Raw genomic sequence first — 56,847 nt, forward strand, 5'->3', positions numbered from 1 at the left:
GAAGATCTTAAAGTCCAAACTCAATGGAGGAAATACCATAAAGGCAATCAACACCTGGGCAATCCCAGTCATTAGGTACACAGCTGGAATAGTGGACTGGACTCAAGCAGAACTAAAAGCAATGGATAGGCAGACCAGAAAAAATAATGACAATGAATCATGCCCTTCATCCACGCAGTGACATTGATAGACTTTATCTACCAAGGCAAATAGGTGGGCTTGGAATGCTACAAGTACATCAGATGGTTGAAGAAGAAAAAATGGCTTTGGAACAATATCTGAAGAACAATGATGAAGATGCACTGAAATTAGTATATCAGGAAGGCTTACTGACTACTGGAGAGACAAACTGGCCTACAAGAAAGACCAAATGAAGAACAGAATAGAGGCATGGGAAGACAAAGCACTACATGGCCAATACATGAAAAAATAGCTGGGAAAGCAGATAATAATAAAACCTGGCAATGGCTAAGAGCAGGAAAATTGAAGAAAGAGACCGAGGGACTAATTCTGGCTGCACAAGACCAAGCCTTAAGGACAAATGCATACAAAGTCAAAATTGAGAAGACAGCAACAGACAGTAAGTGCCGCCTATGCAAAGAAGCTGAAGAAACAGTGGACCACTTGGTAAGCTGTTGCAAGAAGATTGCACAGACTGATTACAAGCAGCGGCATGACAAAGTAGCAACAATGGTGCATTGGAAGATCTGCAAAAAATATCATTTGCCTGTAAGCAAAAACTGGTGGGATCATAAAATAGAGAAAGTCATAGAAAATGATAAAATTAAACTGCTCTGGGACTTCAGAATTCAAACAGACAAGCACCTGCAACATAACACCCCAGACTTAACAATTGTCGATAAGAAAGACAAAAAAGTCTGGATAGTGGACGTGGCAGTGCCTGGAGACAGCAGAATAGAAGAGAAAGAACTGGAGAAGATAACAAAATACAAAGACCTACAAATAGAAATAGAAAGACTGTGGCAAAAGCAAGCAAGGGTAGTACCAATAGTCATAGGCTCCTTGGGTGCAATCCCAAAACAACTGGAGCACCACTTGAACACCACTGGCATTGACAAATTCGTTATTAGTCAATTGCAAAAGGCAGCCTTACTAGGAACTGCTTCCATCCTGCGACGATATCTGTAATACCTCAAACATCCACATCTGCCTATCCCAGGTCCTGGGTAAGGACTCGATAGGTAGACAAAATGCCAAATCCAGGCTGAACATCTGGCTGACTGTGCGATGAATGATAAATAAAAATAATAAAATTCGCCATTAGTCAATTGCAAAATGCGGCCTTACTAGGAATTGTTTCCATCCTGCGACGATATCTGTAATACCATCAATTCAAACATCCACATCTGCCTATCCCAGGTCCTTGGGAAGGACTCGATAGGTAGACAAAAATGCCAAATCCAGTTTGAACATCTGGCTGACTGTGCAATGATCAATAATAATAATAATAATAATGAGGAGGAGGAGGAGGAGAAGAAGAAGAAGAGACCTTGGAGGTCATCTAGTCCAACCCCTTGCTCAGGCAGGAAATCCTATACCATTTCAGACAAATGGCTGTCCAGTCTCTTCTTAAAAACTTCCAGTGTTGGAGCATTCACCACTTCTGGAGGCAGGTTGTTCCACTGGTTAATTGTTCTCACTGTCAGGAAGTTTCTCCTTAGTTCTAGGTTGCTTCTCTCCTTGATTAGTTTCCATCCTTTGCTTCTTGTCCTGCCTTCAGGCGCTTTGGAGAAGAGCTTGACTCCCTCTTCTTTGTGGCAGCCCCTGAGATACTGGAAGACTGCTATCATGTCTCCCCTCGTCCTTCTCTTCGTTAAACTAGACATCCCCAATTCCAGCAACCGTTCCTTATATGTTTTAGCCTCCAATTCTCTAATCATCTTTGTTGCTCTTCTCTGTACTCTTTCCAGAGTCTCAACATCTTTTTTATATCGTGGTGACCAAAACTGGATGCAGGATTCCATGTGTGTAGCTCAAGGAGACAAACATAACTGCCGCTCCTCCTGCTCCTATTTTCCTCACAACAACAACCTTGTGAGGTACTTTGGGCTGAGAAAGAGCGATTGGCCAGTGAGTTTGTTTTACTCACATTGCATTTTTAAAATACTTTGATGTTACTTCATAAAGACAGTCCTTGACTTAACAACCATTCATTTAGTGACTGCTCTAAGTTATAACAGCATTGAAAGAATGGCTTATGACCCTTTGTGACATTTGTTGTAGCATCCCCATGGTCACATGGTCAAAATTCCGAACGCTTGGCAACTGGTGTGTATTTATGACCGCTGTAGCATCCAGGAATCATGTGATCACCTTTTGCAAACTTCTGACCAGCAAAGTCAATGGGGAAGCAAGATTCACGTATGTTTCTAACTTAACAACTGCAGAAAAGAGGGCATTAAATGAGGCAAAACTCATTTAACAAATGTCTTGCTCAGCAATGGAAATTCTGGGCTCAGTTGTGGTCATAACTTGAGGACTTATCGTTAGTACCAATTTTTTTTTCAAAAAATTGTTTCTCTTTTCTTTGGGGATGGGGAGCATGTGTGACACACCAGCAAAGTCAAGTTATGCAATTCCCTGATTTTTAGCACCCTAAACCTCAAAGGCTGGCCCTAGTACCTCTTCTGCTGATGACACAAATGAGACAAAATCACAACATCTTAAAATAGGTTCTGTTTTCATTTTCATCAGGTCGACTTCCCTCTTGAACCCACAGCCTCACTTTTATCCACAATCTATGAATGAAACAGTCTCAAGTCACCTTTAGATGTACCGGATTAAAAGCAGCATGTTCCCTTTTAAATCAACATGCTAAGGCAGCGATGGCGAATCTTTTAGAGACTGAGTGCCCAAACTGCAACCCAAAACCCACTTATGCATCGTTGGGTGCCTGGTGGGTGTGGCCCATTGGGTGGACGTGGCTGCGGTGGTAACGGCAGATTGGGTGGGACTAAAAAGTTCAATCAATTCCAACTTTGCAAGATTTTTTTTCCCGCGAGAAGTTGAAATTGACTGATTGATTGAACCTTTTTTTTTTTTGCACACGGCGGCGGAGGCCTAAAGCAAAAAGGTTTTATAAAACCCAGCTGAAGGCCTAGGACTGGGGCAACAGTGCGCGTGCGCACAGAGAGTGCCACCTGTGGCACCTGTGCCATAGGTTCGCCACCACTCTGCTAAGGAATGTAAGATCTGTAACTCTCTGTCAACCTTAATATTGGAAACCAAGCCAAGGGGGGGGGGGAGAGAGAGAGAGAGAGAGAGAGAGAGAGAGAGAGAGAGAGAGAGAGAGCATGACCAGAGTTGTGGTTAGGGAGTGTTGAAATACAAGTTGTTCCCTCCCTTCTAGCCACTAACCAGTCTCTGCTACAATCATTTTTCTCCAATGCTGGCCCTCTCCATTAACACTGGCTGCCTGAGTTTCTTTCTCAGTGATCCCCATCTCCCTAACCTGCTTTTGCAACCTACTTCTCTGAAGGCTTCCAACAAGGGAGAAGAGATGAGCACAAACCTTCACTGCTCCATGGGGATGAAGATGGGCCTTATGAAAATGGGGATTTTGGCCTTCTGATGCAGCAGCCCTAAATAACAGAATAACAAAGTTGGAAGGGACCTTGGAGGTCTTCTAGTCCAACCCCCTGCACAAGCAGGAGATACCATTCTGGACAAATGGCTGTCCAGTCTCTTCTTAAAAACTTCTAGTGATGGAGCACCCACAACTTCTGGAGGCAGGTTGTTCCACTGGTTAATTGTTTTCACGGTCAGAAAATTTCTCCTTAGTTCTAGGTTGCTTCTCTCCTTGATGAACTTCCATCCGTTGCTTCTTGTCCTGCCTTCAGGTGCCTTGGAGAAGAGCTTGACTCCCTCTTCTTTGGGACAGCCCCTGAGATATTGGAACATTGTTATCATATCACTCTTAGTCCTCCTTTTCATTAAACTAGATATACCCAATTCCTGCAACCATTCTTCATATGTTTTTACCTCCAGTCTCCTAATCATCCTCATTGCTCTTCTCTGCACTCTTTCCAGAGTCTCAACATCCTTTTTATATCCTGGCAACTAAAACTGGATGTAGTATTCCAAGTATGGCCTTACCAGGGCATTATAAAGTGGTACCAACACTAGAATAGAATAGAATAGAATAGAATAGAATAGAATAGAATAGAATAGAATAGAATAGAATAGAGCTGGAAGGGACCTTGGAGGTCTTCTAGTCCAGCCCTCTGCTTAAGCAGGAGGACCTGTACTATACTATCTCAGACAGATGATTGTCCAGTCTCTTTTTAAAAACTTCCAGTGATGAAGCACTCATGATTTCTGGTAGCAAGCTGTTCCATTAGTTGATTGTCCACACTGTCAGAAAGTTTCTCCTTAATTCCAGGTTGCTTCTCTCTTTGATCAGTTTCCAACCATTGCTTCTCGTCCTTCCCTCTGGTGCTTTGGTGAATAATGTGACCCCCTCTTCCTTGTGGCAGCCCCTCAAATACTGGAACACTGCTATCATGTCTCCTCTATTTCTTCTTTTCTTTAGACTAGGCAAACCCAGGTCCTGCAGCCGTTCTCTTGTGGAATAAACTGAAGGACTTTTATTTATTTATTTATTTATTTATTTATTTATTTTATTTATGAGACTTATATACCGCTTTAAGTGCAAGCACTCTCTAAGCGGTGTACACCAGTAAGCAATGTATATATATATATATATATTTACATTGCCCCCAACCATCTGGGTCCTCATTTTACCTACCCCGGAAGGATGGAAGGCTGAGTCAACCTTGAGCCGGTGAGATTTGAACCGCTGACCTGCTGAACACAGTCAGCTAAAGTGGCCTGCAGTACTGCACCCTAACGGCTGTGCTACAAATTCCAGAGGGTTTTAGCAGAAAGATTTATTGCGCAGGTTCAGAAGCAATAGCAACAAGCAATTCTGAACCCCGAGGGCGGGTTCAGACTACAGTTTTATACTTCTCTTTTCTCAGGAACAAAGGAACACACATAGAAATCTACATTGTAATACATTAGGTTCGTTTCTCACAGGCATACAGTGGAGAATTTGCTACATACATTGTATCTAAGTGCAATGCACATTAGGTTAGTCACATATTGCTAACGCAGCATTATTCCAGTAACTATGCAGACACATCATTATTTTAGTGATTTTTCATTATTCCACTTTAGTTCTTTATACGTTTTGGTCTCCAGGCCTTCGATCATCTTAGTTGCTCTTCTCTGATTTTTTTCCAGACTCTTTTTTCCAGACTGATCTTTCTTCTCAGTGAGTACAGAGAACAATGGGGAGATTGAACCAAGCTTTTGCTTCCAACAGTTTCATTATATTTGTCCATTTCAGTCGTGTTCCCCTGAAACGTAAAACCCGGTTGTCCAGTTGCTAGTCAGTCTCCATTCTGCAGCTCTATACAGAGAGTCCTCGGCTTACGACCACAACTGAGCCCCAAATTTTTATTGCTAAGCAAGGCAGTTAAGCGAGTCTTGCCCCGTTCCACAACCTTTTTGGGCCACAGTTGTTAAGCGAAACTGCCGCTGTTAAGTGAATCTTGCGGCCATTTTAGTGAATCTGGTTTCCCCCCTTGACTTCGCTTGTGGTCATGACCCCAGGACAGTGCAGTCGTCATAAATACATGCTAATTGTCGAGCGTCCAACTTTTGATCATGTGACCATGGGGCTCCTGCAACGGTCATAAGTGTGAAAAATGGTCATGAGTTAGTTTTCTCAGTGTCATCTTTTCTTTCGTGTCATCATAAATTTGAATCTACACAAAAGGCTGCAACTAGCTAATTACTACCTAGTGGTACCTAGCTAGCTGTATACGTATCTTAGCCCTTCAGGATAGGCCAAACTAGGCCACTGACTCCAGTGGTTTCACTGTAACTATATTTTATTGATATAGGCTAAAATAACAGACTCTTGAAAGCCTAATGGGTCCTGCCATTCCTCCCACTTATAATTCAGAAAATACGGGCGGGGCTGGTTTTGAGTTTCTTCCTAATACTTCTTTGGTTTCCTGGGTTTCAAGCATATGTCCTTTTGTCAACACCTCCGCATAGTTTCTCCACAGCCTCCCTTTTGTGGGTCTCCGCCGCTTCCCTTTTCTCTGTGCCCTGGTGTCTTGGGAGAGACCCACCTGTGGGATGGAAGGAAGAGCAGACAAACCAGCCTTAAAGATCACTAGGCAGAGTCCAAAGGCTTAGCAACCAATCAGCTTGCCTCTAATGAGCCGCATGCTAAGGAAAAGAAGAAAAAATAGGGCAACATCTTGTGACATAACAGAAGTAAGAAAGGGAGGACCATGCAGGTGGTCCTTACAATCCCTTGTTTTCGTGACCCTTCGAAGTTACAGCTGACTGAGGACCGGTTCTCACCTTTAAGGCCACTGCAGTATTCCCCACAGTCAGGTGATCAAAATTCAGGAACATGGCCTGTTGTTATGAGGGTTGCACTATCCTGGAGTTCTGTGATCACCATGTGCAGCCTTTTCAGTCAGCTTCCAACAAGCAAACTCGATGGGTTTAACGACCGCCTGATTCCCTCAACAACGGCAGTGATTCGTTAACAACTGGCAAAAGAGGTCATAAATTGTGGCGCTTAACGGCTGCCTTGCTTACCAGCAAAAATTTTGGGGCCCAGTTGTAGTTGTAACCAGTGGTGGGATTCAAATAGGTGAACAGCCGGTTCTCTGTGTGGATGCCACTTCCGGAAGTCCTGGGCAACAAAAAATTAGCCCATCAAAAGGTGGCTTCTGAGCAGTCCCCTCCATCTTTATTTGGCCCAGACAGAATATAGGTATTCCTCAACTTATGACAATTGAGCCCAAAATTTCTGTTGCCAAGGGAGACATTTGTTAATACTTTCCTCAGTCTTGTCTTCCAGTCTTTGAATTGGCAGAACTTTGAGCCAGCATGACATTCACTTCCCCCATGGCTGATCCCTGCCCTGCTTTTACTGCATGTTTTCTGAGGGACTGCCAAATTGTGCTGATCTGATTAAGCATGTGATAAGCCTGTGACAAACCGAGCAGTAGGTCGCCCTCTTCGATAACTGGGTGAGAACATCCATTAGTCACCTCATTACAGCATGGAGGAATACAGAGATAGCCTTGAAGAAGATATGGAGAAGGTGTTACTAAAGTGCCAGCCCAGAAAGACAGGAAAGGGTTAGGAAGAAACTCAAGATTGGTCCATCTTGATTCCCTTGGGGATAAGTGGGAAGGTTAACAGAGCCTAAATCAATACAGATAGTCCTCAACTTACAATCGTTCATTTAATGACAGTTTGAAGTTACAATGGCACTGAAAAAAGTGATTTATGGCCATTTTTCACCCTTGCAGCATCCCCAAGGTCACATGATCAAAATTTGGTTGCTTGGCAACCAGCGGGTATTTGTGACGGTTGAAATGTCCCAGGGTCATGTGATCATCTTTTGTGACTTTCTGGCACGCAAAGTCAATGGGGGGAACCAAATTCACCTAACTACCATGTTACTAACGCAGGGGTAGGCAACCTTGGCTCTTTTATGACTCATGGACTTCAACTCCCAGAACTCCTGAGCCAGCCATGCTGAGGGGAAAGGGAGAGTTTCCAAGCTGAGCCATACTGGCTCAGGGATTCTGGGAGTTGAAGTCCATGAGTCATAAAGCGGCCTAGGCCTAGGCCAGGGGTAGGCAACCTTGGCTCTTTTATGACTCGTGGACTGCAACTCCCAGAACTCCTGAGCCAGCATGGCTCAGCTTGGGAAACCTCTCCCTTTCCCCTCAGCATGGCTGGCTCAGGAAATCTGGGAGTTGAAGTCCACAAGTCATAAAGGAGCCAAGGTTGCCTACCCCTGTACTAACTCAACAACTGCAGCAATTCACTTAACAACCGTGGGAAGAAAGGGCATAAAGCAGGGCAAAGTTCACTTAACAAATGTCTCACTTAGTGACAGAAAATTTGGGCTCAGTCGTGATTGTAAGTCAAGGACTACCGGTATTCTGTTTGGGCCAAGTCAGAAGTTTTCAGCCGTTTTTTAAAAAAAAATTTAAAAATATATTCATTTTAAATAAATTGTGGAGGTCAGGGGCAAAGTTGAGTCATTCGAGAGATTCCCTGACCTTTCCAGGCACCACTTTGTTGAATGGAGAATCCTTTTGATCATCACCCTTTTTTATGCCAAAAAATAAAGTTTCTGTTCTTTCATTTCCAGGTTCCTTTATTTCATTGTTGACATCGTCGGCCAAACTGGCTACTCCCGTCTACCCAACCAAGCAGGATAAAAATATAGACAGCAAGAAAAGCCTGTTAATAGATAAAAAAAAAAAATCATCTCACCATGGATATAAAACAAGAACACGCCAACTCTGGATGCTGTAATTCCGCAGAAAGGATATTGTGGTCTTTGTGCATGTCTGCCCTCATTTTAAAACATGTTACAAGATTATGTAAGAGGGAACGTGTGGGCAATGCTGCTAATAATCTCAGAAACCTGTGGTTGAATAGAGTTTCCAGTTCCTCAGCGTTTTGTGTAGCTCTTTGTCCTTCCTAATGATTGAAAAAGAATAAATTACACAAGAAGGTTATAATGCAATGTGTAATGAGGTCCCTTACAGCACGTGCATTTTTTATAAGGAAGCGGATTGGTAGATTCCGATTCTTGACAGATCAGGAAACAGATTTTCCCCACAATATGAGCTAATGCAGTGGTTCTCAACCTGTGGGTTGGGACCCCATTTGGGGTCAAATGACCATTTCACGGGGGTCGCCAAACAATGCAGTCCGCCATTTTTTTCCCCCTTTTCCTTAGCTGTGCTACTCCCTTTTATTCTATTGGCTTTTGAAAGCCAATAGAATAGACTCTCTTGAATAGAGTCTAATTCTATTGGCTTTCAAAAGCCAATAGGAATTGTCCAGGCTGTCTCTGCCCTGCTGAGCCCGCCAAAAGTCGCATTCTGCAAACGGTGCTGCACCAGTTGAGTAGTCCTCGACTTACGACCGGTTGAGTAGTCCTCGACTTACGACCCGTTGGGGGTTGCGGCATTAAAAAGGTTGAGAACCACTGAGCTAATGGAAGATTTATTGTGATCTGAATTGAATAGCATAGAATAATAGAGTCGGAAGGGACCTTGTAGGTCATCTAGTCCAACCCCCCTTGCCCAAGCAGGTGACCATTTCTGACAGATGGCAGTCCAGTCTCTTCTTGAAAGCTTCCAGTGATGAAGCTCCCACAACATCTGAAGGCAATCTGTTCCATTGGTTGATGGTTCTCACTGTCAGGAAATTTCCCCTTATTTCCAGGTTGAATCTCTCCTTGATCAGTTTCCACCTGTTATTGCTTGTCTGGCTTTCAGGTGCTTTGGAAAATAGGTGGACCTCTCTGTGACAGCCCCTCAAAATTGGAAGACTGCTATCATGTCTCATCTGGTCTTTCTCTTCACTAGACTAGCCGTGCCCAGTTCCTCTAACTGTTATTCATGTGTTTTAGCCTCCAGTCCCTTAATCATCTTTGTTGCTCTTTTTCTAGAGTCTCAACATCTTTTTTATAGTGTGGTGACCAAAACTGAATTGTGGTGTTCCATTAAAAACAGAATGTTCTGGGATTTATAATATCAGCAGCATGACTTTATTTTCGAATCATACCAGTTTAGCCTTGCAAAAGGTTTTTTTTTTTAAATTCTTTATCTTGATAGCTGTCACTATTCTGTTATATATTCAAGATGGACAGTGTTTAATATTTATTTGTTATGTATATGTAGGGGTGTAGGTCTATGCATATGTTGTATATAGTATGTTTAGATGTGCATCATGTATGTGTTCACTTTGAGAGCAGGCAACCAAATTTCATTTTTGATGCTTGCCATTGTGCCCACATGACAATAAAGGTTGTCTTATCTACTATTCTGGTTACTTAAGCTTTATGCTAAAGTAAGGAATGATGTGAAAATTCAAAAATGAGATTTAATACAGTCCAGTAATTTAATTTTATTTCTGAAGAAAAGAACAAATATTTCAATAAGTAAAAACATTCCAGCAGGTCCTCCCTTTTTTCTTATTCCAAACATTGGAGTTGAAAGATTGCTTTTAAAAATTTATTTGTACACATAACAAAGGGAGAGTTTATCAATATATTAAAAAGCATTTTTCAGAGAGGGAGGGAGGGAGGGGGGGGAGGTTTGGTCTAAAAGTTAAAGCACCAGGCTAAAAAACAGGAGATGGTGAGTTCTAATCTCGCCTTAGGCGTGAAAGGCAGCCTAACAATAGGGTTGTTCTAGAAAAATAGGAGTAAGACGTAGTATTATGTATGTTTTCTGCCTCTAGTTATTTATACAAAATAATAAAGCAGGGATATAAACAAACAAATAAAGAGATAGGCAGGCAAACAAGAAGCTACTATCACTTTTTTAAAAAAAAAATTACGAACCAAATTGGCTTCTCTCTACAAGATTAGCAAATTCTTCACCAGTATGAAGAATATGCTAACCTCTTGAAACTCATACATATACATAACAAATAAATATTAAACATTGTCCATCTTGAATATATAACGGAATAGTGACATTTGGAAAAATAATAAAGTCCAATACCATGTTGGTGCACAAATTACTCACTACTGTATATCCTAATTACCTTAACTCTGTTTTCTGAGGTTGTGGGGACACTAACAGAGTTTGCTCTTGCCTTTAATATTTGCTTTTCTCTCTCATGACAAACTACAAAAGTACATAGAATTCAAACTGGGACTCTGATTCCCAGAGACATAAGCAACGCTGGATACAAGAATGAAAGATGGAAGAATCAGCAGCTTTCTAACATTGAGGAGTCTCTGAAATTTTTCACTGAATGCTGGTAGGAAATGCCATGGTAGTTGCAAAAATAAATTGCCTCTGCGCAGGAAGACTGAGAAGTAGGGTGGGGTTCCCCTGCTGTAGTTCATAAAGTGCTCATAAACATTCCACTTTCAGTTGATTGCATTAAAACAATGTCTCCACAAAGCTAAAAAGCCCAAGTATTCTTTTGGATTTTTTTTCTTTCTTTCAGCAAAACAAAACACGTTGGCTCCAATTAATCAGTCCAGGAGGAAAGGATGCCACTGTGGCTTACTAACTAAGCCAGTGGTTCTCAACCTTTTTAATGCCACGACCCCCAACCGGTTGTAAGTCGAGGACTACTCAACTGGTGCAGCACCATTTGCAGAATGGGACTTTTGGCGGGCTCAGCAGGGCAGAGTCAGCCTGGACAATTCCTATTGGCTTTTGAAAGCCAATAGAATTAGACTCTATTCAAGAGAGTCTATTCTATTGGCTTTCAAAAGCCAATAGAATAAAAGGGAGTAGCACAGCTAAGGAAAAGGGGGAAAAAAATGGCGGACTGCGTTGTTTGGCGACCCCCGTGAAATGGTCATTCGACCCCAAATGGGGTCCCGACCCACAGATTGAGAACCACTGAACTAAGCGATTGCATCAAAGAATGTAAATGCTGATTGTTTGTACTTTCATCTGAATGTATGCATATAGTCCTTGAGTTACAACCATTCGTTAGAGTGACCTTTCAAAATGACAAACAGCGCTGAAAAAAGTGCTGTTTTCACACTTACAACCATTGCAGCACCAACATGGACACATGATCAAAATTTGGACGCTTGGCAACTGACTCATATTTACGACGGTGGCAGCGTCCCGGGGTCATGTGATCCCCTTTGGCGACCTTCTGACAAGCAAAGTCAATGGGGAAGCCAGATTTACTTAACAACCGTGTGACTAACTTGAAAACTGCAGTGATTCACTTAACGACGGTGGCAAGAAAGGTCGTAAAATGGGGCCAATCTCACTTAACAACTGCCTTGCTTAGCAAGATAAATTTGGGGCTCAGTTGTGGACGTAAGCCGAGGACTATTTGTATTTTGCTTTTCTGTGCAGGAGCATGTTTATATGTGAATTGTTATTAAGAGTCCTTGGGGCCTTTTTGATTTTATTCTTATGTGCATTTTCAATCCAAGTGCTTGACAGGACATGGCTGCTGCTTGTTCTTCAATTGGAGCCACCTATGAGCCCAGCAAATAAATAAAGCATCCAGGTTTGCAAAAGGATTGGGGGGAAGGGGGGAGGTCTTGTCTTTGACTGCAAGGTTGACTACATTTCCCAGAATTCCCCCTTAGCAAAGCAGCCACCATGGGTTAGTTCAGGAAACAGTTGTTCCAACACATCTAGGAAACATCAGTGTGGAGGAGGCTTCTCTATCAAAAGCAAGTAGGCCCAAACTAGTGTGGCAGTTGCTGACCTCTATGGTCGCCACTGCTTTGCTGTTGTCTCCTAGCAACTGGAACAAACGGTTGACTCAAGCATCCTGTTGCTAGGAGACAAGCATCCTTAGCACTACCCTGTCTTTTTTAGCAGAGGGAGCTGGATCCCTTTGGTCAGCTGTTGCAAGAGCTTGCCCTAATGCCAGTCAACGTGTATCCTGCCCCTTGGTGAGCAAGTAACAATAAGCCGATGAAGTGTGCAGGTGACAAGGAAGGGATGTCTATTTGGAACAAGCATCATGGTGAACAGTCACTCTAGAACTTATTTTAGGAACCGTATGACCTTGAAAGCTGACTCAATCCTAGTTAAAGCTGGCTTCAAAACAATGAGCTAAATTAAAATGCTTAAACATTAAGGTGACCAACCGTCTTCCTTTAGGGAGGACAGTCCTCCTTTTGTGAGTTCTGTCCTCCCTCGAAAAGTGTCCTCCTACATGTCCTCATTTTCGATATTTGAAGACTAATCTGCAGGGCTTTTTTTTTCTTCTCATAAAACGCTCAGAACGGCGTTCCGGCACCTTTTTTTGATGGTTTTTTTTCAACTTTTGCATGAGCTTGCTACTCCCGCTATTGGCTTTTGAAAGCCAATAGGAATTGCTGCTGAGAGTGCCAAAACACCCGGCCGGCAAACTTTGCACCTGCAAGTTGTCTGTATTATTGTTGCAATGAATAAAATGTTTCTTTTATTTACGATATTTTTTTCTTCAATTTATTTGTGTCCTCCTTTTCATTGTAAAAAAGTTGGTCACCTTATGAAACATGGCTTATTTGAATAAACCGCAATTGGCTGGCACTAAAGCCTCCGCTGTAACCAAACTAACTTATTTTGACATCTAGATGCAAGACAAGATTAGAAACTGGGCTTGGCCTAGGATGCTCACAGTTTCCCAGTTGAAACTATGGTTAAGTCTGTCCATGTGTTGTGAAATTAAATTTTCATCATGTCTTTTGACTATTAGTTGGTGTTCAGAAGGGTGCTGTACTAGACTTCTGCCCGTTTATCCTATATAGTGTCTATTACAGGAGTCCAATACCTTGGCAACTTTAAGACCTGTGGACTTCAACTCCCAGAATTCCCCAGCCAGCCATGCTGGGCCTATTACACTCTTGCATTGGTTGTATTGTAGTGAAGAGTGGAGAGCAAACCCACTCTCTTTTAGTGCTGATGTTATTACCTGGCTGGGTAATGAAATGTCTGCAAGAAAATAACCAAACTCAGAGAGCGCCAAGGACCCCACAAGGTCCAAGATGCTAACAAATTCAGTCAAGGACCATCCACCCGGTTATTGAAAAGCCTAAAAGAGCTTGTCAAGTTTCAAGAAAACTTCCTTTAAGAAAAGTAGCTCTTTGCTGACATCTAGGGATTGCATAGTCTTTGCAATCCAGAGATGATAGCCCTGATAACAGAGAATATTTGTAGCTCAGACTTGAACTATATGGGAACTTTGGTGCTCTCTGAGCTTGCTGGTTTTCTTGCAGACATTTCATTACCAAACTAGGTTGTGTCATCAGTGCTAGAAGGAAGTAAGGTTTGCTCTCATTTTCATATATTTGTGGCTTGCCTGATCAGCATTGGCGGGAGTGTTCTTGGTGGTTCCTCGATTAGACTATTGTTTACACTTAGCTGATTTGTCTGCTTTACTAGTTCCCTGACTAGGGTATTGTTTACTTGATTCTTGGTGTAGTGTGAATCTTGGATGGTAGCCATATTCTGCACAATCAGCTTTGTTGAAGGGAGTGGTCAAGAAACAGGCAACAAGGAGGAGTATAACGCTAATGGGCCTCTAGGTAACGGTGTCTCCTGCCTTCACCATATTTAAATTAGGATTTATAGATCTGCCAAGGTCATCAATGTTTGTATTGATCACAAAGTTTCTTTTCCTCACAGTTGAACGGTCATTAAATAAGGCAGTTGCCAAAGGAAGACTACCTGTATGTCCTTTGGCAAAACACAAACAAATGTTGATGAACTGAATATTGTAAGGAAAGCTAGTAGATTTCCCAGTTCATTTTAGAACTATTGTAGCCCAGAGACGTTTGCTTTAAATGCTGGCCATACCTCTTTCCTTCCAGGTATAAAGAAAAATTGCCTTCCAAGTGTTTTCAAAAACAGGCCAGTAACAAAGAGAGATTCTCTGATTCTCTCAACGCTCAGCGATGGAAATTCCTGAAAAATGGCCTGGATGATTTCAGAAGTGGCTGCCCTCCACCTTCGGACAACATAATAATTCAAGGCACAAAAGGGCCCATGCCGATAATCCTACAGTATAAGAAACGGGATACTTCGCAGATTGTCTCGTACAAATCCAGAGACTTGCTGAGTAAGCACAAAGTACTTCGCTCCAGACTTCCTACACCTCAGAAAGCCAAGGCAGACAACATTACTCAGACCAAGCATACCCAGGTACAACACCCACTGGCACTTTATCCACATCTGGAAGAGAGTGTGCCTCCAGAGGTAAAATGAACTTGTTCATTTATTTATTTTGTATCCCGCCTTTATTCTTTTTACAAATAACTCAAGGTGGTGGACAGATCCAACACACTTTCCTTCTCTTGTTTTCCTCAAAACAGCCACCCTGTCAGGTAGGATGGGTTGAGAGAGAGTGTCTGGCCCAAAGTCACTCAGCTGGCTTTCATGGCTGAGGCAGAATTAGAACTCGCAATTTCCTGATTTCTGCTACCTTAACCACTAGACCAAATGGTCTAAAAATGCAATAAAATGAATTTCTCCTTCATTATTAATCAATGATACAGTTAATCTACCACTACTACTACTACTACTACTACTACTACTACTACTACTACTACTAGTAGTAGTAGTAGTAGTAATAACAACAACAACAAAGTTGGAAGAGACCTTGGAAGTCATCTAGGAATTGGGTATGTCTAGTCTAGTGAAAAGAAGGACTGTGGGAGACATGATAGCAGTCTTCTGATATTTGAGAGGCTTCCACAAAGAAGAGGGGGTCAAATTATTCTCCAAAGCACCAGAGGGCAGGACAAGAAACAATGGTTGGATTAATCATGTCTTTAGATAATGAGGGGCTGCCACAAAGAAGGGGGGGGTCAACCTATTTTCCAAAGCACCAAAAGCAAGACAAGAAACAATAGATGGAAACTAATATAGAAGAGAAGCAACCTAGAACTAAGGAGAAACTGCCTAACAGTGAGAACAAATAACCAGTGGAATGACTCGTGTCCGGAAATTGTGGATGCTCCATCACTGGAGGCTTTTAAAAAGAGACTGGACAACCACTTGTCTGGAACGGTACAGGGTACAGGTTTTCCTGCCTGAGCAGGGGGTTAGACTAGAAGACTTCCAAGGTCCCTTCCAACTTTATTATTCTGTCGTTCTCCTAAGCCAGGGGTAGTCAACCTTGGCTCTTTTATGACTCGTGGACTTCAACTCCCAGAATTCCTGAGCCAGCTAAGCTTTAAAGTCCACGAGTCATAAAAGAGCCAAGGTTTTAATTCCTGAGCCAGCTAAGCTTTAAAGTCCATGAGTCATAAAAGAGCCAAGGTTGACTACCCCTGTCCTAAGGTCTTTATTTTCATATGTCTTTAATGATAAATATACATTAATATGATAAATCTTCAGTCAGAAATACAGATGGTGAGAGTCAGAAAGAGATAACATTAAGGAAGTAAGATAACCATATAGGTAAAAATAGTTGGGGTCTGAGAAAGGAAGAGGGAAGTATAAATAGTTGTTTTTAAGGAAATGGCTAGCCAGGAAGTATAGGAAAGAAGGAAACCAGGCCAAATAAGATAAGAAGAGAATGATGAATTGAAATGATGAATTGAATTGAAAAGCAGGAAAAGAGCTTATTGTGGAGACAGAAATAAATATATTGAGTTTAAAAATAACCATAAGAAAATAATTTTTCTTATTCTTATTGTATATGTGAATATGATTTAGTGTGTTATCAGGAAATGTGTATAGGCGGACGGAAAGAGTGTAACCTCATACTACCTCAGCCAATGGGGAAAGAGGAGGGCTGTAGCGGCCGGTGATAGGGATGAATAAAAGAAGGAGATATTTTGGGTTAAAACTTTGGAGAGAACCAAGCTTTGAACTTCTCTCCCCGCTTATTGCAATAAACGAAACAAAAGGCCTTCACTGTGTCTTGGCTGGTTATTGGTCAGGCGAACTTGCCTCTGGTCACGAAGGAAAGTAGCCAGGAGCACATAACATTTAATAATTCAGTGTCTTTCTCACAATGGAATCTGTAGCAAAAACCTTGGGCTCTTTGCAATGGCCCTCTGATTTTGCTTATTTGCACCTTGCTCTGCTTTTTCCAACCCCCTACCCCCATCGGATATTTGACATTGTTCAGACAGGAAAAACAGTGTCATATTTTGCTGTACCCTCACAGCTTTTTGATGACGTTATGAAGCTCCTGGACCCTGGGATGCAGCTGACTCGAACATCCCCAGATTATAGTAAAGAGGACGCGGCTATCCCTTCGCCTACTCAATATCGTGTGAAGTATGATGGGGCCCCAAAGAGAAGCTACAGCTCCACCCTTCCGTGAGTAGTGAAATCAGCAAAATGCAAATTTAACAAATAAAAGTGAAATAAATAAATAAAAAATTAGGTGATCCAATTCCCATGCTGTAGCCAAATGATGGGCAGCGTTTAGGTCAGGGGTAGGCAACCGTGGCTCTTTTAGGACTCGTGGACTTCAACTCCCAGAATTCCTGAGCCAGCATGGCTCAGCTTGGAAACTCTCCGTTTCCCCTCAGCATGGCTGACTCAGGAATTCTGGGAGTTGAAGTCCACGAGTCCTAAAAGAGCCAAGGTTGCCTACCCCTGGTTTAGGGCTTTGCTGTGGGCTGAGCTGAGAATAAACATGGAGGTGAATTCTTGTGGAACGAACCTCTGGATTATACCTTTCCAAAGCGTGTCTCAGATCTTCATATTTGATTACATTAATGCAGTATTTAACAAATAAAAATAAAAGAAAGAAAAATTTAGGTGACCCAATTCCCCATGCCGTAGCCAAACGGTGGGCAGTGCTTGGGCTTTGCTATGGGTTGAGGTATGAAGGAAAATGGTTGTGGACTCTTGTGACACAAACTTCTGGACTGTATCCTTCCAAAGTGTGCCTCAGATCTTCCTATTTGATTACATTAATTAATTTATACAATTTATTGGCTGCCCATGTTACCCTAGGGCAGGGGTAGGCAACCTTGACTCTTTTGTGACTTGTGGACTTCAATATCCAGAATTCCTGAACCAGCCATGCTGAGGGGAAAGGGAGAAGTTTCCAAGCTGAGCCATGCTGGCTCAGGAATTCTGGGAGTTGAAGTCCACAAGTCATAAAAGAGCCAAGGTTGCCTACGTCTGGCCTAGGCCTAGGTCGCTTTATGACTTGTGGACTTCAACTCCCAGAATTCCTGAGCCAGCATGGCTCAGCATGGAAACCTCTCCCTTTCCCCTCAGCATGGCTGGCTCAGGAATTCTGGGAGTTGAAGTCCACGAGTCATAAAAGAGCCAAGATTGCCTAGACCTGCCATACGGTAACTCTGGGCAGCTTACAGTTACATATACAGTTAAAACATAAAAAGTTAAAATCAGACATTAAAACCAAGGACACGGCGAGGGTAGGGATGGAGTGGAGGGGTGGAGGTGGGATCTGTTGTTAATCAATCACCTCTATTGCACTGTTCCCACACTGGAGGCCCAAGTCGACTGATCTTTAGGCCCTTACAAAAAGATATGAACAGAATGAATGCTCTTGTAACTTTGAAGAGCACTAAGCCAATGGATGTAAGTCCAAGACTACCAGTACTCTAGCAATTATTATTATTATTATTTGGTTTTATTTTTGTCTCATTCATTTAATGACGGACTCTACACTTTTTGTATCTATAGCTGGATGCAGAAAAAAAAGAACCCCTACACCTGGTTTAGTAAGAAAGAGGTGTCGGAGAGACAACAGGCAGCCAAAATAGATTACGTTCCCCCCCTGGATGAAAACGTCAAGCGGGTAACAAAGGAATTTTGTGAATGGGTTAATGCAATGGTAAGTAAAAATATCTGTGGAAGAAAACCGCTACCACAACTGAGCAGGCAGTGTCAACGCAGCAAGCAAAAACACATCCCTCGTTTGATACCTTTATTTTAGGTGGTCCTTGACTTACAACCGTTCGTTTAATTACATGAATACAGGCCAACTCTGGGAGACAGTGCAGGCCGGGGATGGGGGAGAGGGGCTGGTGTGTTATGGTTCATGCGATCCAAAGAGTTGGACACACTTAGCGACTAAACAGCAACAGCAATGCATAGTGATGACAAGCGAATTTTTCTAATGGAAGAAGGGTGGTGTTGAATCAACACACAAACTAACAGCAGGTCTCTACTAAAGACAATAAGAAAGCATCTGGATGGATCTTCAAACTTGGCCCTTGGCACGCTGGCTGAGGAATTCTGGGAGTTGAAGTCCACAAGTCATAAAAGGGCCAAGTTTGAAGACCCCTGTGGTACCCAATACACTTGTATCGGGCCCAAAATTTCCGTTGCTAAGCGAGACATTTGTTAAGTGACTTTTGCCCCATTTTGCGACCTTTCTTGCCATGGTTCTTAAGTGAATCACTGCAGTTGTTAAGTGAGTAACACGGCTGTTAAGTGAATTTGGCTTCACTTAATTGACTTTGGTTGTCAGAAAGTCACAAAAGGGGATCACATCACCCCCGGGACGCTGCAACCGTCGTAAATATGAGTCAGTTCCCAAGCATCCAAATTTTGTTCACGCGACCGTGGGGATGCTGAAACGGTTGTTAAGTGTGACAAGCAGTCATAAGTCACTTTTTTCAGTGCTGTTGTAACTTCAAACGTCACTAAACGAAGTGATGTACGTCGAGGACTACCTGTAACTATTATTCCTATCTGACATTAACACAATGAAATAATAATAATAGTAATAATAATAGTAGTAAAAATAGTAATAATAATTATAATGTTGGAAGGGACCTTAGAGGTCATCTAGTCCAACCCCCTGCTCAGGCAGAAATCCCTATACCATTTCAGACAAATGGCTGTCCAGTCTCTTCTTAAAAACTTCCAGTGTTGGAACATTCACTGCTTCTGGAGGCAGGTTATTCCACTAGTTCATTGTTCTCACAGTCAGGAAGTTTCTCCTTAGTTCTAGGTTGCTTCTCTCCTGGATGAGTTTCCATCCGTTGCTTCTTCTCCTGCCTTCCAGAGCTTTGGAGAATAGCTTGACACCCTCTTCTTTGGGGCAGCCTCTGAGATACTGGAACCCTGCTATCATGTCCCCTCTCGTCCTTCTCTTCATTAAACTAGACATACCCAATTCCAGCAACTGTTCCTTGTATGTTTTAGCCTCCAGTCCCCTAATAATCTTTGCTGCTCTTCTCTGTACTCTTTCTAGAGCAGTGGTTCTCAACCTTTTTATACGGCGACCCCCGTTCACATGGACGCGCCGCGCATGTGTGGCGCGCATGCGCGGTGCCGCCCCCTGGCAGATCGCGTTGTTTGGCGACCCCCGTAAAATGGCCGTTCGACCCCAAATGGGGTCGCGACCCATAGGTTGAGAACCGCTGTTCTAGAGTCTCAACATCTTTTTTACATCGTGGTGACCAAAACTGGATGCAGTATTGCAAGTGTGACCTTACCAAGGCATTGTAAAGTGCTATTATTAGAATATTAGAAAATATTTGACTTTTGAACCACTTCCCCAGATCAGAGGATCATTGATTTTCTCAGCATGCCTGCTGCATGTCACGTTTTATCTCGGTTCTCTTTTGGTTACCCATTAAGCAGAAGTAGCCTTGAGAACCAATTTGGAAATCAGAAACGCAGAAATATAAACCTAAGGAGAATGTTGACATAGTTTTAAAACTTTTGCGATGGGGTAAAAAAATAAAAAAGAGGAAATAGGAAAGGATTTTCTAAAGAGGCTTGATGATTCAGCATGGATTGAAAGTCTGATTAGGGTATTCTGTACATGAGTCATGGCACTCTTGTGAAAGCCACAGTAGAGGACAGGAAAAAGAAGGGTGCCCTCAGCAATTATTGACCCATAATAAAAGCAAGTTTGCCCTATTATTATTATCGATCATCGCACAGTCAGCCAGATGTTCAGATTGGATTTGGCATTTTGTCTACCTATCGAGTCCTTACCCAGGACCTGGGATAGGCAGATGTGGATGTTTGATGGTATTACAGATATCGTCGCAGGATGGAAGCAGTTCCTAGCCAAGGCCGCCTTTTGCAATTGACTAATAGCGAATTTGTCAATGCCAATGGTGTTCAAGTGGTGCTCCAGTTGTTTTGGGATTGCACCCAAGGAGCCTATGACTATTGGTACTACCCTTGCTTGCTTTTGCCACAGTCTTTCTATTTCTATTTGTAGATCTTTGTATTTTGTTATCTTCTCCAGTTCTTTCTCGTCTATTCTGCTGTCTCCAGGCACTGCCACGTCCACTATCCAGACTTTTTTGTCTTTCTTATCAACAATTGTTAAGTCTGGGGTGTTATGTTGCAGGTGCTTGTCTGTTTGAATTCTGAAGTCCCAGAGCAGTTAATTTTATCATTTTCTATGACTTTCTCTATTTTATGATCCCACCAGTTTTTGCTTACAGGCAAATGATATTTTTTGCAGATCTTCCAATGCACCATTGTTGCTACTTGGTCATGCCGCTGCTTGTAATCAGTCTGTGCAATCTTCTTGCAACAGCTTACCAAGTGGTCCACTGTTTCTTCAGCTTCTTTGCGTAGGCGGCACTTACTGTCTGTTGCTGTCTTCTCAATTTTGACTTTGTATGCATTTGTCCTTAAGGCTTGGTCTTGTGCAGCCAGAATTAGTCCCTTGGTCTCTTTCTTCAGTTTTCCTGCTCTTAGCCATTGCCAGGTCTTGTTATTATCTGCTTTCCCAGCTATTTTTTTAATGTAGTGCTTTGCCTTGCCATGCCTCTATTCTGTTCTTCATTTGGTCTTTCTTATAGGCCAGTTTGGTCTCTCCAGTAATCAGTAAGCCTTCCTGATATACTAATTTCAGTGCATCTTCATCATTGTTCTTCAGATATTCTTCCAAAGCCATTTTTTTTCTTCAACCATCTGATGTACTTGTAGCATTCCACGCCCACCTATTTGCCTTGGTAGATAAGTCTGTCAATGTCACTGCATGGATGAAGGGCATGATTCATTGTCATTATTTTTCTGGTCTGCCTATCCATTGCTTTTAGTTCTGCTTGAGTCCAGTCCACTATTCCAGCTGTGTACCTAATGATTGGAATTGCCCAGGTGTTGATTGCCTTTATGGTATTTCCTCCATTGAGTTTGGACTTTAAGATATTCTTCACTCTCTTGATGTATTCACCTCTAATCTTTTTCTTGACTTCAGTGTGCTTGATGTTGTCAGCTTGAAGGATACCCAAGTATTTGTAGTACTCTTCCGCATCCAGACTCTTAATGTTATTTTCGTGGGGCATCTTGATTCCTTCAGTTTTCACTATTTTTCCTTGTCTGATAGTAAGTGTGGCACATTTGTCCAAGCCAAACTCCATTACAATATCTTGGCTATATATACGGACAGTGTTGAGCAGCGATTCTATTTCAGATGATGTTTTTCCATACAGCTTCAGATCATCCATATAAAGGAGGTGGGATAGTCTGGCAGATGTTTTGATGTTTGATAGCCATGTCCTGAGTTATTCAGTATTGTTGACAGAGGAAACAGTGCAATAACAAATAGTAATGGTGATAATGAATCTCCTTGAAATATTCCTCTCTTGATATTAACCTCTCCCAGCCTCTCACCATTTATCTGCAACTGTGTCTTCCATTGTGCCATCGATCTTTGCACAAATTTTCTGATGTTTCTACTGACTCCTGTTATTTCTAGGCACTTGATTATCCAGTCATGTGGCAGAGAGTCAAATGCCTTTTTGTAGTCAATCCATGCCACATGGTAGAGCACAGTTTAAAGCAGGGGCCTCCAACCTTGGCAACTTGACGACTTGTGGACTTCAACTCCCAGAATTCCTCAGCCAGCCATGCCCAGCTGGCTGAGGAATTCTGGGAGTTGAAGTCCACAAGTCATAAAATGGCCAAGGTTGGAGGCCCCTGCTTTAAAGGACTTTTAAAGAAGAACACACAACTTTGATTTAAGCTAGGCCTCCAGTGCAGGCAGGCGTGACAGTAATTTGACCACTGGACAATGTTCAAAGACAAAGAAAACTGAAGTACAGTACGGACTAAGAACGATACAGACGATTGTTGACTTATGACGATTCATTTAGTGACCGTTCCAAGTTACAACGGCACTGAAAAAAGTGATGACTGTTTTTCACACTCACAACCAAGAAGTGTTTGCAACGTTACCTGAATGTGCATGCTTGGTTTACTGTCCCAGGGAGGAGAGAAATATAATATTGATGAAGACACTATCATGAAGCTCTTTGACACGAGGTACGAAACGGATATCAAGACAGCCCTGCCCCTTAAAATAGTGGAGCTGTATCAAATACCAGCAGAGCTGAGACAATACCTGGGGAGGCATCGGTTCCGGAAGAGGAGTCCCACAAAGGTAAGGAGAGCAAAATGACGGTAACGGTAACAGACACTGAGATAGTTCTTGAGGGATTTGATAATGTGCGTGTCACGTAAAAAAAAATAATAAGTGGGCCAGGTTTGTCAGCTTCGGTAATTTTCAAGATGGGTGGACTTCAATTCCCAGAATTCCCCAGATAGTCTCGTGAGACTTCAGCAAGGCCAGTAACTACCTCCCAAAATCAGTAGAATGACTTGTCTCCAGAAGTTGTGGGTGCTCCATCACTGGAGGTTTTTACGAAGAGATTGGACAGCCATTTGTCTGACATGATATATAGCAGTCATGGCGAACCTTTTAGAGCCCGAGGGCCCAAACTGCAACCCAAAACCCACTTATTTATCGCCGGGTGCCAGGTGGGTGTGGCCCACTGGATGGGCGTGGCTGTGGTGGTCATGGCAGACTGGATGGATGTAGCCAAGGTGGGCATGGTCACCATGATGTTGCTCGTGGGGAGAGACGCCTGTGGGGGCCGGGCAGGGTTGGGGGAGATCCAGGGGATCTCTGGCAGGTGGGGCGGTGGGCAGGAGACTCGTCCTGCGGGGTGAGGCTGGGCAAGGCGAGGCAGGGCAGGGGTGCCATTGTCGCAGGGCAAGGCGAGGCAGGGACCAGGGCAGCTGCTGCCTGACACCATTGACCCCCGCACACAGAAGCCAGCGAGCGCATGGGGGCCGACAGTGTCCGTCAGCAGCCACAGGTTGCCAGCCCCTCGACTGGCGCACTCTGGAGCTCCGCAGCCCGCCACCAGCAGTTCAGAGAAGCTGCCTCTGAGCTGGATGGCCGGCTGACAGCTGAGAAGGCGATGCATTGGGTTGTACCTGGGAAAAGGAGAGCATGCAAGGCCAGGAGGGATGGGATGGGGGGGGGGAAGGACGGAAACCAGCCATGCTGGGATGCATCCAGCCATGTGGGAGCTCTGCAAGTTAGTGGGTGGCTGGTTGAAGAGGGACGGTTGCCAACTCCAGGGCATGGTACGTGTGCCCACAGAGAGGGCTCTGAGTGCCGCCTCTGGCATGCGTGCCATAGGTTCGCCACCACTGGTATATAGGGTTTCCTGCTTGCACAGGGGGCTGGACTAGAAGACCTCCAAGGTCCCTTCCAACTCCGTTATTCTGTGCAACCCAAAGAGTTGAAGAACTAAAAGACCATCGGTCTGGAGGCGTCCTCGATCATTGCTTGGCATTATAATTGCAGAAAATGCACCAATGATCAGGGCATTGGAAAAACAAGTCTGACATTTCTTGCCTTTAGCTAACCCCTTCTGAGCCCAAGTGGGAAAAGATTAAATATGGAGCCTGGTACCTTCCCCCAAAGACATGGAAAAAGAAGCGAGCAACTGAGAAGGAAGAAATTCCTGAATGTCTGCAAATCTTCTTGAACGCCAGGAAGAAGATTGTCCAAAAGGTAACTTGGCAGCATTCCATATTGTATTTTTTGCTGGCTCCCCTCAGTGTTGAACCTCCTCACTACTTCTGGTGTGTGTTTTAGCCCTATTTGAAACATATTGCTTTTTAATTCTTTATTAATACTGCACTGATGATGTTACTTAATTTGGTAACGAAACATCTTCAAGAAAACCATCAAGCTGAGAGACAGCACCAAGTACCTCATGGTCATAGTCTTCTTCTTCTTCTTCTTCTTCTTCTTCTTCTTCTTCTTCTTCTTCTTCTTCTTCTTCTTCTTCTTCCTCCTCCTCCACCTCCTCCTCCTCCTCCTCCTCCTCCTCCTCCTCGTCTTCTTCTTCTTCTTCTTCTTCTTCTTCTTCTTCTTCTTCTTCTTCTTCTTCTTCTTCTTCTTCTTCTTCTTCTTCTCTTCTTCTTCTTCTTCTCCTCCTCCTCCTCCTCCTCTTCTTCTTCTTCTTCTTCTTCTTCTTCTTCTTCTTCTTCTTCTTCTTCTTCTTCTTCCTTCCTCCTCCTCCTCCTCCTCCTCCTCTGCAAATCCCACTATTATTATTATTTAAAAAAAATATTTTCAATTTTACAATACATAACAATCTTACAAATACTTCAGATAAAAAATAAAACAAATCGATACACACCACATTCGGTCATGCCCGCCCATTTCCCCCCAAACCGCATCCCACCTCAAACCAACTTACTTCTTTCCCTCTTTTTCTTCACTCACCCCCTCTCCTCCTTCACCTCCACTAAATCCCACTATTATTATCCCATGTTACCTACTTGGGTCATGAAATGTCTGCAAGAAAATAACCAAGCTCAGAGAGCATAATGGACCGCTACCTTATTTTTTTTCCAGTTCTGGCTTGGATTTGCCCTTCAAATTCTTTGGGAATATTGGAGGAAAGAACACACCATTTCTTTGGATAGTAATCTTCTTTCCTGCTCCCAGTTTTATGAAGTACCTTCTGGGATATTATAGACCAGTCTAAGATGATGGAAAGACTGCCATTTTTGACTTTGCAGGGAACTTTAAAAAAAAAAGCCAACACAGTTCTAGGCTGCATTAATGGAGAGATAGAATCAAGATCGTGTGAAGTGTTAATACGACTTTACAATGCCTTGGTAAGGCCACACTTGGAATACTGCATCCAGTTTTGGCCACCACAATGTAAAAAAGATGTTGAGACTCTAGAAAGAGTGCAGAGAAGAGCAACAAAGATGATCAGGGGACTGGAGGGCAAAACATACGAAGAACGGCTGCGGGACTTAGGTTTGATTAGTCTAAAGAAAAGAAGAAATAGGGGAGACATGATAGCAGTGCTCCAGTATTTGAGGGGCTGCCACAAGGAAGAGGGGGGGTCACGTTCACCAGAGCACCAGAGGGAAGGATGAGAAACAATGGTTGGAAACTGATCAAAGAGAGAAGCAACCTGGAATTAAGGAGAAACTTCCTGACAGTGAGGACAATCAACCAGTGGAACAGCTTGCCTCCAGAAATTGTGGGCACTCCATCACTGGAGATCTGTAAGAAGAGACTAGACATTCACCTGTCTGAGGTGGTATAGGTTCTCCTGTTTGAGTGGGGGGCTGGACTAGAAGACCTTCCTTCCAACTCCTATTCTATTCTATTCTATTCTATTCTATTCTATTCTATTCCATTCCATTCCATTCCATTCCATTCCATTCCATTCCACTCCACTCCACTCCACTCTACTCTACTCTACTCTACTCTACCCTACTCTACTTTATCCTATTCCATTCCATTCTATTCTATTCTATTCTATTCTATTCTATTCTATTCTATTCCATTCCATTCCATTCCACTCCACTCCACTCCACTCCACTCTACTCTACTTTATCCTATTCCATTCTATTCTATTCTATTCTATTCTATTCTATTCTATTCTATTCTATTCTATTCTATTCTATTCTATTCTATTCTACTCTATTCCATTCCATTCCATTCCATTACTTCTATTCTATTCTATTCTATTCTATTCTACTCTACTCTACTCTACTCTACTTTACTCTATTCTATTCTATTCTACTCTACTCTACTCTACTCTACTCTACTCTACTCTACTCTATTCTATTCTATTCTATTCTATTCTATTCTATTCTATTCCATTCCATTCCATTCCATTCCATTCCACTCTACTCTACTTTATCCTATTCTATTCTATTCTATTCTATTCTATTCCATTCCATTCCATTCCATTCCATTCCACTCCACTCCACTCCACTCCACTCCACTCCACTCCACTCCACTCCACTCCACTCTACTCTACTCTACTCTACTCTACTCTACTCTACTCTACTCTACTCCACTCCACTCCACTCCATTCCATTACATTTTTTTCTATTCTATTCTATTCTATTCTATTCTATTCTATTCTATTCTATTCTATTCTATTCTATTCTATTCTATTCTATTCTATTCTATTCTGTTACATTACACTCTTTCCTATTTATTCTCTTCTCTTCTCTTCCAGTCCAGTCCTGTCCTGTCCTGTCCTGTCCTGTCCTGTCCTGTCCTGTTCTAACTCAAGTAGTCTCTTGACATGGGAAATGAACAAAATCTCTTGCAGGCCGAGGCAGAATTAGAATCGTCACTGCATGGAACGTATGCCTTTGAACAATTCCTTGAAAGGAAAGGCTACAGGAAGCCTCAGGTAAGTGAACTTCTTGGATCTGATCCCATATTGGACCTGGGCTCTCCACAGACCAATGGAGACAGTGGCATTCTGTCTCCCTTAGAGTAGTTAAATCGGTGGCTGCCAGCGTCCCAAACCTAGTGTGACTTGTCCGCTCGCCTGCCTACTGTTGGGTAGCCTCTAGCCATTTGAAAATACAGGCTTACGACTGACTCAAAAAGGGGGATTTATGACCCAGAATTCGAAGTTCTGATGGTTGAGTATCCTCTGCAGTCACATGACTGCACTTTTGGTAACTGGCAATACAGCTGCATTTATGGCCATTTGCAGCATTCTATAGTCATATGACTGCATTTTACAGTGGTTTTGCCGGAAAAAAAAACCATGCCTATAGAGCAGTGGTTCTCAACCTGTGGGTCGGGACCCCATTTGGGGTCGAATGACCATTTCACGGGGGTCGCCAAACAACGCAGTCCGCCATTTTTTCCCCCTTTTCCTTAGCTGTGCTATTCCCTTTTATTCTATTGGCTTTTGAAAGCCAATAGAATAGACTTTCTTGAATAGAGTCTAATTCTATTGGCTTCCAAAAGCCAATAGGAATTGTCCAGGCAGTCTCTGCCCTGCTGAGCCCGCCAAAAGTCCCATTCTGCAAATGGTGCTGCACCAGTTGATTAGTCCTCGACTTACGACCGGTTGAGTAGTCCTCGACTTACGACCGGTTGGGGGTCGCGGCATTAAAAAGGTTGAGAACCACTGTTCTAGGGTCTTCTGCTCGAGCAGAGGGTTGGACTAGAAGACCACCGAGGTCCCTTCCAACCCTATGATTCTATGTTCTAAGTTAGTGGTTCTCAACCTGTGGGTCGGGACCCCATTTGGGGTCAAACGACCATTTCATCGGGGTCGCCAAACAAGGCTGTCCACCATTTTTCCCCCTATTCTTTGGCCACGCCCCTGGCACCCGGTGATGTATTATGGGGAACTGTATTATGGGGTCGCAGCGTTAGAAAGGTTGAGAACCACTGCTATAGAGAATTATTGGTTCGCTTGATGCAATTGTGGTCATCCGTCAAAGACTGCCTGTAGATGTAATAGAATCACAGGGATGGGAGGAACATTGGAGATCCTCTAGTCCAGCCCCCTGGACCAAGGCAGGAGACCTTATAAAACTTAAAATACTTGTGGTACCTGCTCAACATCTTGTTTTTTCCAGGTAAGACCAAATAACCACCCATTAATCAAAGTCTGCTTCTACTTTGAATCTCACTTTGTTCATTCCCACATTAGTAGTTTGACATCATGGATTGCTCTAAGAGAAACATGAGAGTGTTGAGAGAAAGCAAAAAGACAACCAGCCATTAGGAGTTTTCAGTCCAAAGTGGGGGGGAAACAACAATGACAGGACAAGATTTCTCAGTTCTCCCCCTTAAAATTTCCCTTCAGTGGGCCCTAGGACAGGGGTAGGCACCCTTGGCTCTTTTATGACTCATGGACTTCAATTCTGGGAGTGGAAGTCCATGAGTCATAAAAGAGCTGAGGGTGCTTCCCCCCCCCCGCACAATTCCTTTCAAGAAGCTTGTAACATAGGTCAGTTTTATTATTCTCTTCTTGCAGGCTTACTCAAGTCACCTATTCAACTGATGTACAGCAGTGGTGGCGAACCTATGGCACAGGTGCCAGAGGTGGCATTAAGAGCCCTCTCTGTGGGCACGTGCGCCATTGCCCCAGTCCTAGGCCTTCAGCTGGGTTTTATAAAACCTTTTCGCTTTAGGCCTCCACCACCATGTGCAAAAATAAAAATAAAAAAAGGTTAAATCAGTCAATTTCAACTTCTCGTGGAAAAAAAAAAGATCTTGCAAAGTTGAAATTGATTGATTGAACTTTTTAGTCCCACCCAGTCTGCCGTTACCACCGCAGCCATGCCAGCCAATGGGCCACACCCACCTGGCACTCGACGATGCATAAGTGGGTTTTGGGTTGCAGTTTGGGCATTCAGTGTCTAAAAGGTTTGCTATCACTGATGTAGAGGGAAGATTGAACCAGGGACTTTTTGATTGATAGCTTGACCCCTTGATCTTCTCAGATGAATTAGCTCTCCTGTTGCCTTTGATCCAACAGGCTTCACAGCTTTGGGGAAAAACCCCCACAAACTAATCTAAATTGTCCATTTTAAAACCCTTATTTAAGTTGCAGTAAGGGTTGGTATTTTGTAGTTCAATCTTTTGCATTTGTTTGCCACCCAGAGTTGCCTTGTGCTGAGTTGGGTGGCAAACAAATTTTAAATTATTATTGTTATTATTGTTATTGCTGCTGCTGCTGCTGTTGTTGTCATAAAGTTCAGAGGCTTTTAAGAGTCTGAATATGTATGGAACTAAGAAAGGAATCTGTTGGCAAGAATTGTTATGAGGCTGATTCCTGAAGCATTAAGTAAATGTTTGCAAAGTTCCTTTAGAACAGTGGTGCTCAACCTTTTTAATGCCGCGACCCCCAACCGGTCGTAAGTTGAGGACTACCCAACCAGTCGTAAGTCGAGGACTACTCAACTGGTGCAGCACCGTTTGCAGAATGGGACTTTTGGCGGGCTCAGCAGGGCAGAGACAGCCTGGACTCTATTCAAGAAAATCTATTCTATTGGCTTTCAAAAGCCAATAGAATAAAAGGGAGTAGCACAGCTAAGGAAAAGAGGGAAAAAATGGCGGACTGCGTTGATTGGCGACCCCCGTGACATGGTCGTTCGACCCCAAATGGGGTCCCGACCCACAGGTTGAGAACCACTGATTTAGAAAAAAGCAGAGAATAAAGGGTATAATGATAAGAAGGAATAACCTTTTACCTAGCAGCTCTTGTCTTCTTAGAACTCACCCCCTCCCCACACACAAACACACTACTCCAAAGAAAACAGGCATCCAGACCACATATACTACACCCACAAATAGTTTAAAGGTCACTTTGCAGATTAGTTATCATACACACATATTTTCTGCCAATAGATTAAGGAAGAGTAGTGCCTATCTCCCCTAGGAATGTCATTCTGGCTGCAGTGCTACCTCAGCTATTATATAGTATTAGATCAGGGCTTTTCAACCTTTTCACCCATTGTACCACTTTTAGGATATGTCTTGCAGGATACTAGTGACTTCCTCCCTAGAGTGAGGAAGGTGAAAATTTTTCCTAGAACATTGTCAGATCATAGTCCTGTGTGGATGGAGTTATATTCGGAAGACGGGAATAGAAGATTCTGGAGATTGAATGAGAACTTATTTAATCGGGAGGAGTTCGTACAAAAGTGTAAAGAACATTTAAAGGACTTTTTTACTATAAATATGAATAAGGGAACATCGATGTCTATGGTGTGGGACGCTAGTAAAGCATATATGAGGGGAATTTTGATTCAATTGAATAAAGTTTTTTGGGAAAAAGGGTTACAAAGACGTAGAGAAATAGAAGAAGAGATCAAATCAAAAGAACAAGAGTTGGTTCTTAATCCTACTGATAATAATTTAAAGGTATCTATAAAGATGCTTAAGGAACAATTTAACATGTTGATGGCAGATCAGGTGGCTACCAATCTGTCGTACATGAGACATAATACTTTTTGCAATGCGAATAAGCCGGGGAGGTGGTTGGCTTATCAGTTACGAAAGAAACAGAAAGCTAGAATTATAGAGAAAGTAAAATATAAAGGTACTGAGGTTTTTCAGCAAGATTTGATTAGAAAAAGCTTTTTGGACTTTTACACAAAATAATATTCAAGTGATAATATAAGGGGTTTGGATATAGATAAATATTTACAATCAGTACATTTTCCTAGACTTTCAGAGGAACAACAAAATGGGATGAATATTTTAATTACTGTGGAGGAAATTGGTTTAGCTATTAAGCAGTTAAAGGTTGGAAAGTCTCCTGGAACAGATGGACTGACTTCTAGGTATTATAAGATATTATCTGAAGAAATGATAGAGCCATTAAAGGAACTCTTTAATAGTATTTTGTTGGGTATGCAAGTTCCTCCTTCTTGGAAAAGAGCCTTTGTATCACTGATTCCGAAGGAAGATCAGGATCTTACAGAGCCTAAGAATTATAGGCCAATTTCATTATTGAATGTTGATTATAAGATCTTTACAAAAATTTTGGCAAATAGATTAATGCAGGTTATGAAAGACTTGATTCATAGTGATCAAGCAGGATTTATAACGGAGATATATGAAACATAATGTTAGACAAATTATTAACTTAATTGAGTACTTGGATAAGAATAATCAGATTCCTGTGGCTTTTATCTTTTTGGACGCTGAAAAAGCTTTTGATCAATTGGACTGGCAATTTTTATTTTCTTTGGTAGAGAAAATGAATTTTGGGGATAATTTTTTACATGCACTTAAAGCTATATATCAGTAGCAATCTGCACAAATTGTTGTAAATGGGGGATTGACTGAGAATTTTAATATTCAAAAAGGGACAAGACAAGGATGTCCATTATCCCCATTGTTATTTGTTTTAACATTGGAAATTTTATTGATTCAGATTCGGGAATCGAAGTTAATTAAGGGTGTAAAGATAAGGAAGAATGAGTATAAATTGCGGTCATTTGCGGATGATTTGGTTTTAATTTTGGAACAGCCGAATCAGGCGATTGATGGTTTATTAGAACTTATAACACAGTATGGGAATGTTTCTGGTTTTAAAGTTAATAATTATAAGACTAATATATTATCTAAGAATATGTCAGTTAAAGAAAGGGAAAGTTTGATTAAAGCCACAGGTTTTCAGATGGTAAAAAAGGTTAAATACTTGGGAGTATATCTAACTGCTTCAAATGGAAAATTGTACAAGAACAATTACGAACCACTATGGGCAAAAGTCCAAAAGGATTTAAGAGATTGGAAAAAATTGCAATTGTCATTGTTGGGGAGAATTTCAGCTGTAAAAATGAATGTTCTACCAAAGTTTCTTTTTTTGTTTCATATGATACCTATTCTTAAAAAAGAGGCAAATTTGGAGGAATGGCAAAAGGGTATCAATAATTTTATATGGGCCGGGAAGAAACCAAGGGTTAAATTTAAGATATTACAGGATGCTCGAGAAAGAGGGGGACTTAAGGCACCTAATTTGAAATTATATTATGATGCAGCCGCCCTAACTTGGTTAAATGATTGGCTTAATTTAACAAATATGGATATTCTTTTTTTTGGAAGGTTGGGATTTAATATACGGTTGGCATGCATATTTAATTTTTAATAAGAAAGTTGATTGGACTCTTAAATCACATATTTTGAGGAATGCCTTACTTCGTGTTTGGAAGAAGTATTATTATAGATTAAATTATAAAATACCTATCTGGGGGATTCCCAGACATGCAATTGAGGGAACCTCTAAGGGGACAAATTTTGATAAAATTTCATACAAAGAATTGTTAAGTTGTTCTGGTTCGAATTGGCATTTGAAATCCCTAGATGTATTAAGGCAGCAAAATATTCTACAGTCATGGTTTCAATATTTACAAATAATGGATAGATTGACTGTAGACAAGAAAGAGGGAATAACACTAGAAGATAGACAATTGGTTATTCAGATTAAAAACCAAGGTCCGGCTCATATAAAAAGAATATATAATGTTTTATTAGAGTTAGATTCGGAAACAGAATTGGTTAAAGATTGTATGATTAAATGGGCTCAGAATATACAGGAGCCGATCTCATTGGATTTATGGGAGATAATTTGGATAAGAAATGTTAAATTTACACAAGCTCAAAATTTGAGAGAAAATTTTTATAAAATGTTTTATAGATGGCATTTAGATCCTAAAAAATTATCTTGTATGTATTCCAACATACAGCCCAAATGTTGGAGATGTGGCAATAATGATGCGACATACTTTCATATTTGGTGGAATTGTAAAAAAGTAAAGGCTTTTTGGATTATGATTTGGTGGAACATTCAAAAGATTTTTAGAAAAAAGATAAAGTTTACTCCTCAACTATTTTTACTTGGTATTTTTGTTGACTTAAATGATTCTTTGCCTACTTTAGAAGAATGGATATTTAAAGTATCTAGTTTTGCAGAAATGGCAAAAATTTCTGCTTATTTAAAGGATCATACACAAGAAAGATATATTACTGTATGGGGAAGGTGGATAGATTATATTCAGAAAAAGTATGGAATTAAAAAGTTTATTTATTTTATGAATGAATATCAAATATTATAGAGAATTGTTTTATAGGTTATGGAGTTAAAGGTTAATTATGATTTTTTTTTCTTTCTCTCTTTTTTTTTCTTTTTTCTTAATTATTATAATTTTCTTTTTTTTTTTTTTAACCCTGTATCCTGCTCTGGGAAGTGAAGGGAGGGGGGGTGGGGGTGGGAGGGAGGGTAAGGGGGGGTTCTCTATTTTAAAATTTTATTGTATTTTTATAAATGATTGTATGTTTTAAAAAATAAAAATTTTCAATATAAAAAAAAAAAAGAACCAGGGACTTTTTGATTGATAGCTTGACCCCTTGATCTTCTCAGATGAATTAGCTCTCCTGTTGCCTTTGATCCAACAGGCTTCACAGCTTTGGGGAAAAACCCCCACAAACTAATCTAAATTGTCCATTTTAAAACCCTTATTTAAGTTGCAGTAAGGGTTGGTATTTTGTAGTTCAATCTTTTGCATTTGTTTGCCACCCAGAGTTGCCTTGTGCTGAGTTGGGTGGCAAACAAATTTTAAATTATTATTGTTATTATTGTTGTTGCTGCTGCTGCTGCTGTTGTTGTCATAAAGTACAGAGGCTTTTAAGAGTCTGAATATGTATGGAACTAAGAAAGGAATCTGTTGGCAAGAATTGTTATGAGGCTGATTCCTGAAGCATTAAGTAAATGTTTGCAAAGTTCCTTTAGAACAGTGGTGCTCAACCTTTTTAATGCCGCGACCCCCAACCGGTCGTAAGTTGAGGACTACCCAACCAGTCGTAAGTCGAGGACTACTCAACTGGTGCAGCACCGTTTGCAGAATGGGACTTTTGGCGGGCTCAGCAGGGCAGAGACAGCCTGGACTCTATTCAAGAAAATCTATTCTATTGGCTTTCAAAAGCCAATAGAATAAAAGGGAGTAGCACAGCTAAGGAAAAGAGGGAAAAAATGGCGGACTGCGTTGATTGGCGACCCCCGTGACATGGTCGTTCGACCCCAAATGGGGTCCCGACCCACAGGTTGAGAACCACTGATTTAGAAAAAAGCAGAGAATAAAGGGTATAATGATAAGAAGGAATAACCTTTTACCTAGCAGCTCTTGTCTTCTTAGAACTCACCCCCTCCCCACACACAAACACACTACTCCAAAGAAAACAGGCATCCAGACCACATATACTACACCCACAAATAGTTTAAAGGTCACTTTGCAGATTAGTTATCATACACACATATTTTCTGCCAATAGATTAAGGAAGAGTAGTGCCTATCTCCCCTAGGAATGTCATTCTGGCTGCAGTGCTACCTCAGCTATTATATAGTATTAGATCAGGGCTTTTCAACCTTTTTACCCATTGTACCACTTTTAGGATATGGCAATATCCGAGTACCACCTGTCGCCTAGCAAGGTGTCAAAAACTTGATGACCAAAAAAAAGGAAAAAAAGGGATACAGGTAGTCCTCGACTTACAACAGTTCGCTTAGTGACTGTTTGAAGTTACCACGGCACTAAAAAAAGTGCCCCCCAAGCCACAGCTGAGCAAGACACCTGCCTGCCCACCCGGCGGTGCTCTTCCTCCTGTCTGAGGTTTCCATTGTTGTGAGCATTTCTGTTGAGGATTGGCAGTGGGGGTGGGGTGGGGGGTGTTTGGTTTTTATTCCCCCCTGTCTGCTGGGTGGTTGCAGCAGGTTTTGGTCACTTCACATGACCCTGGGACACTGTGACTGTCATAAATATGAATAAGATGCCAAGCATCTGAATGTAAATCACAAGACCCTGGAGAGGCTGCAACATTCCAGCTGATCGGCGCTTCTTCTGGGCTCAGCAAAAGTGCCAGGATCAGTGCTGTTTTCCAGCTGATTGGTGCTTCTTCAGCGCTGAGCTCCAGCTGGAGCCTGGCGCCAATCCTGGCGCTTCCGCTGAGCCCTGACAGCCCTGCAGCTCCAGCCATCTCTCGCTCAGGTTTCTGCGGTGCTGCCACCGGTTCAGCTCATTCCCCTCCCCTGCTACCACTTTTCTAGGATGGTCACGTACCACCTGCCAGGTGCCAGTGTACTACAGGTGGTACCCGTACCACTGGTTGAAAAGCCCTGTATTAGATCACAGTCTACACCAGTGTTTCTCAATCTTGGTAGCTTGAAGAGGTATAGAATTCAAGTCCCAGAAATTCCCATCCAGCATAGCATAGCTGGCTGGGGAATTCTGGGACTTGAAGTCCACGCATCTGCCTACCTGCCTGCCTCTCTCTCTCTCTCTCTCTCTATCTCTCTCTCTCTCTCTCTCTCTCTCTATCTATCTATCTATCTATCTACACATCCATCCAACCATCCATCATCCATCATCTATCATCATCTGTCTGTCTATCTACCCATCCATCTATCCATCCATCCATCATCTATCATCTGTCTGTCTGTCTACCTACATCTCTCTCTCTCTCTCTCTCATGATCATTATTAAAGGCTTTTTTCTTAATATAAAATACAAACAGAAATAAAGACAATGGAAAACAGAAAAGAAAGGGAATAGAGGGGATAAAGTGAGGGAAAGGGGAAAATAGAATAGAATAGAATAGAATGTGGAATGGAATGGGATGGAATGGAATGGAGTGGAATAGAAGAGAAGAGGAGAGGAGAGGAGAATATAGGGATGAAATAGAAGCGAAGAGAGGAATAGAATAGGATAGGACAGGACAGGACAGGACAGAATAACAGAGTTGGAAGGGACCTTGGAGGTCTTCTAGTCCAACCCCCTGCTCAAGCAGGAGTCCCTACCTACACCATTTCAGACATATGTCCAGTTTCTTCTTAAAAACCTTCATTGATGGAGTGCCCAATTGATGCAGTCAGCTTCACCATCTCTGCCAGTTCCATCCTCTTTTCAATCCATCGTGGGGTTTAAAGTCCACGCATCTTCCAGTTGCCAAGGCTGAGAAAGTCTGGTCTAGGACACGGAAATAAATAAGGCACACATTCTGGTGAGAGAGAAGTTTCCTGAGCGTGGGCTCCATCATGAGTCCGAAAGCTCGGAAGACTAAACTTCTGATCCAACCCAGATTGGATCCTTCAACAACATCATCCTGGGACGTGTATATATTTGCCTTCGATTCACGATAAATGAGGTTGAAAGAAATCTTCCCAAAGTTTTCAAAAGAACTTTGGGAATCTCTAACTGTCCCACCAGGGAGCACTATTTAGCCAACTTTATCATGCTTGAAAACAATAAATAAATAAAGAAGCAGAGCAAAACTTTATTAGAACTTGAGAAATCATGAGGAAATCTGATTCGACAGGATGCTTTTGAAAAAGATTGTGGAAGAGAGAAACCACACACTATTTCTTCACTATTGTCAGGAAAGTAACACGGATATTCTATGTGACCTTCAAGAGCAAACTTTACTTCTTTTACTGTCTGGCACAATCAGATTTTCATGGATTAAAATCTGTGAACTGAAAAGGAAGTAGTAGATCAGGGGTCTTCAAACTCGGCAACTTTAAGACGCGTGCCTGGCAGAGGAATTCTGGGAGTTGAAGTCCACAAGTCATAAAAGGGCCAAATTTGAAGACCCCTGTTCTAGTTACTAACCTAGCTCTCTGCCCACCAACCTTTCTTATTTCACTGTAATGTTTGATGTCACAGTGAGCTATGAGTGGGGATTGTGAACATCTCATAAGGTAATGTGGGAAGTCAGCCCCCCAGAGAAGGAAATATTAAAAGGACAGAAAAATATATTTCCTCAAAGGATCTTAAAAAAAAAAAAAACGCAGGAAAGCATGCCCAGTTTTTCTTAATAGCCCCAGGTCTCCCTCCCCCAAGCAAAACTAGCTCTATAGAAATGCAGATGCAGATCATTCAGGAAAGTTGGAGCTAGAAGCTTAAGAAGACAAAGACACCTAAAATCTACATACCCCACCCAAGGTCTAAGACAGGACATAATAGGATTAACTCATAGATGCCAAAGGGACACAGGTCAAAATACATGATATAGGAAATACAAAGCCTCAAATAGGAACAGGAAATAACCTCCAAACAAAAGGCTCCAGAGGGTATAAAAACCCACTCCCTACATGTGCTCAGCTCTTTTTCTCTCTTTTCTGCCAGAGCCATCTTTCTGTCTGGTTCTCCTCTTCAATAAACTGCAACCTTCTTTCTAAGCAGTCACCATGTTGTTTATCCCCAGCTTGGACTGGACCATGATGAAGACTTTTCCTTCAACAGTAATAAGCTGTGATATAGGATACTCATGGAATATAGAGCTGGGTGTATTTGACTGAGAGAATTGTGTAATTTTAAGTACTGCTTGTGCTTCTCTGTTCCAGTTTCTTATGCAGATGTTGGCTGCAAGTCGTTCTGATAAAATAGCTGAAGACAGTGAGCTGCTATCCAGGAAGCTTTCAATGAAGATCCTTCAAGAATTTAGATCACAGTCTTCCGCAACCATTTAAGTTTCTATTCTGCTCCACTGGTGACAGTTTTAACCTTTGTGAAACAAAGCAAAAAAACAAAACAAAACCCACCCATCAGACAGAGCTCTTGTATGTTCCCACTCATCTTCCTTAGCAGATGTTGAGTCAGCCCCAGTCAAAGGCAGAGAGAAATAAGCCAAGAAAATTAAAGGAACATAACAAGTTCATCCATAAAATGATTGGCCTTATGCATTAAATGGTGGGTGGAAAGTTTTTTTTTTTTCAGAATAGTATGCGTTAGGAGAAAATCAATTTTAAATATAAAAGTAACATTTACAGTGTTAACAGAATGGGAAAAATTCCATGTAGCTTGTTTTCATGCTGGGAATGTTCAATAAAACTTCTTCTGTTGTTATATGTGCTTGATTCTCGCATGTTCCCTAAAGCGGGCTGTTGCATTTTTATAGTTTGTGGGAAAAGAAAAGCATGTTGCCCTCCTTTATTTGTTTGTTTGTTTGTATTCCACCTTTATTATTTTTACAAGTAAAATGGCAAACATCCAACACACCTTCCTCCTTCTATTTTGCCTATAGCGACCCTGAGTTGGGCTGAGAAAGGATGATTGGACCAAAGTCACCAGCCAGTTTAAGGCAGGACTAGAACTCACCGTCCACTGGTGATTGGGCCAAAGCCACCCAACTGACTTTCATGCCTAAGGCGAGACTAGAACTCACTGCCTTCTGCTTTTCAGCCTGGTGCCTTAACCATTTTACTTAACAGCTACAATGATTTGCTTAATGACCCCCACAAAAAATGTAACACCAGGTCTGCTCACATGGGTGCCTCGACTTATGACTGTAATGATTTATGACCACAGATCTGATCCCAATTGTTGTAATGCAATAATTTGCAGGATTGTGGCTGACACTATCCAGGATAAAAAAAGAAGCCTATGTCAGTGATGGCGAACCTTTTACAGACCGAGTGCCCAAACTGCAACCCAAAACCCACTTATTTAACCCCAGGTGCTGGGTGGGCATGGCCCACTGGGTGGGTGTGACCAAGGCATGGTCACCTCGATTTGCTCGTGGGGAGGGACGCCTGTCAGAGCCAGGCAGGGTTGGGGGATATCCAGGGGGTGTCTGGCAGGTGGGGCAGTGGGCACGAGACTCGTCCTGCGGGGTGAGGGGAGGCAAGGCAGGGCGGGGGTGCCATTGACGCAGGGCAAGGCGAGGCAGGGGCCGGGGCAACTGCTGCCTGACACATCGGCCCCCCCACACAGAGGCCAGCGAGCGTATGGGAGCTGACAATCTCCGTCAGCAGCCACAGCCTGCCCGCCTCTCAACCAGCACTCTCTGGGGCTCCGCAGCCTGCTGCCAGCAGTTCAGAGAAACTGCCTCTCAGCTGGACAGCCAGCCAACAGTTGAGGAGGCGATGCAGTGGAAAGGAGAGCATGTGAGACAAGGAGGGATGGGACGGGGGGGGGGGAGGGAAACCAGCCGTGCCGGGATGCATCCGGCCACGTGGGACCTCGGCAAGTTAGCGGGTGGCTGGTTGAAGAGGGACGGTTGTCATCTCCGGGGCATGGCGCGCGTGCCCACAGAGAGGGCTCTGAGTGCCGCCTCTGGCACGCGTGCCATAGGTTCGCCACCGCTGGCCTATGTAGTAACACTTTTTCTGACTGACAAAATTTACCTAACAGTGTAAGATTTTGTGAGCTGTAGCTTTTGCTTTCCAATTCAATTTGTTAGTTGGAAAAGGTGCTCCCAGACTCCCTTATTTTTTTGCTAACATGACTCTTCCTACAAAGCTGACTACCTGAAGCATATTTCTCTATTGCTGTTCCTACAAAGACACAGCTGGTTTATTTCTGAACTTAGGCTGCGCTTCAGAAGACTTCTGTGCCTATAAATTTAAAGGACACATAGGGCAGTGCTAAAAGCCCTGAATGATAAGGCACGATTGAAGAAGTCTCCAAATACAGTCTCGGCCCATTAGCGTCTAATTAGCCGCTACCACTTTTAATAAGACAGCTGGAAATCCATTCTCGAGAGAGCCTCACCTTTCAAATTAAGAACAAGATATCGACCAACATTTTTAAGGTGACCAACTTTTTTACAATGAGAAGGAGGACACAAATAAATTGAAGGAAAAAAAGTGAGTCTAATGTGTGCGTGTGTGCCGTGTCATGTTTCAGTAAGAAGTAAACAAAGCCACTTGCGTGCGGCGCACTCTCTCAAAACAATTCTGCTGTGCGGAGCGCATACGTCTCATAATCACATAGTCTCGCCACACTGTACCGAACCTTGACGAATTGTCATATCAAATACAAATATGTCACATCACACGCAACGGATTGGCTCGGCATCGATCGAATACAGAGATTTACAGATTAGTCTTCAAATATTGAAAAGGAGGACATGTAGGAGGACACTTTTCGAGAGAGGACAGAACTTACAAAAGGAGGACTGTCCTCCCTAAAGGAGGACGGTTGGTCACCTTAACATTTTAAAACTAAACCACAGAAGGGAGTTTTATTGAGAATGGACTTGAACATCATTTCAGTGTTGAATCAACAGGTAAATGAGTGCCTTGAATAACAGCAGCTTTAGCTAACATCTAAACGGCTGCAAACCTTGAACATAATTTTCCTGGATGTTGGTTTACATCCTGCAAGATCCTGACTCAAAAGGCAGCGTCAAAAGAGCAAATACAGTTAAAGGAGCTTAACTGAAATCTGCAAGAGATCGCCTTTCCCTAAGAACATCTATCTGGGTTACCAGATTAGATAGGGTACGTAACCCTCCCATCCTTTAAACATTGCCAATTTATGGGGGTTAGGAAGCGTGTCCCTGTCCCAGGGAACATCCTTCCCCCGTGGTTAAACAGGCCTCCACCCTCCTAGCTTTCTCTAATGCATTGAAGACCCGGCTTTTCCTCCATGCAATGGGATGGCAGGGGTAGGCAACCTTGGCTCTTTTATGACTCGTGGACTTCAACTCCCAGAATTCCTGAGTCAGCCACGCTGAGGGGAAAGGGAGAGTTTCCAAGCTGAGCCATGTTGGCTCAAGAATTCTGGGAGTTGAAGTCCACAAGTCATAAAGCGGCCTAGGCCTAGGCCAGAGATAGGTAACCTTGGCTCTTTTATAACTCATGGACTTCAACTCCCAGAATTCCTGAGTCAGCCATGCTGAGGGGAAAGAGAGAGTTTCCAAGCTGAGCCATGCTGGCTCAGAAATTCTGGGAGTTGAAGTCCACGAGTCATAAAAGAGCCAAGGTTGCCTACCCCTGGGATAGGGTGTGGTGGCTTCACACGGGAAGTTTGACTTGGGGCAACAGGATTTTGTTTTTATGAATTTGGTTTATAAGGTTTTTCAGTTCTTTGAACGCCTGTTGGAGAGCTGCCCAGAGTCTGATAGAAGTGGGTGGCTATATAAATGTTTTAAGCGAATCGTCAAACCATAAGAGCAACTAAGATGATCAAAGGCCTGGAGACTAAAACATACGAAGAATAGCTATGGGATTTAGGGTTTGGCTAGTCTAAAGAAAAGAAATAGGGGAGACATGATAGCAGCGTTCCAGTCTCTGAGGGGCTGCCACAAGGAAGAGGGGGTCACGTTATTCACCAGAGCACCAGAAGGCAGGACGAGAAACAATGGTTGGAAACTGATCAAAGAGAGAAGCAACCTGGAATTAAGGAGAAACTTCCTGACAGTGAGGACAATTAACCAGTGGAACAGCTTGCCTCCAGAAATTGTGGGCACTCTCCATCCCTGGAGGTTTTTAAAAAGAGACTAGACCAGGGGTAGGCAACCTTGGCTCTTTTATAACTCGTGGACCAACTCCCAGAATTCCTGAGCCAGCATGACTCAGCTTGGAAACCTCTCCCTTTCCCCTCAGCATGGCTGGCTCAGGAATTCTGGGAGTTGAAGTCCACGAGTCATAAAAGAGACAAGGTTGCCTACCCCTAGACTAGACGGTCACCTGTCTGAGACGATATCGGTTCTCCTGCTTGAGCTGGACTAGAAGACCTCCAAGATCCCTTCCAGCTCTATTTCTATTATCATACATATAAAGTGATAAATATCTGTCAAAGCTCTCTTCTTGAATTTTTTTCCACCAATAAGGGCAATGTCGCCCTAAGACAGGGATATCAAACTGCCAGCCCGCAGGCCAGACGCGTCATGATGAAACCACGCTCACCCCATTGCCAGCAATGGGGAAAAAGCACCGATACATCACGTGATGTCATGTGACATCGCAAGTTTGACATGTCTGCCCTAAGAAATCCACTCTAAACCACCACATTTTAAAAGGTGGGAAAAAATTAATGGGGCAAAACTGGCGCTGAAAACTAAGGTTCAAAAACCTTCAATGACTATTGATATTAGTCAATGATGTACATAGTGGCATGTTTTTTGTTTGCAACTGCTGAAATCTAGTTTCACAATTTCCCAATCTTCTTTGTAAGGATTCAAAGTGTTCCATAATTGCTAGAGGTCTAAATGTAGGTGGTCCTCAAATTACGACCGTAACTGAGCCCAAGATTTCCAGTGGCAACTGTTAAGCGAGTTGTGCCTCACTTAACAACTTTTTTTCCCCACAATTGTTAAACGAATCGCAGTTTGTTAGGTGAATCCTGTGTTTGTTAAAGAAATCTGGCTTTCCTCATTGACTTGTCGGAAGATGGCCTGGTGATCACATGACCGTGGGGCAGCGCAATTGTCGTAAACCCACACCAGCTGCCAAGCGTCCACTTTTTGAACAAGAGACCATGGGGACGCTGCAACCGTAATAATAATAATAATAATAATAATAATAATAATAATAATAATAATAATAATAATAATAATAACAAAACCCTCTAACTAAAGAAATAAAAGAATTGAAACAAAGAATAACTGAGCATCTAGAACAGCACAAAAACAACAGAATAAGGCTACCTACATTGAAGCTTGTTCCAAAGAAACAGCTAGCACAAGCATTAAAAGATGCAAATACTGCAATATCAAGTATAAGCACCAATTCACTGCAAGAAACAAACCAACTAATGTACAGCACAGCTGCAGTTATAACAGAATACCTGGGATGCAAAATCAACAAAAAAGAAAAACAAACAAACAGCGCACCAGAAAAATGGAAGGTTAGACTAGAAAATAAGATCAGCAAGTTAAGATCACATGCAAGCAAGCTAGAACAGATGAAAGAAAAGAAGCTGAAGAACAAGAAGACCAAAGAAGACCTAATCAAGAAATACCACTTAGAAACAAGGAAGATCAAGGAAGCACTGGAAATAATAAAGCAACAAATAACAGCTATAGACAGGAAAATCAGTAGATATGAAGCTCGAATTGCAAACTATAGGCAGAACCTCCAATTTCAATCCAATCAGAAACGTTTCTACCAATCCATCAATGGAGAAACTGCAAAGAATCAGTCAGTACCTGACAAGGAAGAAACAGTGCAGTTCTGGAAGCAGATATGGGATAACCCAAAGAAATACAACAAGGATGCGGCTTGGTTAAAAGAGGTGGATGCAAATAAAACAGAAGTTGAAATGAAAGAACTAGTAATAACAACAAAAATGGTAGAAAAAAGAGCAAGGAAAATCAAAAATTGGTCAGCACCAGGTGAAGATGAACTGCATGGGTTTTGGTTGAAACATCTAACTGTTATACACCCACTCATTGCCAAGCAGTTCAACAATATACTACAAGGAGGAGAAATTGAAAAGTGGCTAACAACTGGGAAAACCTACCTAATAATAAAAAATCCAGCAAAAGGGGCAACACCAGGCAACTACAGGCCAATTACCTGTTTACCAACAACTTTCAAATTACTAACTGGTGTTGTAGCTGATGCAGTACAACAGCATCTAGTTGAAAACAATCTCTTTCCACCTGAGCAGAAAGGAAACCGCCCCAATAGCAGAGGAACAAAAGATCAACTCCTAATAGACAAAATGATCTTGGAAAACTGCAAGAGAAGGAAGACCAACCTGAATGTGGCATGGATTGACTACAAAAAGGCATTTGACTCTCTGCCACATGATTGGATAATCAAGTGCCTAGAAATAACAGGAGTCAGTAGAAACATCAGAAAATTTGTGCAAAGATCGATGGCACAATGGAAGACACAGTTGCAGATCAATGGTGAGAAGCTGGGAGAGGTTAATATCAAGAGAGGGATATTTCAAGGAGATTCATTATCACCATTACTATTTGTTATTGCACTGTTTCCTCTGTCAACAATACTGAATAACTCAGGACATGGCTATCAAACATCAAAAACATCTGCCAGACTATCCCACCTCCTTTATATGGATGATCTGAAGCTGTATGGAAAAACATCATCTGAAATAGAATCGCTGCTCAACACTGTCCGTATATATAGCCAAGATATTGTAATGGAGTTTGGCTTGGACAAATGTGCCACACTTACTATCAAACAAGGAAAAATTCTCCAGTCTGGATGTCTGATGGTGCAAGATCAGAAATATTACAGGGAGAGAGGCACACATGAGCTGGAGTTGTCAGAACAATTCCTCAATCTTTTGAGATTTGTGGACTTCAACGCCCAGAATTCCATGCTATCTGAGGAATTCTGGGAGTGGAAGGCCACAGGTCATGGAAACTGCTGAGATGGAGAAACATCTTTGTAGAATCTTTTTGAGGCTGGTATATGACAGGAATCTAAATTCTTGACCTGTTAGAACTGGTGGCCTACCCACAATTTGTAACCTAAGTGTAAGTATTGAATTTCAGCAGATGTAAGAGCTAGCTAACTTCATCTGAGCATGGAAGCCAATCTGGACATACTTAGAAACATGGTCTTACATGTAAATATTTTTAAAGGACTGTCTTTATGCAGAGTTTGATAGATAAATCACTACTGGTAATCCTTGGCTTACAACCATTCTTTTAGTGACCTTTCAAAGTTAACAACAGCACTGAAAAAAATAACTTGTGACCGGTTTTCACTTACAATTAGGGAATCAAACTATTCTCCAAAGCACCCAAAGGCAGGACAAGAAGCGACGAATGGAAACTAAAGAAAGAGAGAAGCAACCTAGAACAGTGGTTCTCAACCTTTTTAATGCCGCGACCCCCAACCGGTCGTAAGTCAAGGACTACTCAACCAGTCGTAAGTTGAGGGCTACTCAACTGGTGCAGCACCGTTTGCAGAATGGGACTTTTGGTGGGCTCAGCAGGGCAGAGACAGCTGGACAATTCCTATTGGCTTTTGAAAGGCAATAGAATTAGACTCTATTCAAGAGAATAAAAGGGAGTAGCACAGCTAAGGAAAAGGGGAAAAAAGATGGCGGACTGCGTTGTTTGGCGACCCCCGTGAAATGGTCGTTCGACCCCAAATGGGGTCCCGACCCACAGGTTGAGAACCACTGCTCTAAAAGGAATGCAAATGACCAGCTGTCAGCGAGGAATATAAATCCTGCCATTCCCCCCACCATCTAGTCAGAGCTGAAGAAGCTTCTTGGAGGAGAAGCGAAACGTCTTCAAAGAAAAACAAGGAAGTCCAGCTGCCTCTTGAAAAAAGCCCCTTTGGGATTATTGAGGACGCTCCATCGTGGTCGAGGACTCAGTGGAGTATTTAAAGCTTGCCTGCAACGCTCCAGCTGGCCACGAGGGGGCAAGCAAAGCCGTCCAGGCTGCTGCAACTGTCCTGCCATTTGACGGGCAGACCCCCCCCCCCCGAGCCGCGAGACCCCCGCTTAACCTTTTCCAAGCGACCCACGGCCGGGCTAACCGAAGCCTCTTTCCCCGCAACCAGCCGCTCTGCTTTCCGGCTCTCCGCGAGCCCTTTTAAGCGGCTTTAAGCCCTTTCCGCCTGCGGGGATCCTCCCCAGCTGCAAGCAGCAGCAGGCCTCGCCTTGAAAGAGCCCAGCGGTTTTTGTTCTGCCAATGCTCGTCATACAAAAGTTCCTTTTCGCGGCTCGCCAGTTGCGCTTTTCTGCCTCGACGGCAGCCGTTTCTTGTCTCCCGACCCGGGGGCTTTGAAAGGGGTGGGGGGGGGAGGTTGCGGTCGGCATTTAGCCTGCGCGGTTTCCACCCCCCCTCCCCCTGCCCCCCCCCGTCTCTGCTTCGACGGGCGGGATCGCTTGGCTCGAGCAAAGGAAATAAAGTTGGAAGGGACCTTGGAGGTCATCTAGTCCAACCCCCTGCTCAGGCAGGAAACCCTCTGTGACGATGCTCTCGCCCGCGGCGCTTGCTTTTCCCTTCGGGGCGGCAAGGCCAGGCCAGGGCGGGGAGCAGCTGGTCGGCCTCCCAAGTTTGCGCTCCGCTCCCTAGGGTGCAAGAGAGCGGGGAAGCTCCCGGCTCGACGGCCGCCATCCGCAACTTGGGCGCCCTCCGCGAACTCCGCTGGCCGCGAGGCTCCTCCCCGGCCTGGGCAGGTGCCCGCCTCGCTCCCGGTGCCCATATAAGGCTCCTGGGTGGGAGGGCGCGGCCCTGCTTCGCTCGGGCTCAACGCTAAGTCCCGAGGGCCGGTTGTTGCTCCTGCTGCTCCGGCCGCCGTGGGCCATGGCGTGGCTGGGAGTGGAGGATGAGGACGGCGGGCTTCTGGCCGGGCTGTGGCAGGCCTTGCTGGCGGCGGTGGCGGCCGCCTTCATGAGCTGGCTGTGGTTCGGCGGCGGCCGCGGCGGCGAGGGGGAGCGGGAAGCGGTGGAGGAGCCCAAGGGGGAGACGCGCGGAGCCAAAGGTACCGTCCACCTTCCTTCCTTCCTTCCCTGCCTCCCTCTCTTTCTTCATATCGTTTTCCTTCCTTGCTTTCCTTCCTCCCTAGCTTCCTTCCCTCCTCCTTTCTTTCCTCGCTTCCTCCCTTCCTTCCTCCCTTTCCTTCCATCTTCCTTCTTTCCCTCCTTATCTTGTTTCCTTCCTTCCTTCCATCTTCCTTCCTTCCTTCTTTCCCTCCTTATCTTGCTTCCTTCCATCTTCCTTTCTTCCTGCTTTCCCTCCTCTTGTTTCCATCTTCCTTTCTCCCTCCCTTTTCCTTCCTCCCATCCAACTTGGTCCTTCCTTCCTTCCTTCCTTCCTTCCTTCCTTCCTCCCTCCCTCCCTCCCTCCCTCCCTTCCATCTTCCTTCTTTCCCTCATCTTCCTTCCATCTTCCTACTTTCCCTCCTTATCTTCCTTCCTTCCTTATCTTCCTTCCTTCCTTCCATCTTCCTTCCTTCCTTCTTTCCCTCCTTATCTTGCTTCCTTCCATCTTCCTTTCTTCCTGCTTTCCCTCCTCTTGTTTCCATCTTCCTTCCTCCCTTCCTTTTCCTTCCTCCCATCCAACTTGGTCCTTCCTTCCTTCCTTCCTTCCTTCCTTCCTTCCTTCCTCCTTCCCTCCCTCCCTCCCTTCCATCTTCCTTCTTTCCCTCATCTTCCTTCCATCTTCCTACTTTCCCTCCTTATCTTCCTTCCTTATCTTGCTTGCTTCCTTCCACCTTCCTTCCTTCCTTCTTTCCCTCCTTATCTTCCTTCCTTCCATCCATCCTTCCATCCTGCTTTCCCTCCTCTTGCTTCCATCTTCCTTCCTCCCTTCCTTCTATCCAACTTGGTTCCACCTTCCTTCCTTCCTTCCTTCCTTCCCTCCCTCGCTTGAGTCCTTTCCCTTCCTGCCGCCCCGCTTCTTCTGGGGCAGAAGGCAGACTCCTAGAGCTGGAAGCGACCTCGGAGGCCTTCTTGTCCAACCCCTGCTTCTCGGGGGGGGGGGGTGTCAAATGATTGTCCGGCCTATTTTTGGAAACCTCCAGCGAGGGAGCGCCCACAACTCTTTCAGCGCCTCAAGACGCGGCTTCGCCCCAGAACCGCCGGCGCTTTTACGCGCTTCGGGCGCTCTGGAGAGGGGGACGCGCCCTGCAGGCGTGTTTCTGTCGGTCTCCAGCTCCCCTTTCTGCCTTTATTCCTGCTTCCCTCTCTCTCTCTCTGACCAGGACAGTTTGGTCCTGAAGCCCCCTCCCCAATTGATTGCTAGTGGGAACCCCCTCTCTTTTGCTTTGGACATGCCCCTTTCACACATTCCCCCCCCCCCCAAACGGGTCAGGCGAAAGCCTTGCTAGATATATTAGTGAGGGGTCCTGGGTGCTCTCTGGGCTGGCTGGCTTGCTTGCTTGCAGACGTCCCATTACCCAAACTCAGTAACATCACCAGTGCCAGAAATATTAGTGCTAACCTTGGAGTGGGGATGTGGTGGAATGTGACGCAATCCCAGCCCGTTTAGTATGTGGCGCCAAATATGATGAAGGTCAGGGGGAAAAAAAATGCAAGGGGAGAATCCGGTCCCCAGTGGGTTGTGTGAATGCAGCCAGAATGAGCTATTAAACCTGGAACGTTTTAAACATCTGTACTGAGCGGGGTGGGATAGGGTGAGACATGGGGGGAGGGTCTGGGCTGCTGAAATCTCTGCTGGTAATCAATCAATGCCGCTTCAAAAGGCAAAATAACTTCTGTAAAGTTAATTCCTCAATATATTTCACAAGAGTTGCTGCTACAGTAGAGCAGTGGTTCTCAACCTTTGGGTCGGGACCCCATTTGGGGTCGAACGACCATTTCACGGGGGTCGCCAAACAACGCAGTCCGCCATTTTTTTCCCCTTTTTCCTTAGCTGTGCTACTCCCTTTTATTCTATTGGCTTTTGAAAGCCAATAGAATAGACTTTCTTGAATATAGTCTAATTCTATTGGCTTTCAAAAGCCAATAGGAATTGTCCAGGCTGTCTCTGCCCCGCTGAGCCCGCCAAAAGTCCCATTCTGCAAACGATGCTGCAAGTTGTCTGCAGCGAAGGCGAGCTGTCTGGAAGCTTCCACCCCTCCCTGCTGAGCAACTACTAAAAATGTAAGTAAAAGAGGGCCAGGGGTAGGAGGTGGGAGGCCGGCAGGCGCAGGGAGGGTTGCTGGCACGCGTGGGGCCCGGCGGGTGCCTTACCTCCCTTGGGCTGGGCCAGTTGGTGGCCCAGCCGGTGGTTGGCCTGCTCCGTCTCTGCTGCTTGCCAGCTACGCCTCGGCCGGCGCAGGGGGCGGCACCACGCATGCGCGGCGCTCCCGGGCAGGGAAAGTCCTCGACTTACGACCAGTTGGGTAGTCCTCGACTTACGAACGGTTGGGTAGTCCTCGACTTACGAACGGTTGGGGGTCATGGCATTAAAAAGGTTGAGAACCACTGCAGTAGATGAAGGGGGGGGCTTAAACTGTAACATATTAAAAACAATTAGTAAACAAATACGTTGATCTATTAAGTCAGTGTTTCCCAAACTTGACAATTTTAAGGCATGAGGACTTCAACTGGCTGTGGAATTCTGGGAGTTGAAGTCCACATGCCTTAAAATTGTCAAGTTTGGGAAACACTGTATTAAGTAAACACTACTAATAAAGTCTAAAAAATAATAATAATTCTAACAATCAAAAGTAACAAATGAAAATCAGTAAATCAGAAAAAGCAATCGTATCATCCAAATGTTAGTTGGAACTCGATTAAAAATCAGTCATCTATTCTAAAATATTAAATCCTTCAAGTTCTAACGGGACACCCCTGTTTTTGAGCCCGAGATGCTGCATGCTCTTGGTAATAAAAGAAAATTGGATGGGGGCTGGCCCCGAATCGGGCAGCTAAAATGCCTTTGGCCAGCCTATTCAGTGGCGCCTTGGCAGGATTCTTATAGCTATAGAAGGGCAACTATGCAAAGTATCATCTTAGATTGTGCGACCTTTCTATGGATTGCAGCGCACAGGCTGCCATCAAGTTCTGCAGGCCCCACGGGAATCCTTGGCATTTGGGCCTGTGTTTGCCGAATATATGGACAGGCCATGCAAACTGGCCTTCAGCTATTTTTAGCTCCCTTGTACCACCCGTTAATGGTTATTCCTGGCAGAGCCAAAGGAGTGCCTTTGCTCTTAACATTTCACAGAGCCCAAATCAATCCGTTGCAAGATGATCGTGGGAGAAAAAAGTTAAAAATAAATGGACGCAAGGAACAAGCCCCAAAGTGGAAAATAAAGGCTGAAAATAACTGTTCGCTAAAGATAATACATGTAGTATAATGAACTACAGAGAGTCCCTGATTTATGACAAAAGCTGAGTCCAAAATTCTTGTTGCTGAAGCATTTGTTACATGGGTTTTGATCCAGTTTATGACCTTTCTTGCCACAGCTGTTAAGTCAGGGGTGTCAAACTCAATTTCATTGAGGGATGCATCAGCATTGCGGTTGCCCTCGGGGGGGGGGCGCGTAGGGTGTGTGGCCAGGGTGGGTGCAGCCTACTGAGTGGGTGTGGCCTACTGGGTGGGCATGTCCAGCTCTAAATCGTTCGCGTCAAGGGTGCCTGTGGGGGCCTGGGCAGGAGTGGGACAGATCTGAAGGTCTCTGGCAGAAGGGGGTGGGACCGGGGAAGCGCCAAGGCATGGTCCATTTCTTCATTCCTCACAAAGGGTGACACCTCCCCAGCATGCACCCAGGGGGCGGGGCCGACATGGCAGGGGCTGGTTCCTCGCTGTTTCCAGACAGCCTTGTGGAGCTAAGACTGAATGTGTTTCAGCATAGATGGCCACCACACAATTGTACATTGGCTCCCGGCCAGCCTGGGCCAGGGCCAAGGCAGCGGGGGCCGTTCCCTCACTGTTTCCAGGATGGCTTCACGGACCACATGAAACCACTTTGCAGGCCGCATCCGGCCCCCGGGTCTTGTGTTTGACATGTCTGTGTTAAGTGAATCATTGCAGTTGTTAAGTTAGTAACACGGTTGTTAAGTGAATCTGGCTTCCCCATTGAATTTGCTTGTCAGAAGGTAGCAAAAGGGGATCACGTGACCCCGGGATGCTGCAACTCTTGCATAAGCAGGTGCCGAGTGTCTGAATTTTGACCACGTGACCGTAGGGATGCTGCAACGGTCGTAAGTGTGAAAAATGGTCATAAGTTACCTTTTTCACTGCTGTTGTAACTTCAAACGGCCACTAAGCGAACTGTTGTAAGTAGAGAACTAACTGTAGTTGCTTGAGAATGGATTGCTTGTATTATTATTTTTTTGCTGTGGCTAATATTTGGACCGGATTGGCGAAAGGAAAAAAAAACTCTAATTAAGCCACGGTCCACAATTTCTTGGCCTTTCAGCTGTGGTGAAGCCTTAACATTACAATAGGTTCTCCTTTGCCAGCTGGCTTGGAGTACAGCCTGGCATCTGACTGGGGCAGGAACAGCCTGGAATGGAGGGTGTGGAACTATAGCCGCCCTTTGCAAGGGCTGGTGGCATTTGCTAGGCTATTTTTGCAGCTTTCCTTCTGTGTGCTGGTCTGGTGTTCATCTCACAGTTTCAGTCATGCCCAGGAAATAGCAGTGAAATTGCTATTGCTTACTCACTAATGTGCAGTCAAGAAATATCTTACCGTACCTAGAAACAATTCCCAAGCACTTTCATTCAAGCTTCTAATTCTAGCTTTATTATTATCGATCATCGCACAGTCAGCCAGATGTTCAGACTGGATTTGGCATTTTGTCTACCTATCGAGTCCTTACCCAGGACCTGGGATAGGCAGATTTGGATGTTTGATTGTATTACAGATATCGTCGCAGGATGGAAGCAGTTCCTAATAAGGCCGCCTTTTGCAATTGACTAATAGCGAATTTGTCAATGCCAATTGTGTTCAAGTGGTGCTCTAGTTGTTTTGGGATTGCACCCAAGGAGCCTATGACTATTGGTACTACCCTTGCTTGCTTTTGCCACAGTCTTTCTATTTCTGTTTGTAGGTCTTTGTATTTTGTTATCTTCTCTAGTTCTTTCTCTTCTATTCTGCTATCTCCAGGCACTGCCACGTCCACTATCCAGACTTTTTTGTCTTTCTTATCGACAATTGCAGGTGCTTGTCTGTTTGAGTTCTGAAGTCCCAGAACAGTTTAATTTTATCATTTTCTATGACTTTATTTTATGATCCCACCAGTTTTTGCTTACAGGCAAATGATATTTTTTGCAGATCTTCCAATGCACCATTGTTGCTACTTTGTCATGCCGCTGCTTGTAATCAGTTTGTGCAATCTTCTTGCAACAGCTTACCAAGTGGTCCACTGTTTCTTCAGCTTCTTTATTATTATTATTATTATTATTATTATTATTATTATTATTATTATTATTATCTTTTATTCATTAGACATGAACCTCAGTCAACTGAACATTCAAATTGGCTGGTGCTGATGGTTGACACGGGTTGCTACCAGCATCCTAGGTGTCAACTAGGTACCTCCTTAAAATATAAGATGTTCTGAGTAGCACAGTTTTTTGTAACATTGCTGGAGTTATTGCAGGAAGCTGCAGTTTCTTGATGTATTTTGCAAAGTTTTTAGACATAGTTCCCAGTGCCCTGATGACAATGGGTATCACTGTTACACGTTTCATCCATAATCACGCAGTTTCAATGGCCAGGTCACGATATTTCGTAATTTTTTTCAGTTCTTTTTCTTCGACTCTGGCATCTCCTGGTACAGCAATATCAATCAGCTCGCTTATACTAAATAACAAATAAATAATATAGAAACAATTCCCAAGCACTTTCATTCAAGTTTATAATTCTAGCATTACTACTAGTACTACTACTAGTACTACTACTACTAGCTGTCTATGGAGAGATTCAATCATCCAGGTCATACTTGTCCCAAAGATACTTTTTTCCAAAAGGCAGTTGGACTTTCTTGATCTTTTTCCTTTGAAAATATTGTGCTTCTCATCCAAAGAGCTTCTTCAATGAAGCGAAGAAGCTTCTTGGATGAGAAGCAAAATGTTTTCAAAGAGAAAACCAAGGGACTCCAATTGCCTTTTGGAAAAAGCACCTTTGGGATTCACGCTAGCGTTTACAGTGCATTTATGTTACACAGATTATTAAAAAAGAGCAAAAGGTTCTGAAAATCAGGTGGTGGTGGGGAAAACCTGGTGAGGATTTTGCTGCTAGACATGAAACTCTTGCCAATTAAGCACAAAAGCCAAATTTGTGTTGAGGAGTTCCAGGTCAGAAGAAAAAGTACAGTTTGCATGGGATTAAATCATCACATTTTCCTTGTGGTGTGGTGCACAAAATTACATGTACAAGTAATGTAGAACCGAGACTAACAATATATCCTTTCTATTTAGAACCATTTCAGAGAACCAGTGAGGGTGTCCTTTCGGAAACAAAACCAGCTTGTGTGTCCAGCCCACAGGAGCCACTAGAGAACCATGTTACACCCCCAGGAAGTCACCATACCCCTGACGGCTTCATACAGCCTCCTGAAATAGAACCAATGGTCAAAGATCCTGTAATCCCGTTCATGAACTATTCAGAATATATAAGGAGCGAAGCACCCAGTCACCTGAACACAGCCTCCGAGCCACCCCAAAGCCATGAACTGGAACCGCGTGATGAGAGGATTTCAGCCGAAGTAGACAACTCTGGTGATAAGCCTGAGGAGAAATTCAGCCAAGACCTGGGTCCAGAAACTGTGGATCGTGAAGAAGCTGAGGCCACCAGGAAACCTCATGGAGATGACGTTGGCAACAAGGACTTGGAACAAGTGAAGAGAATCGCAGCGGTAACTCCCATGCCTCAGACTGTCCATGTGGTCTTCCGTGTCCACTACATCACTCATTCGGAAGCCCAGCAGATCGCGATCACAGGTGACCACGAGTGTCTAGGCCAGTGGCGCCATTTTATACCCCTCAGGTATGACAAAGATGGCTTCTGGTCAGACTCTGTGGTTCTACCGTTTGATGCCAGCGTTGAGTGGAAGTTCGTCTTGATGGAGAGTGGCAAGGTTGTGCGATGGGAAGAATGTGCCAACCGAATGCTAGTAACTGAACATGAAGATCAGGTGGCCTATAAGTGCTGGGGGTATCATTGAACATAGGAGTATATTTCTCTGTCTATAGTTACCTACCTTAGTGTGCATCTCCTTGCTGTGTGTTTACTAGGACTGCCTCATAGCCAGTCTTTCTTCTGCTAGGCTAGGCTTTAAGATAGGAACATGTTCTTCAAATGAAATCAAGCCAACAACTCCCTAACAGCAAACAAATTAGCTACTTAGTGGGCAATGTTTCAAAATAAAATAAAACATTTCCAACTCTCAGGTTGACATTATATTGTGTGAAGAGACAGGTGTGTGAATCGGGGACGCTGGATTTAAGGGATTGTTCAACTGCTCTGTAACTGTTTTAAAATATTCTTACTTTATTATGACTGCATCAGAAAGCAATAAAGATGGACTTTTGCAATGATGGCTGGCCTTTATATATTTACCTGTAAAACCTTTTATTAGGATTCAAATATTTTAGTGCATCAAAATACATACTACAAAAACACAAAGAAAAATGAAGATAATGGGAAAGTAAGGAAGGGAAAGGAGAAAAGACAGAAGAGTGTAGAAAAAGAAAAGCATTGATTTCTGACTCGTTTTGATGCAGAATAAGTTTAATAACATTAAGCCTCGGCTTTTGATTTTTATATGATAATATATACTGGCCATTTCTATAACAATAAACTTATCTAATCAGCAGAACCCAAAATCAAAGTTTCATTTTTTGTTCCACCACAAGCAAAAAGCCCAATAGTGGTTTCCACGTAGAAGATGGCTGGCCTTTATATTTTGATGCTTAAAAGGGGGTGTCTTGATTTGGCTGCATTCTATCTGGAAGACCCTCTGAGCATTGTTGGAGGGCACATATATCCACAACTCAACTGATCTTGGAAAATTGCCCTTTGCCTGTTCTGTCCTGAACCCAACACAGTTGTAGGTGTATTAACTCATTAAAGTACGGTAGAGCATTATATAAAAGAGGCAGAAAATTAAACTCTCACTGTTTTAATACTATCTTTCATGATTATGAAATATGCTGGTTTTCTTACTGAAAAGGGTTAGGATGATGATTAAACTAAATAATAGACTTCAAATAAAGTTAACCGGGATGTATTTTTTAAAAGAAATAATTGAGTTTCTAAAAATAACTTGGCTAATGCAGTTACCTGTACAAGTATGTTAGTTTACAGTTAATGATTATAATGTATCCGTGCCCTGTCCCAGTTATATTGAATTGAAGGAGGCTTTTTTCCTTTGTAAGTTAAAAAAAAAGTTAAATTGAATGTATTGACTTGCACTTTGGAAGAAAACTAAAATGCTCTTTATGTACTTAGTAGTTGTGTGATCATACTTGTGTGAACTGACATCAATGGGAACCGAGTGATTGAAATCACTTCCCTGAAATTGCTATTTTTTTTAAAAAAAAAAATACAATTGCCAAACTTGAATTTCCTGATTAGCTGTTTTAAGCAATAAACCAAATCCAGTTTGGCAGTTATTAACACTGCATAGTTCCTTTTTTCTCTAAATTATGACTTAGCTTTTTTTAATGTTATCTCTTCTTTCTTGCCTTTCTGCATTCCATGAAGCTTATTACTATTTTATGTCCAATAATCATAAAGACACAGAATATTATGTCAGAATTAAGTTGGAAGGGACCTTGGAGGTCATCTAGTCCAACCCCGTGCTCAAGCAGGAGACCCTATACCATTTCAGACAAATGGCTGTCCAATCTCTTCTTAAAAACTTCCAATGTTGGAGCATCCACAACTCCTGGAGGCAAGTCGTTCCACTGATTAATTGTTCGCACTGTCTGGAAATTTCTCCTTAGTTTTAGGTTGCTTCTCTCCTTGATTAGTTCCTTCTCCTGTCCTGGGTGCTTCACAGCTGTCTCATGACTGCCTTGTTAAATTTCTGGGCTCAGTTGTGGTCATAAGTCAAGGGACAAGACTCCTGCGAGTCCCTTGGACTGCAAGGCGATCAAACTGGTCAGTCCTAAAGGAGATCAACTCTGACTGTTCTTTAGAAGGCCAGATCCTGAAGTTGAAACTCAAATACTTTGGCCACCTAATGAGAAGGAAGGACTCCCTGGAGAAGGGCCTAATGCTGGGAAAGATTGAGGGCAATAGAAGAAGGGGACGACAGAGAATGAGATGGCTGGATGGAATCACTGAAGCAGTAGGCGTGAGTTTAAATGGACTCCAGAAGATGGTAGAGGACAGGAAGGCCTGGAGGAACATTGTCCCTGGGGTCGCGATGGGTTGGACATGACTTCACAACTAACAACAACATATATAAACAGAACTTGAAATGCGCCATGTCATTCTATGAAACAAAGCTGATCAGCAAGAGGGCAGCCAATTGGTTTTTTTCTGTTATGCTTATTAATAAAGTGCCCGTGATAAACAAGCATTCCCCCCCCCCAGCGGTTGCATTCCCAACAAAATCTCCCTCAAAATGGGATAAGAGTGCTCAAAAAAGCATAAATACTATATTGTTAGCGTGCAATACTAATTCCAGCTGCTGGATTTGTGTTCAACCCATGATTAAATATAATGCAGAGAGCCAGCCTGGTCAACTGTGAGGTCAAGGATCCCTGGACTAGTTTGAACAAGGTCTGCTCTGCCAGGGAGCTCATTCTTTAACCAAGAGGCTTCCCTTACAACAGGAAGGTAGCAGGAGGAGTGTCTGCTTTCTCTTACCGCTAGAAGATTTGTCTGTTGGAAAGCAAATGGACTCTTTTTAGCGTTGGGGGGTAGAGTATATTACAGGAAGTCCTTGACTTAAGGCCACAACTGAGCCCAAAATTTCTGTTGTTCAATGAAGTGAATTTTGCCCCATTTTACGACATTTCTTGCCACAGTTGTTAAGTGAAACACTGAAGTTGTTAAGTTAGTAACCCAGTTGTTAAATGCATATGACTTCCCCGTTGACTTTGTTTGTTGGAAGGTCGCAAAAGGGGATCACACAACTTCGGGACTTTGCAACTGTCATAAATATGAACCAAGCATCTGAATTTTAATCACGTGACCGTGGGAATGTTGCAAAGGTTGTAACTGAAAAACGGTCATAAGTCACTTTATTCAGTGCTCTTGTAACTTTGAACGTTCGCTAAATGAACTGTAAGTCGAGGACTACCTGTACAGGATGTATGTTTTCTTTATATAGAATGATAAATACAGATAGTCCTTGATTTACATCCTAAATCTAAACAGCCTACATCAGTGATGGCAAACCTTTTAGAGACCGAGTGCTCAAACTGCAACCAAAACCCACATGCATTGTCGGGTGCCAGGTGGGTGTGGCCCATTGGGTGGGTGTGGCCCACTGGGTGGGCATGGCTGCAGTGGTAACAGCAGACTGGGTGGGACTAAAAAGTTCAATCAATTCCAACTTTGCAAGATCTTTTTTTTTCCTGCGAGAAGTTGAAATTGACTGATTGACTGAACCTTTTTTTTTTTGCACATGGCGGCGGAGGTCTAAAGCGAAAAGTTTTTATAAAACCCAGCTGAAGGCCTAGGACTGGG

The 56,847-nt window shown here is 43.2% G+C and overlaps 2 protein-coding genes across 3 annotated transcripts; both read left to right on the top strand.

The window, feature by feature from the left end:
- Positions 1–11,373: 11,373 nt before the first annotated feature.
- Positions 11,374–37,939, top strand: LOC120319342 (protein FAM47E-like). Of its 2 annotated transcripts, none has more exons than XM_039368109.1 (8): positions 11,374–11,480; positions 14,384–14,768; positions 16,690–16,844; positions 18,192–18,342; positions 22,696–22,869; positions 24,142–24,294; positions 26,879–26,962; positions 37,427–37,939. In XM_039368109.1, coding segments are annotated over exons 1-8 (1,230 nt in total). In that variant the 5' UTR covers positions 11,374–11,478; the 3' UTR covers positions 37,553–37,939. The 2 variants fall into 2 exon arrangements, with proteins under 2 accessions (XP_039224043.1, XP_039224042.1); XM_039368108.1 differs by lacking the exon at positions 11,374–11,480 and adding an exon at positions 12,271–12,478.
- Positions 37,940–45,964: 8,025 nt separating this feature from the next.
- On the top strand, positions 45,965–54,649 carry STBD1 (starch binding domain 1). Its single transcript, XM_039368123.1, has 2 exons — positions 45,965–46,228; positions 52,623–54,649. The coding sequence occupies exons 1-2, from the start codon at positions 46,051–46,053 to the stop codon at positions 53,366–53,368; spliced, it is 924 nt and encodes a 307-aa protein (XP_039224057.1). The 5' UTR covers positions 45,965–46,050; the 3' UTR covers positions 53,369–54,649.
- The last annotated feature ends 2,198 nt before the right edge of the window (positions 54,650–56,847 follow it).

The sequence above is a fragment of the Crotalus tigris genome, unplaced genomic scaffold, assembly GCF_016545835.1.
Source record: "Crotalus tigris isolate CLP2741 ecotype Arizona unplaced genomic scaffold, ASM1654583v1 scf7180000020638.1684329919:236218, whole genome shotgun sequence".
In the NCBI taxonomy this organism is placed as follows: domain Eukaryota; kingdom Metazoa; phylum Chordata; class Lepidosauria; order Squamata; family Viperidae; genus Crotalus; species Crotalus tigris.

Bases quoted from the DNA above. Each gene is read 5' to 3' on its own strand.
- LOC120319342 (XM_039368108.1), top strand. From the start codon at position 12,450: ATGCCAGTCAACGTGTATCCTGCCCCTTG. The intron at 16,845-18,191 runs GTGAGTAGTGAA...TTGTATCTATAG, and splicing joins AGCTACAGCTCCACCCTTCC to CTGGATGCAGAAAAAAAAGA. The intron at 26,963-37,426 runs GTAAGTGAACTT...TCTCTGTTCCAG, and splicing joins AAGGCTACAGGAAGCCTCAG to TTTCTTATGCAGATGTTGGC.
- STBD1 (XM_039368123.1), top strand. From the start codon at position 46,051: ATGGCGTGGCTGGGAGTGGAGGATGAGGACGGCGGGCTTCTGGCCGGG. The intron at 46,229-52,622 runs GTACCGTCCACC...CTTTCTATTTAG, and splicing joins GGAGACGCGCGGAGCCAAAG to AACCATTTCAGAGAACCAGT.